Consider the following 64,677-nt stretch of genomic DNA (forward strand, 5'->3'; position numbering starts at 1 on the left):
GGTGCAGTCAGTGGTGAACACAATAAGCTTTCGCAGTACTCAGCACTGTTTCCATGGTCCATTTTTTCTCTCGTCTAACACCTCACGGCTCGGTTAAAGTGCTGGCTACATACCAAAACATGTTTTTCATGTTTAACGTTGTATGCTGTGCGAAAGCTTTGCCCGAGTGTGTGTGTGTGTGTGTGTGTGTGTGTGTGTGGGGGGGGGGGGGGGGGGGGGGGGGGAGAACTCTTTCTGATTGGCCAAACAAATACACATGGCGAAATGCTTTTGACTGCAATGTGGTGGCATTATGGGATGTATGGAACCTCTGCTTACCTCTGTGATACGCACCCTTTTACCGTGACAACTTTGTTAAATAGACCAAGACAGTACAGTCAAGTCTGCGGGAGGGCGACGCATGCCAATCACACATCAGCTTTGCAGGAAATTAAACAGAGTGCTGTTTGATTCTTGACCTGTCGCTTTCCTCAAAGACAAGCACGTCAGATGGTGCCTTGTTTGCCGTCAGTGCTTACATTTTCAGCATGGAAAGACCTCAAAAGGATTAAAAATGAGCCCAGGCAATCGATGTCAAGCCTTATGTAGTGCAATTGATCATAGGAGTGAACAGCAGCAATCTGTCAGTTTCTAGATCAGTGGTTCTTAAGCTGGGTTCGATCGAACCCTAGGCCTCGGGGTTCGGTGAGTCAGTCTCAAGGGTTCGGCAGAGCCTTCACTGCAGAGGTCCGAACACACCTGATTCATCGTGTAAATTCGTGATGACGCATATCTGAACTGGTCTCGCAAAGGCAACAGCAGAAGTCACACTGATTTGCAGGTATGTAATTCATTGTGAGTTCATGCATTGTGTTAGTTTTGTTGTCTGAACAAGGTGACATTCATGCACAGCTCATTTTGTGCACCAGTAAAAACATCTTTGTCTTGAATTTGATAAAATATAATTTGACAAGCGATATAGAAAATGGATGGATGGACGGACGGACGGATGGTTGGATGGATGGATGGCAATCTTATCTTTCACTAAAGAGGGGTTTGATGAATGCGCATATGAAACTGGTGGGGTTCGGTACCTCCAACAAGGTTAAGAACCACTGCTCTAGATACTATCCCGATTTTCCTCTTATTGGTAATGGTGAACTACTGAAGACTACTTAGATGCATAAGTGGGTCAAAAAAGACCTGGTGAGGTTTGTGTTTTAAAAAAATATCTTCATAATAAAAATATTTTCATATTCCAGGTATTCCTAAAAAAACATGTTTGTGACATAATGACATTTAAATTTTTACCTTGTCTTTTATACATTTTAAGAAATTGCACTTTTTGTATTACGACCCGCATGCATTTTTTATGGAATCCAATGGAAATCTTCTTTTTTTTTAAATCATTGTTTTACCAAGCAAGCCAATTGAGAACACTTTCTCATTTACAATGGCAACCTGGAAGCAAGGTGTGTGAAGTATCTTGCCTCAGGACACAACAACATGTGACCAAGACAGAGCTGGGATCGAACCGCCAACCCTCCGGTTACTAACCGACCCGCACTACAGCCTGAGCCACAGCCGCCACAATCAGAATCTTTGATTCTTATCAACTGTAGCTGTCAGGAATAAATGAACAAATCAGAAATGTCGGCCTTCAAGAAGATTACTTTAGACAGTAAGAGCTGGTACATGTAAGTATAATCTTTCTAATAATACGATATGAATAATAATAATATTGTGTGTGTCTTATATGACTGTTTTATTTATCTACAAATTTTACTAAAACCAGCTATGATAGAACTTTATTCATCCCACAGCGGGGAAATTCACTTGTCACAGCAGCGCATGTGAGTGCAAGAATAATACGAGTGCAACAATAAAACAAGTGCCAGAATTACAAAGACGGGTAAATAACAGACAAGGACAAACACAATCGCTGTTAGCAGAGATGGAACGCATTCATTTTATCAGGTGGCATGCATGTTGTAAAGTTTGACAGCAGAGGGAATGAAGGACCTGCGGAACGGTTCCTTCCTACACCGAGGGTGCAAAAGTCTGCCGCTAAAGAAGCTGCTTTGGGAGCGCACAATCTCATGGAGGGGGTGAGAGGTGTTGTCCATGATGGATTTAAGCTTAATCAACGTCCTCCTCTCACCCACAACCTCAATGGAGTCCAGGGGACAGCCCAGGACAGAGCTCGCTCTTCTGACCATCTTATTCAGTCTCCCCCTATCCCGGTCAGTACTGCCCCCACCCCAGCAGACCACAGCGTAGAGGATGGCTGAGGCCACCACAGAGTCATAGAAGGTCCGGAGGAGAGCCCTGCAAACACCGAAGGACCTCAGTCTCCTCAGCAGGTGGAGGTGACTCTGGCCCTTTTTGTACAAGGCGTGGGTGTGATCAGTCCAGTCCAGTTGGTTGTGAAGGCGAACACCCAGGAATTTGTAGTTCTCCACTACCTCAATGTCCGATCCCTGGATGTTCACCGGAGTGAAGATGGGTGCTGTCCTCCCGAAGCTCACAATCAACTCCTTCGTCTTGCTGGTGTTCAGCTGAAGCTGGTTGAGCTCACACCAGCTGACAAAGTCCTTGATGACCGTCCTATATTCCAGATTGTTCCCCTCCGAGACATATCCAACAATGGCCGTGTCGTCGGAGAACTTCTGGATGTGGCTTCTCTTCTGTGTCCTCTGAAGAAGAAAGTGGCCAAATCATGTCCAGTAGAATAATTCGAAAGGGCTGTTATTGGAGCGAGTTACTTCCCACCCAGGACAGCGCTCAGAGCCACAATATCTTTAGAAATCGATCAAGGCCTGCACAAGTCTTAGTACTATTCTCTCAGCAAAAGATATATGGGAGCTCTTCATCACTGAAAATATAATGCCAGAGGTGATGAAGTGCACAAACATGGAAGGATGGAGGGAAAGCTAGAGAACTAGAGGAAAAGAATGGGAAAATGTCAAATAATTGATGGCCTTGTACATCTTAGGGTCAAAATGCTAACTCTAGTTTGAAACCCGAGTTTGAAACCCTAACCCTAGTTTGATACCCTAACCCAAGCTTTAAACCCTACTTTGAAACCTGAACCCTAGTTTAAAACCCTAACCCTGGTTTTAAAACCTACTTTGAACTACAGTGAAGAAAGGCTTACCTTTGCCAAGGTGCGCACGAAGCAAATGAGGCTCAGCCAGCTGTAACAAAGTCCAAGAACGCGTGCTTCAAGGTTGTCTACAGCGCCACTCCAGTCCTGTAGGGGCGATTATGCTCATTAGAAACAGTTTTCCAGCTGCCAAAATCATTTGAGAAGACATGAGCTCCATTGCACATAAAATCATTATCACAATCCTCAACAAAATTTATAAATGAAAACTGGACAGAAAAACACTTTTATGTCGATGTAGAACATACAAGCCACTACACACACACAGGTTCTAACTTAATATCATGCAATGTTTTTCATACAATAACAGAATCTCAAGTATCACACACACATGCACACGCACATACGCACGCACGCAAACACACACACGCACACACCCACGCGCGCGCACGCACGCACACCCGCACATGCACGCACCCACGCACACACACGCCGTCATATACCGGAATCGAACTCAGGTGTCGGCACACAAGACAGGTCAAGTGTACCCCGACACCATCAGCGACTCCCTCCGAAGTTGCAGATGCCAAAGAATTGAAATGTTGCGTCGCCTGCTTGCTTGGGAGCAGCAGGACTCTCCGGCCGGCTGCTTGCATGGCCCAGCGCGCTCTCTAGTGGCTCTTTGTAATCACGCAGGACGCACTTTTCCTTATGGGATCCATGTCACACAAAATGGCTACTTATCAAGGAAAGGCATTGGTTTATTGAAACAAGGTAAAATATGGCACTTAATGAAATGTACATATGAAAAATATCAAGAAAGACAATTTGTGCATGGCAAAAGAATGGGGATGTTTGAGGGACAACTCGGTATGTAATGTGGTTATGAAATGTAAGTATAACGAGCTTCAAATGAATCATGGTTTGAGGCTTCAACGTGCGAGAGTCGTTCCTTGATGCCTGATTGTTCTCACGGGAGCCAGCTACTGAAGTAACCGGTTTTTGTTTTTCCTCCCTCATGGCGTCTTGGAGGTGAACGCCCGTGCAGTGGTGGTGGTCGGCGTGTGGCTGTCCATCACTCTGCGCATCCAGTCGTTGTATTTGCACAGCTTGGTGTAGACGCTGGGGTGCTCGGCGTTCCGACAGCCCAAATCCACCCACTGCACGCCCTGCAGCTGTCCGTCGCACACCAGCACGGCGCCATTGTCCTTCTGCGCAGGCATCACCCAAAATCAATCGCACGAGTTCCACTCAAAGTCGAACAGCAGTAAAAGCGACGTTTGGGCTCACCAAGCAGCCAGCGGCGTCAGCCCCACCAGCGCACACCATGCCCAAGCTCCAGAACAGGTAGTCGGGGAACGCATTCACGCAAGTTTGATCTTCCACAACCGGTACAGTTAAACACTTGAGCTGGTTAGGAGACTCATCTGTTTCAACAACAACAAAAGCGTGAGCGTATCATTTTTTTTCTTCAATCTGAAGCATTTGTTCAGGGGGAAGCATTTCTTTGTGCCTGGGGCAAATGTTGTAGCACCTGAAGTCGATATCGTATAGTTGTTAGTACAAGTTGTTTTGCTTAAAGTATCATCGTCTGGTATCAGCAGCCTCCTACCTTAAAATTAGCATTAGCACGTGTAAAACCTGCGTGTGTCGCACCGCTGAAGAAAGACGAGAATTTTAAGCAACATGGGCTTACATTGATTGGGCATGGTGGAGCCCCAGCCGCTGACAGTGCAGCTGTCTCCGGGCTGAGGGCAGCGACCGGGCAGGCCGATGGGCTGCACATATTGGGTGAAACGGGCCGGCTGGGCCAGGCGCATCATGACCAGGCTGTGCAGGGGTGAGCGGTACGGGCTGTGGCGGACAACCTCCACCACGGCAATGTGCTGCTCGGTGCCCTCGTCCGCCGTCACATTATGCTCGCCCAGCGACGCTGTGACGTCGGTTGATCTGGAGAGATTTTCATTCAGTTGGCCAGAAGAAAAAGACAGTTAACGCATTCGGTACGGTCTGGCTTACGCGCAGGCGGCGGACGTCACCAGCCACCAGCGGTTTACGAGGGCGCCGCTGCATCTCTTCCAGCGGCTCTGAAGCCACACCTGCCAGGGTCTGGAGTGAGGCTGGCACAGGTTGTCGTCCACCAGCGGCGACGCACCTGTTGACGCTCATCATTAAGCCACTATCCCAATCGAGCGTGCGCGACAACAATCGGTTACCTGCGAGGCCCAAAACGAGAAGCAGAAGAAGACGTGCCATGTTGTCTATGGCGACGGACGGCGGCAGCCCTCTCCTTATATAAGGAGCAAAGGAGGGTCTTGATTTGCCATCCGCATGTGACCTTTGTAACAACGTTCACACACGGAGGGTCACACCTTGTTTCCAGTAATCATCTCGTCGTTCCTCAAGAACAAGAAAATGTTCTTGCAACAGCAGTCGGGTGACGTTAGCGTCCCTTTCTACCTCATCCATATAACCCGGAGGGGTGTGCACACTTTTGTGTTCATGTGCAGCATGTGATCGACCAGCTCATCCATCAATGAGGCTAAAAAAAGTTTCAGCGTGTTTGTAAAATAGTTTTATTTTAATAATGACATGGACAGGTTAAAACTAAAACTACAAAATGTTCATTGCTGTAATTTATTTACTGTTTGATTCCAATACTATAAATCAATAAATGAAGAAACAATAAAAGATATCAAAGTCCTGTGACAGACAATGGAAATGTTTGGTGGGCCGGATTGAAGAATACTTTGCCCCCAATTAATCCAAAGAACACAAGCAAAGCATTTTGTTGCATAAGAACAAATTGAGGAAATAAGTCTGCCCGATTGTGTTAATCAAGTTAATATTTTACCATTGCACCTTTTCCCCACAAGTGCCAGATTGCGCAATTGGAGTCAAGCTTTGGAGGCAAATATATTTGCTCACATTAACATCCTGTCCTTGAGGTCTTTTTGTTTTTTATTTTCAGAATTTATCGATTGCACAACAAATGAGGACATTCAGGGAACAACATGTAAACATTTACGCAAGAGAATGTTGACCAAAGGGAATGAAGCTCAGGCGTGCATGTGCTCCTCAGGCAGTCCTATCTACATTCTACCGTGAGACCATTGAGAGCGTCCTCACCAGTTGCATCGCTGTGTGGGGTGGTAACTGCACTGAACAGAACTTGAAGGCCCTGCAGCGCATAGTGAATACGGCTGGTAAGATTATTGGTGCTTCGCTCCCCTCCCTGAAAGACATTTACACCTCCCATCTCACCGGCAAGGCAACCTCGATTGCCAGAGATGTGAGTCACCCGGCTCACTCTTTGTTTGACCTTCTGCCCTCTGGGAAGAGGTACAGGAGCCTGCGCTCCCGCACCACCAGACTCGCCAACAGCTTCTTTCTCCAGGCTGTTAGGGCCCTGAACTCGCTACCCCCTTCTGCGTAGCGTGCGGCACTGTTGCGCTATTTTCGGGAATGTCTGCTGTACGCGCACTTGCTCCTTTTTTTTTCTGCTCCTCTTATTTATTTATTTATTGTTGTGTTATTTATTCATTATTTATTCAGCACACTTTTGTTATACTTGTTTACTTGTTTGTCTGTTGTGAGCCATGTCTTGTCACCGTGGGATAGGGGGGAACGAAATTTCGGTTTCTTTGTGTGTCTTTGGCATGTGGAGAAATTGACAATAAAGCTGACTTTGACTTTGACTTTGAATGCAGGAAGTCAATTCATCCTAACAAAAGTCCCAATGACTCTTCAACCCCACATTTGAAACTGGACGTGGAAAACTTTGACAAATTATTTCTGAGAGTTGCTGAAAAGCCAATGAAAGAAGTGAAGTGAGAAATTAAAATGGAGGTTAACTCGGTCGCATAGACGTCACGGCCCATGATAGCAATTACCTTGTAGCACCCCCTAATGACAGTTAGCACGAGAGCTGTTCCAGTCAGAGATTTTTATGCAACCATGCCGATACCGATCAATGATCGTATTTTATGATAGGCAATAATCAACGATCATCGGCAGCCGATTGATCCAAGCGCCGCTAATTAGCATTATCAAGAATCATTGAGTGATACTGTGCCATCGTTGCTATGTTTTTGTTGTTGTCTATGATCTTGCGTAAAAAGTAGAACACTGACCGATACAGTCGAATGAGTTCATCTGCAGATTTGAGTACTTTTCTAAATAATCCTCATCATCAGAGATATAGTTTTAATTAGTCAAAAATAAACAACTCTATACTTCTTGACATTTTTGTTTGATGTGCCGTGATGGGTTTTTTTCCTAATGTAAATTGCGAAGTGATCAAACGTGACAGTTTTGTATAAATACTTTTAATATTTCAAGAGGTGTCAAATAGCTGAGGTGGGTGATGTGTGGCGCCCGCCTTGGGGCGAAGGTCGACTTTCTGGAATAGCGATGCTATCATTGCTGCTGTTGCGCTTGCTGGCTGCCCACTATGGTCAAATTCGTTAGTCTGTTTTCATTCTGGCAGTTACCGTTGTGCTTTGGAGTTGTTTACTGCTGCCCAGTAAACAGGTGATAGAGCTGGTCCTGAACGATGCTGTTGTAGGTGCTCAAAATGGTGGTGGTCTCCGCGTAAAGGTTCCTGCAGACACAACGGGAGGTTGGCCTTCTTCCCTCTGGCGTGGTTTGACACCCCCAAGGACATCTCACCTGACTTTCTCCTCCACCTTCAGGCCCTTGATGGTCTCCACGTAGTCGGAGATGGTGTTGACCGCATCGCTGTAGTAAGACTTGATTGTGTTGCTGAACATGGTGAGGGTGCCCTGCTCTTCATCCTCGGCCTGCCTCGGCATGCGGAAACCTTCTGCACCTGCGTGGCACCAGCGCGTGGGCTTTTGAGTTCATGCATTTCCATTTGTCAAGATAGCGAATGTGCAGTGGGAAGGAAGGTATAAAAATGGGCATCTATCTTTCCTTGAGCATTTAGGCTCCCATCCTCGTTGGTTTTATTAACAGTATTAGTTATGTTAACGAAACATTAGTTTTATAGGTTGGAAAAAACGTTTATGGGGTGATTTGAACCATTGACCACAGTGTTCCTGTTTTTCCATTTATTTTAGAGAAAGATCAGTCAAATGTCAAGTTTAAGACTTGGAGGCTTGTCCTTCCATTTTGTGGCTAAAATGTGAGTGTGTGTCCACTTACTGAGAGCGAGGACTGCGAGCAGCACAAAAACAACCAACAGTTTGTTCATGATGGTGGTGGATCTGCAAACAGCACAGTCAACATTTAGCCATCGTGTCCACTAGGGAGCGACATCGGCTTTCTTGAGTTGCCTTTCGGGTCATGACTTGAATGCTGTTATTGGCCGCACACGTCATACCTCGGGCAAAGAATTGTAAGGCAAAAAATGGTCAGAGTACTCACTGTCGTCCTCTCCGGAAGCGCGATGAGAAAAACGGGTCGGCTCCTCGGCCGGCCTCCTCCTCCGTTTATATATCGGCTGCCAAGTGTTGACTTGTCGCTCCTGGAGCCAAAGTGCACTCCGGAGGAGATAATCCTGCGTTGTCGTCGTCCCCTCCCTCTGGGTTTGCGAGTCCGCGCTGCGTGGCATGGCGTGACGTGGGGTTTAAAAAACATGCTATCGGAACGAGGAGGAGGAGCGCCGAGGGTCATCAGAATGCACTTTGATGTGGTGTGGCCACAATGTTGCGTGTGAAGCCATCGCACTTTGGCTTCATAGCAACCTTCCATGACGTCTTGGGCTGGGAGGCCTACTCCTGGACGGTTGGACTGGTTTTAGGACAATTTGGAGATCAGTGACAAAGATGCAATAGTTTTGCTGCTGTGCCTTGACATGCGAGTTAAATTAGGGTGACCAGGTTTGGGTTTCTTAAAGGACACCTTTTTTGGGGGGGAGGTGGGGGGGTTCATCGGTGTATCGGTGTATGCTATGACACAAATGATATGGTGTCTGTATAGCAGTTGCATTTATTGGTCCGAATAACACAAAACAACATATGTACAACAACAAAAACATATTTACACTAACAAAAACATATGTACAGACATTTTTTGAGTTTTATAGTGGTACGCGAAGTAAAAAAAAAAAAAGTTTACAATGGCTTCTGTCTTCGTTCGGGCGCGTGAGAATTTTTTGTGAAAATCTTCCTTACCAAGCCAGATGTGCAGTCCTGTTGCTTTCATGGTGTTTAACTGTATGAAAAGTATGCTACCTTCTGCTGCAGTGACGGCTACACTCTCAGACTTCGTCACAAAGAAATCCATGACTTTGGATGATGACCTCTCGCCCCTTGTTGCTTTTGTGTGCTTGGCTGAATTTATGTGTGCCTGCAGGTTGTTGGCACCTTCATTTGCCACAGACACATCAGTGCCTGCCTTACATTTCAAGCACTCAGCTTCACAAAGATCACAACCCTGGCCAAAGCACAGGAATTTTTTCATTGCAGCATTGCTTGTAAACACTCGGTGTAGACTGGCCAGCCCACTCTACTTCGTAGCAAAGTGTCAAGATTTGAGGAGAAGGGCGTGACTTATTTGCGACCGATACAGAGAAACCTATAATTGAGTGAAATAGAACAGAGTGGGGCGGCTTGGTGGCGCACTAGTTAGCACGTCCACGTGTGGAGTTTGCATGTTCCCCCCGTGCCCACGTGGGTTTTGTCCGGGCACTCGGGTTTCCGCCCACATCCCAAAAACATGCTTGATAGGCCAATTGAGCTCTCCGAATTTCCCCTAGGTGTGAGTGCGAGTGCGGATGGTTGTTCATCTCTGTGTGCCCTGCGATTGGCTGGCAACCGGTTCAGGGTGTCCCCCGCCTACTGCCCGATGACTGTTGGGATAGGCTCCAGCACGCCCGCGACCCCCGTGGGGACAAGCGGTACAGAAAATGGATGGATAGACTGTCAGTTGTTATGATATGATATCATTTTATGCACCATGATTTATGCTGCAATGCAATTTGTGGGCCAATGGGAGGCAGTATAAGACTTTACAGCAGGGGTCAGTAAATATTTTGAAGCTGAGAATTACGTCTGTTGATTAGTGCAGAGATATGAGTTTGATACACGCTTTTTAAAGTACAAATGTGCTAAAATTACATTTAATCTATTATTATTATTATCATCATCATTATTATTTTCATTATTATTATTATCATTACTGTTGTTGTTATTATTATTATCAATATTATTATTGTTGTTGTTGTTAGTATCGGGGCAAGGGAAAATTGACTAAGTCACTGGTTGACAAACATTTCTGCCTAGAAACGTAAAAGAAAAGAAGAAAAGAAAAGTAATCATTGGAATAATTGATAGATTAATCAATTCTAAAAAAAATAGTTGGTCTTTGCTCTAGTTAGTTATTGTTAATAATTAGAGACCCTCGTTAATGTGAAGACACTGATCGTTTGAATGATTTGTCACAATTATTACCAATATCCAAAGCTTAACTTCTATCATTCTTTCCCATTATTCAAAAATGGATTCAGATGTCAGACTTGACTTGACTTGACTTGACTTGACTTGACTTGACTTGACTTGACTTGACTTGACTTGACTTGATTTGATTTGATTTGATTTGATTTGAAATGGTTTCAGATGTTCATCAGCATTACTTGAAAATCACAACGCCCCATCACTGGTGAACTATTTTTTGTATTCGATAACGTTTGTGTCACTAAATCTAAATCGATGCTTTGATTCAGCGATTGTGCTTGAGAGGTTTTTGCAAATGTCCTGGACAACGGCAACGTGGATTATAGAAGTGAGAGTGAGGAGCAGAATTTTTAACTGTCGGTGTTTGTCGGTGCAGCATCTGGCTGCCATCGAACCGTCAAATGAGATCCAGTTTAAGCTTAAACAGGCACCTTGCAGACATTTTTTATTATTATTATTCCTGTTCATTTTATTGCACACACTCACAGATACAAACATGCACATATTCGCACGAGGACTACTGTTGGTGTACCAAACACAAACATGTTGCACACGCTGAGTACGTTTGGCGTGGACGGCGTTGGCGATTCGATGGTGTTAATAGAAAAAAAACAAAAAAAACAATGCTTGGTGCTCCTTGGGGCTCGAAGCGCTGTGCGGTCTCCGTCAGGCTTCCGGGAAAAGCCGGCCAAGCTTTTTACTCGGCGGGCAGGAACTTGTCCAGGTAAACCTTGATATTGTTGATGGCGTTGTTCAGGGACTCGCCGATCTGGGGGCGCAGGTAGTATCCGTACAGGCCCAGGACGGATGTGCGGGCTTTGTCCACCAGGGGGCCGACCTCTTCAACTATCCCGCTAAGCAGCAGACGTGCGCGCGTGCGTAAATTCCACGTGCCACCAAAAGCTCAAGTGCGCAACTGTGTGTGGCTTTTGCAAACGCTCACCTGCCAACCTTGATGATGGCCTGGAGCTCGGGCTTGGTCTGCAGATCCTCCAAGTACTCTTTGGCCTTGGCGCCCTGGTCGCTCTCTCCCATTTTCTCAATTAATGGGGCCACGGCTGTCTGGATTTTGCCGTAAGCGTTGATCAGACGCTTGTAGAAGACGCCCTTCAAGGCGTCGTATTTATCCACGAGCTCCTTGTCCGGTGCGGGAATTTCGCACAGGCTCATGGAGACTGCCGTGAGAAAACACAGCAGGCAACATTAAAGCTGATGCTCAAAGCAAGTTGCATTGAAACGCCCAATCGGCACATTTGACCATGAGCGTCTTTTTACACGGGAATCTGCTGGAATGTTTTTGTTCTCTCCTGAAGGGCGCGATTCTGCCAATCACATTGAGACATCTTGCGCATGTTTGGACTCAGTAGAGCTACTACTTTAACTTCAAACTTATACATCATGCTTTTTCTTTTCTTACCCTGCAGTGCCAGGATCAGGGCGATGGCGTACTTTGTGTTCATGTCTGAAAGGAGAAGAAACATATTGAACATCTTTAATCATAATTGGCTCGTGCTTTTGAGAAAAAAGCTTGAAATGGAAGGCTTACCTGCTATTGATTGCGTCTGGTTTCCAGAAGTGACAGTCTGCTCTGAAAGTGAGTTGTCTGCAACTGGGAGCTCACATCTGGACCAGATGATATAGGGGGGGACTGCGTGCACACGTCATCTGATCAGGACACACACACACGCACACACACAAGGCAAGGCAAGGGCACCCACGCACACATCAGCTAAACAAAGTCCAGTGTACATGACATTTGCTTGAAAACCCAATTGGGTGTTGCGCAACATCTGCCGTGGTGCATATTCATAATGCACCCGGAGACCCACCTGATAGCGCACAAGTTGCTTTGTACATATGTCTCAATCTACAGCTTGCTTGTAAAACCGCCCGTCCGTCGATTAGATTATCTTGCTGTTCTGCTGCGAGCGAGCGAGGTCAGGAGCATTGGTCTGGACGCCACCTCGCTGAACTTTAGCAAAGTGACCCTTTGTCCCTTTTGAGATGCATCATGTGCCTCTTCATGAAATGAGCCAGCAATCATTTTCGTTTGTGTCATCGCCAAAATTCGTACAAAATGATGACCATGGAGCTCGGTGCGTCGGGCACAGAAAAATATGAATGTCTTGCAATATCATCAGTAAAATTTAATGTGGTCTTCCTTAGCTGACACTTGCTAAGCCTCTGCAGAGGTTCATGCGAGGAAACAAACACAAAAGAACTGCAAGTACACTTTCTTATGCAGTGGCGTGTGTAATCAAACTCTCCGGCCAACCGGCGCAGTCTAACCGTGTCCTTGAGTAGAGCCTTCTTTCTTTATTTTTCTGTTTTCATAGAAAGTGGTGATTGCGCCGTTGTGGTAGCGAACACAGATAACTTACTTCCTGGCTAGCGAAAGCAGTTCCTCTCATCGCATTTCAATCTTTGGCATTGCAGAAACAGAAACTGACTCGCAAGAGTCTCTTTGAAAAAGATGAATGTCAAAGTAAAGAAGAATTGCAACATACTGAACATCATCTTTTGACCTTTGGGGCCACCATAGTTCTTGCTCTTGTTTTGACAGTGTGGTAGTGTTTTCGAAACGTTCCATCTTGCCCTAATAAATTTGAGTGCCTACCCGCATCTGGCCTTGACTGATCTACTTGGCCAAACTGTTCGAATGTGTCAAATTTGTTGATTGTTGTGGTGTAGCACAAGCACAGACTTTGTTGTTCAATCACACGCTTTGTGTTGTTGCTTTAATGATGCAGCGTTTGCTGTTACATGGCTCCTTGGCTGCTGGTGTTGGTGGCAAAGAAGGGCAAGTAGTCCAGGATCTTTTCCCTGGCCGCGTTGCTGACGCCTGCCGCCCATCGGCTGTAGCTGTCCACCGTCGGCCGGATGTGTTCGTCGTAGTACTCGCTCGCAAAGTCCGTCACCGTGTCCCTCACCATCTCTGCCTTCTCTTTGGCCGTGCTGTGTGCACAAGTAGGCTGCTTGAGCCACGGTTCATCTGGATTGGGGTATGTGTGCGTGTGTTGAAGCGCATTCAAGTGCGGGCGATACCGAGCCTTGTCAAGCAGTCTTTGCAGGACTCCCGGCGACTCGCTGGCATCCGGCGCTGGCGTCTGCGCCCGAAGCGGCCCGCATGCTGGAAGTATAGCTTGTCAGTTGTCAGAAAAGAAGTGGAGCAAAATAAGCAGGATCAATCAAACTTACCTTGAACCAGCAAAATGAGCGCAAAGACGAGAAATCTCATCTGCCGTCAGACAAACAGAAACGTGATTGATAGATTATGTTAGTAGCCCATCGAGTTGAGGGAGTTGTCACTTTTAAAAGAGAAAAACAATGAAAATGAGGAACAATGTACCTTTTGTTTGTTTGTTTGTTTGTCTTAAATTCATCCGCTCCGGCGTAGGCGAGTTGAATGAAACGAGTGTTATTGAGCCATTTTATTTATATAAGGCCACAGGTCGTACATTGGTCCCCATGGCCTGACTTTTTGTTTGAGCTCCGCGTGGCAGTTAAATAATTAGCTCGTTGGTGTTTGCCTGACAAACTCTCATGATAGTTTGAGAACTGTGGCTGGCCTTGTGTCTTCTTTTCCAGCATCGACTCAAATGAATATTGCACACACAGAAGCTTGAAGCACTTTTCGAGGCCGTCGTCCGTCACCTGCATCGGCGCTCTTCGACGAGCGGGCGCTCACTTGCGGGCGAGTGCCCTTTGGATGGAGTATCGCGGCCCATTTGGCACTCGCTGATGTGTTTGCCGACCAGTCAAAGTCTCTGATCTGATCGAGCGGGACCGATTAGGGCGTGTAGAGAAGAGCATCCATGTGATAAACGTGTTCGGCCCCGGCCCGAGGTTTCTGTGGGCAGAGTCCATGGCAAAAAAAAAAAATCAATCCGATCGCTGAAGCAACAACAGCCCTCATCCCGCAGCTGTTGAAACACAGCAGACTTTGTTTGTTCCGTTGGGAATGGGGGTGGGGGTTAAGCAAAGCTGCATGTGGGTCATCTTCATGCGAAGAAGCAAAACGAGAGAATCAGTACATTTCCATCCAGTCAGTAAAGATCTGATTGTTAGTTAAATATTAGCCTGAGTGATTATTCTGATTATTGGAGAATGATTTTTATTTTTTTCACAAAATGGTCAAACTGACAGTCTATAAAACAAGAGCCCTTCCGGTCAGTCAGCAAAGGCCTGAATTGCAGGCCTACTAGCATTGAACCTGTGCTGCGGGGGCGGGCCCGGCTGACAATCGTCTAAAAGTTTGCTGAGGGCATACTAAGGTTGTTAGAGTTCGCCAAAACTAATTAAAAAACAATCAACTAATAAAACCTTAACAAACTCCCCCGAAAATGAAAATTAAGCCCACTCTAATAATATTTGATTAAATTAGTGCAAACAAAATAAAAAACAATCATAATGAACAAAAGTCTTCTAGCATGCTTAAATTGATTCCAACCGTCCAGTTTGATACAATTTGCAAGCGAGCCAAGTCGGTCCAGTCGCAAATAAGTGACTGTGCAAGTGATTTTGAAGCTGTTACAAAAGAGATAAAAAATAAAATGGAATATATCAAATAACAATCTTTTTTTTTTTTTTTTTTAATACTGGAAAGGTCTTGACACAGGCCGACGTGTCTGATGACCTCTCCGTCGCCAGGCGGTCTTCCAGGCATCAGCCTTCAGTGAAGCAACGGTGGATCATTAACCGACGTAAACTTTAGTCCGGCTCTTGTGAAAGCGCTCGCGAAGAAAGCCGCCATGTTGGCAGTCACCTTTGCTCCCGTTGACACAATTGATGCGCACACGCCGCTTCATCGTCGCCACTTGATGATTTTGATGAGTGGATTCAAACAGCCACGTTAAAGGAGGGAATCAGTCAAAGAAAGTTATTTTTCATGTGGTCTTTTTTTTTTTTTTAATGAAAAATGCATTTACTTGGTTTTAGTCCTTTTAAAAGTTAGAACAGTTGTTTTAAGAGTTGGTCAAAACAGAATCGCCGATCAGCCCTCCTCAGATTTGCTAGCGGTTATGCTTGAAAGCCTCGCTAAGAAAGCTAACATGGAAATAATGACAATACAACAGTTATGATTCATCATTTCAAGTTATTTGGGACCAAAAAATTTTGGGGGAAAAATCATCTGTTATCACTGCAAAAGTGGCCATATCATGGAAATCGACTTTGTCCGTTTTGGGCCTCATAGACAAATCAGCCCTGCGAGTGTGGATGGCCTCGCAATGCATTGTGGGACTTGTAGTCCATTTGTGAGCTTTTGATTCCCCCTACATTTTGCTTCTATTCATTGAAGTCCTTCACATTGATTTGGTGTTTATTTTCTTTTGGGTTATTAGTCTGGATTTCAACCAACTCGTCTTTTTTGCTTCACCGCTGTGGCGATGGCGTGGAAACACAATCGAAAGCACCTTGTTGTTTTCTCCACAGTTGTTCATTTATTCACATATTCAACACACTTTGGACATATTTCCAAAAGTACCACTGAAATGGATTCAATGTAACGCATCCGCACTGAGAGTAATGCGAGCATTTAGCCAGCGGAGCGAAGTCTGAAGACGACCAGCTTTGGGCGAAGGCTGCACACTCCAAGGTCTTAATTAGAGCCAAACTGTTTCTTAAACCAGTTCCTGTTGGAGCACAAATGCACAATTTCTCATTTTCAAGGTGTGTGTGTGAGCGTGCGTGTGTTGTTGATTCCGAACGTACTTGATGCTGTTGGCAAATTCGCTGTTGCCGAGGTTGTCAAAGGTCTCCTTGGTGTTGGCCGCCATGTCTTTGAACGTTTCCGCCACCCGATCGCCGTAGCGGCTCAACTTCTCCTCTATGGTCTCATCCTGAGCATCTGTGAGCGGGCGTAAAAGAATTAAGTGAATGATCATTTTGAAAATGAGCCGTTGATGACCCTGTGAACTCGCTGCTCACCCGTGTAGGCGATCAGAGCCAGCAGGAGCACGGCGACTGCCAGGTAAACTTTCATCATCTGAGAGGAAGGAGGAGAAAGTATGCATTCAAGTTTTTACAAAATTGCTAAAAGTCAAGTTCTGAAAAAGAACCACTTAATGTTGTGGTCAAAACAACTTTAAATTTTATTTGAAAACATTCAAGTCGTTTCCTACCTGTTGTTGGAAATTTCTGTGTTTGTGTGTTTGTAAGCACGCGTGTGTCTTTATATGCTTGCACAGATGTGACGCACTCCAACTAGCACACCCCCCCTGATTTTTTTTTTGTGGTTTTTTTTTAACTGATCATGTCACCGTCGCCATATCAGGGGTTGAGATGCCAGAACAACGGTCAGTCATTTCATTTGGCATAAAAGCTCATCGCAACCGCTGTAAAAATAAAAAAATCAGATTGGCACAATCATAAAAATGTTTTATATATTGTGTGAATTGTTTTACTGGTTCAAGCAACAGTCAGGAGTGGCGTTCTTTGATCAGTGAGACGTGAGATGCCAATTGACTTGAGTGCTGATTGCATCAGGAGCCCTTTCAATTCTTGGATGCTCCTTCCGACCCCTTCCGACCCCAAATCTAATCAAGCTTTTGAGTGAGCACACACACTCACTAACTCACTCATTTTGCACTGTTAATGTGTGTTCTGCATTTTGTTTTATTTTTGCTCCTTTTTAAATGATTATTTTCATCGCTGATAGCAAAGGTCCATTACTCCTGTGACCTACATTGCAGTGTTCCGTCACAGTCAGCTTGTTTGCATATAAAGCAGCAGCAAAGGGATTGGATTGCTTCACTTTTTCTTGCCCAGACGTTCCTCTTTTCTTGTAAGAGGGAAATAAAGCAGACTGATTGTGCTGTCTGAACTTAATTCCCCACCTCCCTGCCTCTTTGTAAATGCAAGGAAGTTTGCCATCTTTGCTCTGCTTTGCTTTCACACCTTCAATTTCGTTTGAAGTTCATCTCCATCTCCTTCCTGCCTGTAAAGTCCCTCTTGAAGAACTGGAGGAGGGAAGAGTGTCAAAGTGCCTCGGCAATAAACATCGCTGGGAGAGAAGGAGGGAAAGGGCGGAATTTTTCATAGGAGCTCAAATCTCTGCAGTTTTTTTTTTTTTGAGGGGTTACTCGCAGTCAAGCACCTGTTTATTTCCGGAGATTTTTTTTTGGAAGGAATGTTATTGTGACACAGATGGAGCAGACATGCCGAGCGACTGCTCTGTAGTGCACTTTGTTTGAGATGGATAACACTCTGGACATGAGCGTGAATATCATTGGCAAAAAGCCACACACACACACACGCACACACACACACACACACACAATGCACACAGCTGGCCAGGACTTTGTCTTGGGTCTGCCGTTGCGTGCTTGGTATCATATGATGAAATACAGTCATTGAAAATCAGATATGAAGGAGCATCACCGTCTGTGACATATATACATAAATATAGTATATACAGTAATCCCTCGTTTATCACGGATAATTGGTTCTAAAAACCACCCGCGAGAAGTGAAATCCGCGAAGTACGGTCACCCTCTCATCTGTACATTTTATTTTATTTTTTGGTGTCAATAAATGTATATGAAATATAAAATAGTTTTAGATAAAATATAAAATGTGTATTATATATATATATATATATATATATATATATATATATATATGTGTGTGTGTGTATATATATATACGTTTTTTTTTTTTTTTTTTCCTCAGGTGTGTGGAAGAAAAAAGGAGAAAACAAGAGTTTGGTATTTTGGGACTTGTTTCTTTACTGGCAACAGAGAGCAGCAGGCAGGCAGCAAGATGCAAAATATGAACGACACTGGGTTACAAGCAACAACAAGCGAGGCAGCGCTACCTAGTGGCTGATTGTGGTTATCGCATCTTCAGTCTGTTTATTGTGTTACTTGAAATGAAAGACTTGAAAGGCAATTTGGCCTAAGGCCTCCTCGGTGACGGATTATCTACAAGCGCGACAAACTGAACTGAACACCGGAGAGCAACAAAGTGATGATGGAATCAGTAACTCTCAACTTCCCCCTTCTCCTTCCCAGGTCTGACGGACCCTCTCAAAGCATCACCCGTCAAGCCGAGGCGGTCACCTTGACCGACTCCACGATGGTGTCCAACTTCTCGCGGATCTGGGCAGTGAGCGGAGCAAAGAGCTCGGTCAGCTCGTCGAGCTTGCCCTCCAGGGAGGTGCGCAGCTCCTCGGCGGTTGCCTCCAGCTGGGTCCTCAGGCCCTCGGCCTGACTCTCCAGCTGCTGGCCTAGACCTTGGGCCTGGGTCTTCAGCACAGTCGAGAGGTCGGACATCTTTTGGGAGGCGGTGTCGCCAGCCTGCTCGACGAAGGGCTCCACCTGCTGCCTCACGGCATCCAGGTTCTGGGAGGTGCGCGACTGGAGCTCGCCCAGGTAGGTGGCCACAATGCTGGTGTGAGGGAAGACCACACCAGCGTTAGAATTTGAGCACTTTGTTCCCCGATAATTCCCTGAAAAAATGCATTTAGCTTAAAAGCCGGGCTTGAACTCACTTGCGGATGTCCTCGGTGTCCTTGCTGAGGCGCTTCCTCAGCTTGTTGGTGTAGGCGTTGATGCGGCCTCGCACGTCGCCCGAGTTGGTTTCCACCATGGTCTTGAGCTCGGCCAGGTAGTCGCCGCTGCGCTCTTTGGCGTCCAGCATGTCCTTCTGAAGCCGGTTGGCCAGCAGCTGCAAGTCGGTGGCCAGCTGGCCCGTGGGGGCTGAGGCACTCAGCTTGGCCTGCATGTCGTTCTTGTACGTCGTCAGTTCGGCCATGGTGTCCATGATCAGAGTGCTACCAACCGAGAGGAAAAGGAGGGCCGTCACGCGCTAATGAAAGACCATTTCATACCTATTTCCATACGTGGCTAAAGGTAAAAAACATTGCTCAGTGCAGCTCATTGCAGCTCAACCTCCTTGAAGACACTGCCAGGACAATCGAGGGCACCTCCGACATCCATTTTTTCATTAATTTTCATAATATGTATTACTTGTGCCCTCTCTGCATCCATTACAACCTGGTGATCCTGAAAGGGGGATCCTTCCATCTGTGGTCCAGTTCTCAAGGTTTCTCATTTTCCCCTGGCAGGGGTTTTGAGTTTTTTCTTGCCCTTTTGGGAGCTTAAGATCAGGGGATGCTTTGAGAATAATTGTCAATTTTTGGCTATGTGAAGCCCTTTGAGACTGTTTGTGATTTAGGGCTATACAAATGAACTTGACTTGACTTGACTTGACTTGACTTGACTTGACATTTTGCTACTCCTTGTGGTGTACACATCGTGGCCATCAGGGGTCAGTATAGTAGTCCACATTTGATGGTGGAACACAGATACAAATGTATGCTTATTTTATTTAAATCTAATCTGGCTCCACTGTTCTGTTGAGCAGTACTGCAACATCATTGCTAGTTTTGCTAGCCTGGCGTTTAGCATTGTGTGTCAGTATTGAGCTAACAGACTTTTTGTAAGGCAAAATGATGCATGCGTAATTGTAATTGCTAAATGTTTGTAAATATAAACATCAAATGGCTTGAAGCAGGCATAATTGGAATCTTTGTTGAATAATTGTTTTCCAGTGTCATTTAAGATCATGCTGTTAATAGGTTTCGGGTTGAGGTGGTAGGTTTGTAGTGAATAATTGTGGTTTGGGTTGTGGTGGTATGATTGTGGTGAATAATTACTAAACCGCTATTACAGGTTTGTGATTGTGTCCATGTTTGATGCATGGTGTTGAGTGGCATCTTGTGGCATTGATAAGTAATTGCAACCCCAGGGGGGGCTTTAATTATTCAACAAACGACTTACTCAAGCTCCCGGTTGAGCTGCGAGCTCTTGATGGTCTGGACGACTCCATCAGCCTTCTGATTCAGATCGGAGACGTACTCCCAGAAGCGGTCCACGGTCTGCACCCAGTGGTCTGGGGTGGCGTCGGCCTGGCGCACCACGCGGGCATTGCAGCCTGCGATGGAGATGAGACACCACCGTGTGAAATGATGCACATTTTCATTTGCTTTGTATTTGTTCATCTTAATCTATGCCAGCAACGTCAGGCAGAACAATAATATGCGAGTTCATTTTTGTTTGGAGGTTTGTAGCAAGTCAAATCGACTTAAAAAATCGCACATGCTGCCTCACTATAGTTGTATTTTGAAGTGGGGGGACTCACCAGTGAGGACTGCCAGGACAAGGACGAGAGCTACAGCCTTCATGGTCAGTTGCAGAAAGATACTCCTGGAAAAAGGGCAACAAACAAATAACATTATGAACCAAAAATGAAAATGTTTTATCGAAAATTTCGAATAGCTTTTCATTGATTGTTTTTGGCTTTTTATTCCGTCGCCGTTCTGGTCTCACCTGAAACGGTTGAGGCTGATCCTGTCGAGTCCGCAGTGACTCGCAAGTTTTATAGGCCGCTGGCGAGCGTGCGTAGAAGTGGGCGGGGCTTGTTTACGCGCATTCACAAGCCCCCATCGACGGCCAGTACACCTCCCCCGCCCCCTTCCACGAAGTTGTATCTCGTCCGAAGTTCTCGAGCGTGTACGCGACGTGCACACACGCGCGCGCGCGCGCGTCCTTGCCTCGCATCCCTCTTGCGCGCTCTTTTGCGCAACGTGAAGCAACACAACAAACTTGAAGCTCTAGAGATTAATCCTGTGACTCTATTTATATTCGTTGCCACCCTAGTTTAGAGTAAATGTTGAATTTTTGCTTTATTAAGAAAAACACCATGAACAGTGCCTGTTAAATTTCTCATTTACATATTGTGTGCTTTTTAATGTCCTTCCTTTTGTAGTAGGAAGCAAGACAGTTTTTATGTCAAGTTAAGTTTTCATAATCATGAAAATAGAAAATGTGTCCTTTTCAAAACACAACCAGAGATTTTGTATTTTATTTGGATGATGTTGATGCCACACTTCTCTTCAGATAAGTTGACAATTAATCACCAAAAAAAACTGTCAGTCAAAATTTCTCCTCTGACTATTATCATGAGGTTTACATGACACCGGATCACATACATGCCCCTTGACACAGTTTAATTTCCTGACATCAATGTCATGATATCACTTTAAGTCATGATTTTAAATTACAAAATGTGTTTTGGACAAAAAAGTTTCATCATGTTCGGTAACTTTGTAAAGTTTAGCAGCTTTTGCTGATGTGAACCAAATCCTACTAATCTTTCTCACTCTTGTTGATAAATGTACTTTACAGATTTTAAAACACCAGACCGCTTTATGCAGACATTCCAGGTTAATTTGTCCCTTGACCCCACTGCCCACTCCCTCGCTCATTGGCAAAAGGGCCTATTTTGTCAACTCAGCAGGTGTTGAATGTTCACGACATCACCAAGTGGCCTCGTGAATAAAAACAGCAAATAGCAGCAGGATGTCAAGTCAGAAGGCAGAGTTTGATTGGGCTTTCTCATGCAAATGCCACCGGCGACACCTGGACGGACGGTCTGGCCCCAACACACGAACACATGCTACCCCTTTCTTTGGGGTTCTAAACACCTAATTGCATGTGTGCAGCAGTAGGAAGAACTTTTTTAATGCAGCTGTAGTTAGGCGTGTGATAAATGTGTTGTGTTCCTTGCCCTTTGGGACTTTGAGATAATTTGGTACAGGAACAAAGTTTAGTGGAGTTGGCTTGCTCGGGTAATTAGCACCATGTCGTGATAACGCATGATAACCATGCATGATGGGGGTGGGGGGGGACCTCCTCACAAGTGAGCGAAACAAATGTTGGTGTTTTCTTGGTTGGCACTTTTAGAGTTGCCGCCGCTGTTGTTGTGCTGTGTGTCGTTGCCGAAACACTCATCATCCCCATGTGACACTGCTAAACATGGATTAGTTCTTTTTTGTTGCTGTCGCAGAGGAATTGAAACAAAAGGTCTTTTGTAAGCGTGAACGGGGGAAGGAGGAGGAAGCAAGAGGGATACAGTAGAAGCCCTGACGGAGTGAAAAAGAACAAAGTCGGGGGGGACCGTGTCAACGGTCGTCTGAGCCAATGTCGGATGACGCGGATTATTAGCGGTCAGATGATATTTCTCAGATGTCGACACTTTCTGCATATGTTTTTGAAAATCACCGTCAGAGTTGAGCAAAGGCCTGTCAAAACAATACTGCTGTCATGCGCATGCCGGTACAAAACAAAACAAAACAAAACAAAACAAAACAAAACAAAACAAAACAAAACAAAACAAAACAAAACAAAACAAAACAAAACAAAACAAAACAAAACAATCACTCAAATCTCTGCCAGGTTTTGTGCATCCTTTTTTTTTTTTTTTACGGGATGAAATTTTCAAAACAATCGGTTGATAACATTTTGGCCAAAGGCGAGGAAGTAAGTGCAGTCGGTTGCGGTCTGTGCGCTAACACTGCTGTTAACCTCAGCCTAGCAGCCGTCCGTGCTTGGGTCTTAACCCTCACGTGAGGCTAGATCGTCATTTATATTTTTCTGATTAGTCAAATATGTGCCTTTGCTCACTAAAATTGGCTTGGAGATGTTTAGCATTTTAAATGAAGTAATTCGAAGTTCTTCCTGATGTTTCACCCCAATTCTGAATATCCACAACTTTTTTTGAGTGGCGCGTCTGGATGGAAAATTCCTACAAGTATGATAAGTCGTTTGATTAAAATGTGCTATCTCAGCCAAAACAGCTCGCATGCTGGGTGAACCTTGCTCCGAAACAGTCGGAGGCACAAGAGTGGAATGTTGTTTGCAACTGTGTAGCCGCACAGCGTAGGCGCAATCAGCCAGCAGGCACGGTGGCACGAATAAAAACGCAAACAGGATGTCTTCTCCAACTTCCAGTAAGCCAGCATGTCCCATCCAGCCCCGTTGCGGTGTTGCAACTCTGACACGCACAAAGCCTCAACATGTCGGCCTTCCACCGCTTGCCAGGAACAAAGTTTCCTGCTTCTGATGAATAGGACAAACTTTTTTTTGTTTATTTTGTTTTGCCTTGATTAGATTGTGTCGGTCAGTGTGCCCGGCGCGAGTGATCGAGCGCCACCGCCATTTTTTTACCCGAAGGCGGGTTCCTGTACTTTTGTTGACGTCATTGAGAAGTTTACATGCTTCAGCTCAAGCGCAGCTGTGAACAAAAGTGGGAACGAAAGATCAACCAGCACTCGTTGTGCATTTGTCTCTCTGCGTGCTAGCAAACTTTAGCAAGCTCTCGTTTTGTGCAGTCGCGGTACGGTGTTAGTGATGGGCAGCCATGTTTATTCTGCAGTGGTCGTTAGTGTTCAGATCAGATCCCAAATTAAGAGATCCCTCGGTTTGCTTGTGTTGTTGAGCATGTTGCGTAAACCCACTTGCATACCAACAACGAGCAGGGAAATGGAAGCTCTCGCAAAGACAAGGCGAGTTAGTAAGTCACAAGTTTTTTGTTTGTTTGTTTGTTTTAAGGGCTTTATTTTGATTGAGATGGAAGCCTGCTTGGAACAGACCAACACTGTGTACTTCTGTAAACCATGAACTTTTGGAGATACTGATGAGCTTGCGTTGCACCTCTGTTGACAAACTTGACGGCCTCTTGAGAGAACTTTGACTTCAGTTTGTTGTTGTTAACAAAGCAGTAGACTTAGTTGGCGTTGACAAAGGAGTCGTAGAGGGCAGTCAGACGAGCCTGGAGGTCCTGGGCGTAGGGGTCCAGGGTCTCCCTCATCTCTCCGATGTAAGGGGAGGCCAGGTCTCTCATCTGCTGGGCTCTCTGGGTCACCTCGGCCTGGAGCTTCTCAGCCATTGGGGACACGCTGTCCTTGAAGGTCTTCAGGTGCTGGTCCACCTTCTGCATCAACTCGTCGGTGTGGGGCCCCAGCTGAGCCTGCAGATCAGACACGGTCTGATCCAGATTGGCCTTGATCTCCTCGCTCCTCCTCACGATTTCGCTCCTCAGGGTCTCGGAATCCATGGCGAGAAGTTGGTTCAGCTCCGACTGGATCTGGTCCATTCTTTCTTGGATCTGGACCTTCATGGTGTTGGTGTAGGGCTCTATCTTTTCACGGACGGTGTTCAGCTCCAGGGTCACGCGCTCCTTCAGCGTATCGGCCTCGGCGCTCACCTTGGCAATCAGCTCCTTGGCCGCAGGGGGGAGCTGCTCGTGCAGGGTGACGGCATACTGGTTGGCCATGTCGGTGCCATCAGTAAGCCGGGCGCTGATGGAAAGCAACCGTCAAACGGCAGAACTTGCAACACAAGTTAACGCGACGAGTGCCTGGTGGCATACCTAAATTCCTGTCCCAACTGAGACTTCTTGATCATCTGGATGGTGTCGTCGGCCGTCTGGGTGGCCTTGGCGACGTACTCCCAGAAGGCGTCAGTCAGCACCTCCAGCTGGGGCTTGGGTGCATCAGCGTGGAAAAAGTTGGCGTTGCAGCCTGGAGAATGAACGCACAACAAATCAGAGTCACTCACTCTGCACAATTGCTGACCCACATCGGAGGGTCCACTTCATGGATCATCTGGCGTCATACAATTAGGACGCTGTTGTTGAGCACACCTCATCAAAGCTGAGTTCAAGGTATCAAATTCCTTTTCTTTGGCTTTTTGAGGTTTACTCTGAGAGTAGGACCGGCCTTAGCGAGAGTACAAGCCAGACTACATTTTGAATTTAAGGTCAATAGAAAGAAACATTCTCCCTTGGATAGACTTTAGATGATCCTTCCCGGAAAATTCTTTCCTTCAGAAGACCACTCGCATGAATGTGTGGCTTTCAACTCACCGGTGAAAACGGCCAGAACCAGGACAGCGAGGACCTTCATGGTTGTTGGATCTAGAGCGACAAGATGCGCCACATTTTAGCCCGGCGAGAAGGAGGAATGAGAAGACACTCTGAGGATCTGCTGTGGTCTTACCTGTGAGAGTATCTGCCAGTAAAACTCTGCAGTGCTTCTGCTCAACCGATGCGCCGCCGCAGCTTTTATAGCAAAACCGACGCTAATAATCCCAAAGTCCAGGCCGCATGTGCCTTGCTGTCACTCGCTATCTGATGCCCTAAGCAAAGCAGGCATCCCGCTAGATTTTGTGTTCTTTCTCATGATTTTCAACTCCCAAGGAATGTTATCTAGATGTTCTGATGTAAAGCTGATTAGATAGCGGCAAAAATAAATAAATAAAGGAAATATACCTCTTGCTCTCCCAATGGTTTTCACTTGCTCTCCCATTACCAGCTCACTAAGCATGGCTTCAGTTTCTGGGTCAAAGTTCACATGACAGCCACCATGCGTCAATCCGACCAAGGGTCGCTCGACTGTGCCTTCGTCAGCCTCGAAAGGTGTCGGCCTTAAATGTCAAATGACGTCAAAAGACAAAAGCGCACGCTTCCTTGCTCCCAGATGTCACGATTGACCGAGCGCAAGGTCAAAGCCAGACGACAAATATTTTAGATTAGCTTCATTCTTCCGTTGACTTTGCAAATCGTTGAACAGTCTCTCTTGTACGTTTCTTTTACTGTGGGTAAAATGTTTGAAATGTCAACAAACTCTGATCTTGTCAAAAATGACAGCATTTCATTTCACATTTATTGATTATGTATCAAAAAACTGTATTTTAGGAGCTTGTTTGTTTTTGACACTGTTGTTTGTGTTCATTGACACTTAAGCGTGATTAGGAAGCCACATCACAAGATTCCAAGCAAAGCAAAATGATACTGTACACCGTCCTAGCTATCTAGTAAATAGCAGCCTAGTCTGATTTCGCCTTTGATTTGGTCCAAAGGTTTTCCGTCCAGTTCAAAGTATGATGGCCCGCACCCTGACGCACTCAGGAGCTGATTGGCGTGCTAGGCTTGAACTAAACATTAATGTCGGTAAGGGTCACCTTTGGCGGTGTTAGAAAATGTTATCGCTTGGAGGTGAAGGCACCTCAATTGCTCTCCGCCTCGTGTCAACTATTACCAATTACTTGTGTCCAACTTCTTCAACGCCTGTTCGTTTTTTTTCTAAGGACAAACATTTTCACACAAATCAAACTTACACCAGGTTAGTAAAATTTCAGCCCATTATATGAAGTCTGTTTAGGTCAAATGTATGGTTGTGCACTTTAATCAATGAAATATGAGCATATTGATTTTCTCGCTAACAGAGACTCTGGAACTTATTTTCCACAGTGGTGTGAACGTGAAAGCACCACAAAAGACTCAAGTCCTCCTTTATAGTTGTATTTGGCGTGGCATCTTCAGCCCGCCTCAGCCAAGTCCTGTGACCCGTTTGTGACAACATGGCAGGGACTCCTGGACTTTGCCTCCTGGACAACAACTGTCAGACCTCTTCAATATAAATAGGCAACGCAAGCGGACACGATCCACAAAGAGACGCACACACGGCAGCAGGTGAGGATTTGGCGGGCTTTCTCATTCAACAAAAATTCTCACTCGCATGCCGTTGAACTTTAGCCGACTTGTCTTTTTGTGTTTCCAGCAGTCATGAGGGTCTTTGTTTTGCTCGCTTTGGCTCTGGTTTCTGGTAAGTCATAAGCTCCAAACTGATGGGCACCATATCGCAATACTGTTGATATCGTGAACCAAAACGTTGTTCGTTATGGAAAACTCTCTGTTATCTGCTTTCCCGCAACAGGCTGCAATGGCAACTTGTTCTACGCTGATGCGCCCAAGCCTCCTATGGAGGCTCTGACCGACGCATTCTGGGACTACATCGCCAAGGCCAGCAAGACGGCCGACGACACCCTGGAGATGGTGATGAAGTCGGAGTTTGGAGCTGAAGTCAAGTAAGTTGCTCTGCCTTTTGCAATTTGATCAAATGTTGATGGAATTGGACATACAAAATTGCTGTATCTTGACCCTAGTGATATCAGGGCTCATTTGTCATATCACCTAATAAACTCTTTGATTGACAACCCTCTGGAAGAAACCAACATTGAGCTAATCTTTGTCTGTTTGCTTTTGCAGTGCTCAGCTAGCCGAGACCGCTGACATGGCCAGCAAGTACGCCAGCGCCCTTAAGGAGAAGCTCCCCCTGGCCGCTCAGGGCCTGGTGGCCAAGATCAGCCGCGAGGCAGACGTCTTGAAAAAGGTGCTGAGCCAGGACCTGGGCTCAGTCACCAAGAAGGTTGAGATGTACTCGAATGACGTAAAGGCGCAGATTCAGGAGAGGCTGGATCAGCTGAGGCAGGGGCTGACGGCTTACGCCGACAACGTGGATTCGGACATCCTCAAGTGGCACAGCGAGGAGCTGATGGCCGGCCTGATGAGCAGCATCTCCGACGCGGAGCGCAAACTCCAGCCCTTCACACAGGAATTGATGAATCAGGTTGACGCACACCTGGTGGCCTTCCAGCACAACATCAGCCCCATGGCCGACAGGTTGCAGACAGAGCTTTACCACGGAAGCAGACAGGTGCAACGTGTGGTGGCCCCCTATGCCGAAGACCTGAAGGAGAAACTGGACCATTTCACGATAGATCTTCAGAAACACCTCAAGGCCTTGGTCATCAGCAACTAAGTCCAACCCGGGATTCGCTTTGAAATGTCATCCCAATTGCACTCTCACTGAAATCTAATTTCTATATATCCCTCAACTCAATTTCTGGACAATTATTTATTTTTTTGAACTCTGTTGCTGTGTGATTATTTTTTTAAGCAAAATAAATACAATTCTCATCAAACAAACAGGTTGAATTATTTTCAACAGATGTCCTTTTGGATATGCACATTGTCTCCAGAAAGGAATAGTACTTCAGCAATACAAATATCAACATATCAATACAATGCACCGTTGCTGTATCGTGATTTGGTTGATATCACAGGTAAACTATAACGGTTGAGTTTTACTATTATGTGTATTCTAACAAGGTTTCCTTTTGTTTTCTCTTCTCAGCGAGTTGTATGGGTGTGTTGATTTTTTCCAAGTAGGCATTAAGGTCTTATTTTGACCGGGCGGCCGTGGTCCCGTCCTTGTCTTGACATGTCCCGATGACGCAACGTTGCGGCCGCATTGTTGCTTTTATTCAGCATGTTGTGGCACGCCGTGAAGCTGGATCTCACAAACACACCAAAATGTTCTGTCAGCAACTTTTGACCAATCACTCTTTGAAACACTGAATCGTTACAAGAATAAACATTTTATTGAACGTGAACATTATCTACAAGATTTCTTTGGGGGGGAGGTTCCTTCCTTACCTGTAAGGAGTTGCGACAACGCCATTCGACATTTGTCCTCGGGTGACTCGCTCGGCCTCCAACGTGGAGGCTCAGAGTTCACTGAGTGAAAATGTCTCTAGTCCTTCAAGTTGCTTTTATGATTCTTGAGCGCATGATTTGATCTTGTCCTATCTTGCGTGAAACACAGCTGCTCCAAATCTTGACTGACAACAAATCAGAGAAAGTCATTGTTGATTTGACCTGAATATATAATCCAAATGTCGAAAGAGGGAGATTTGAAGTTTGAATTTTAGGATTTAGATTATGCTTTGAGACAGGGTTAAGGTTTCAACTTTATTTGGGTATTAAGTTAGCCAATTTGAAACTAGTTTAGCGGTTTGATTTAGTTTTATAATTTGTGTTTTTCTTGTGTCATTTCAATTGTTTTGTCTCTAAGACGGTAAGAAGTGTCACAAACTGAACGCTATGTGTTGTAGAATGGCAAGCAGGTGTCCCTAATATTGTGGCCAGGCAGACGAGACAAGACTTGACTTGCTGTTGTTTTGCCAAAAAAAGGCCCCAGGTGGTTACTTAACAGCCCCGCAGACAGGCCCGACGATTGAATGTGGCCTGGCCGCCTTTGAGCAAGATGAGTCTTGTCGCTGGCCTTTTGACTCAAGTTGGAGATAAGCGCTGGGAGCTACTCTTCTGATTGGTCTTATCCATCCATCCATCCATCCATCCATCCATCCATCCATCCATCCATCCATCCATCCATCCATCCATCCATCCATCCATCCATCCATCCATCCATCCATCCATCCATCCATTTTCTTCCGCTTATCCAGGGTCGGGTCGCGGGGGCAGCAGCTTTAGGAGGGACTCCCAGACTTCTCTCTCCCCAGCCACTTCATCCAGCTCATCCCGGGGGATCCCAAGGCGTTCCCAGGCCAGCCGAGAGACAGACTATCCAGCGTGTCCTGGGTTGTCCACGGGGTCTCCTACCGGTGGGACATGCCCGGAACACCTCCCCAGGGAGGCGTCCAGGAGGCATCCTGATGAGATACCCGAGCCACCTCATCTCTCTCCTCTCAACGTGGAGGAGCAGTGGCTCTACTCCGAGTCTCTCCCGGATGACCGAGCTTCTCACCTTATCTCTAAGGGAGAGCCCGGACATCCTCCGGAGGAAACTCATTTCGGCCTCTTGTATCCGGGATCGCGTTCTTTCGGTCACGACCCATAGCTCGTGACCATAGGTGAGGGTAGGAGCGTAGATCGACCGGTAAATTGAGAGCTTTGTCTTTTGGCTCAGCCCTCTCTTTACCACGACGGACCGGTCCGCATTACTGCTGAAGCTGCACCGATCCGCCTGTCGATCTTGCGCTCTATCCTCCCCTCACTCGTGAACAAGACCCCAAGATACTTGAACTCCTCCACTTGGGGCGGCAGGATCTCATCGCCGATCCGGAGAGGGCATTCCACCCTTTTCCGACTGAGAACCATGAACTCGGATTTGGAGGTGCTGACCCTTATCCCGACCGCTTCACACTCGGCTGCGAACCGCTCCAGTGAGAGTTGGAGATCATGGCTTGAAGAAGCCAACAGCACCACTTTGTCTGCAAAAAGCAGAGACATGATGCTGAGGTCCCAAAACCGGACACCCTCAACGCCTAGGCTGCGCCTAGAAATTCTGTCCATAAAAATTATGAACAGAATCGGTGACAAAGGGCAGCCTTGGAGTCCAACCCTCACAGTGGACAAATCCGACTTACTGCCGGAAATGCGGACCAAATTCTGGCATTGGTGATACAGGGACCGAACCGCCCTTATCAGTTGGCTCGGCACCCCGTACTCCCGAAGCACCCTCCACAGAACTTCCCGAGGGACACAGTCAAACGCCTTCTCCAAGTCCACAAAACACATGTGGACTGGTTAGGCGAACTCCCATGCACCTTCGAGGATCCTGCCGAGGGTGTAGACCTGGTCCACTGTTCCACGGCCAGGATGAAAGCCACACTGCTCCTCCTGAATCCGAGGTTCAACATCCCCACGGACCCTCCTCTTCAGCACCCCTGAATAGACCTTACCAGGGAGGCTGAGGAGTGTGATTCCCCTGTAATTGGAACACACCCTCCGGTCCCCCTTCTTAAAGAGGGGAACCACCACCCCAGTCTGCCATTCCAGAGGTACCGTCCCCGATGTCCATGCAATGTTGTAGAGGCGTGTCAGCTATGACACCCCCACAACATCCAGAGCCTTTAAGAACTCCGGGCGGATCTCATCCACCCCTGGGGGATTGGAGAGTCCGCCTCAGAGTCTTCAGCCCTGCTTCCACAATAGAAGGCGTGTAGGTGGAATTGAGGAGGTCTTCGAAGTATTCTCCCCACCGACTCACGACGTCCCGAGTCGAGGTCAGCAGCACGCCATCTCCACTCTAAACAGTGTTGACGGTGCACTGCGTCCGCCTCCTGAGACGCCGGATGGTGGACCAGAATTTCCTTGAAGCCGTCCGGAAGTCATTCTCCATGGCCTCGCCAAACGGGTTTTTGCCTCAGCAACCGCCGAAGCCGTGTTCCGCTTGGCCATCCAGTACTTGTCAGCTGCCTCTGGAGTCCCGCAGGCCAAAACGGCCCAATAGGACTCCTTCTTCAGCTTGACAGCATCCCTTATCACCGGTGTCCAACAACGGGTTCAGGGATTGCCGCCACGACAGGCACCAACGACCTTATGGCCACAGCTCCGGTCGGCTGCCTCAACAATGGAGGTGCGGAACATGGTCCACTCGGACTCAATGTCCCCCGCCTCCTCCGGGATGTGGGAAAAGCTCTGCCAGAGGTGGTTTTTGAAGCTCTTTCTGACAGGGAATTCTGCCAGATGTTCCCAGCAGACCCTCACAGTATGTTTGGGCCTGCCAGGTTGGACCGGCATCTTCCCCACCATCTGAGCCAACCCACCACCAGGTGGTGATCAGTTGACAGCTCCACCCCTCTCTTCACCCGAGCGTCCAAAACAAGTGGCCCCAAATCCGATGACACGACTACAAAGTCGATCATCAAACTGCGGCCTAGGGTGTCCTGGTGCTAAGTGCACACATGGACATCCTTATGCTTGAACATGGTGTTCATTACTGACAATCCGTGTCGAGCATAGAATTCCAATAATAGAACACCACTCGGGTTCAGATCAAGGAGGCTGTTCCTCCCAATCACGCCCTTCCAGGTCTCACTGTCATTGCCTACGTGAACATTGAAGTCACCCAGTAGAACAATGGAGTCCCCAGAAGGAGTGCTCTCCAGCACTTCTTCCAGTAAGGGTGGGTACTCTGAGCTGCTGTTTGGTGCATAGACACAAACAACAGTCAGGACCCGTCCTCCACACCCGAAGGCGGAGGGAGGCTACCCTCTCGTTCGCCAGGGTGAACCCCAATGTGCAGGCGCCCAGCTGGGGGGCAATAAGTATACCCACACCTGGTCGACGCCTTTCACCGTGGGCAACTCCAGAGTGGAAGAGAGTCCAGCCCCTCTTGAGAGGGCTTGCACCGGAACCCAAACTGTGTGTGGAGGCAAGTCCGACTACCGTATTTATTCTAATTATCGCCCATATTCTAATAATCGTAATAATTGAATAATAGCCCATATTCTATCCCAGGGCAATAATTAGAATAAATACGGTATGTCTAGTCGGAACTTTTCTGCCTTGCACACCAGCTCGGGCTCCTTTCCAGCCAGAGAGGTGACATTGATTGTCCCATAAGCCAGCTTCTGCAGCCGGGGATTGGACCGCCAAGGTTCCTGCCCTTGGCCGCCGCCCAGCTCACGATGCACCCGACCTCTTTGGCCCCTCCCACAGGTGGTGAGCCCATGGAAAGGGGGACCCACGTTTCCTTTTCGGGCTGTGCCCCATGGGCGAGGGCCCAGCCACCAGATGCTCGCCTTTGAGCCCCACCTCCAGGCCTGGCTCCAGAGGGGGGCCCCAGTGACCCGCGTCCGGGTGAGGGAAATCTGAGTCCATATGTCTTTTTCGTTATAAGGGGCTTTTTGAGCTGTGCTTTGTCTGGCCTCTCACCTGGGGCCCTTTTGCCATGGATGACCCTACCAGGGGCATGAAGCCCCAGACAACATGGCTCCTAGGATCATTGGGACACGCAAACCCTTCCACCACAGTAAGGTGACGACTCAGAGGTCTTCTTCCTTTTCTACCAGAGCCACAATGAACATCTCAAACAAATCAAGCATAAGGACGAGAGTTGTTGCTTGAAAGTTTTTGAATTAGGGTTTCAAACTAAGGTAAGGTGTGATTTGGCCGGAGTTTGTTCTGTTCTCTCTGCCCACCTCCTCCCCGGCTGGGGAGGGGGTTAGGTGGCTCGAAAGCGGTTAGCGGCTGGCTGGATTCTCGGGGACCAGTTCGGGATGGGGGAGCTGCGGCTCGGCCCCCTTGAGGACACTGCCAGGACAATCGAGGACACCTCCGACATCCATTTTTTTTTTCATTGATTTTCATATCATGTATTACTTGTGTACTCTCTGCATCCATTATAACCTGGTGATCCTGAAAGGGGGATCCTTCCATCTGTGGTCCCTTCTCAAGGTTTCTCATTTTCCCCTGGTAGGGGTTTTTTGAGTTTTTCCTTGCCCTTTTGGGAGCTTATGATCAGGGGATGCGTTGAGAATAATTGTCAATTTTGGCTATGTGAAGCCCTTTGAGACTGTTTGTGATTTAGGGCTATACAAATAAACTTGACTTGACTTGACTTGTAAGGGTTCCAGTGTAGGGTTTCAAACTAGGGTTAGGGTTTCAAATTGGAGTTTCAAACTAGGGTTAGGGATTCAAATTAGGTTGTTTGAAACACTACACTGAAACCCTAACCGTAGTTTGAAATCCCACACTGAAACCCTAACCCGAATTTAAAACCCTAATTTGAATCCCTCGTTTTGGATTGAAACCCAAATCTAAGTAAGAACAAGCCTCGGGCATTGTTAGAAAAAGTAATGACATTTATTTGTGTTCATCACACACGATCACCATATATTACGTTTACGCACAGACTTGGTTGGATTCTTCCCCCGCCCTGACGCGGGCGTTCTTCCAAAAGTAAAGAAAAGCGCACTACACCACGCAGCCAGTCCCGGGTTCTAGGTGGTCTCGTCGGTCAGTCATGTCTCTGACGTCTTCCCCGGGAATCACAGTAGTAAAAGAGCGTCTCTGAATGTAAGGTTTGGAAAAACTTGTTCCGGGTTCCTGTGTGCGTTTGCGTGTGAATGTGTCTCTGACCGAGCCAAGGACCACGAGCCGGGTCCTGGGCGGCAGGGGTGACGTTTCCATTTCTGACCCCCTCTAGCCGATGACGACGCTGAAGCCGCACTGGAACTTGTTCTTGCGGTGATTGAGGAAGGCTCCCAGCGCTACCGTGAGCGGCAGAGGCGGCAGCTTCTTCTCCAGCGTGGCGCCTACCACCCAGTTGCTGTCCACCGAGCCTGGAGGAGGACGCCGGGGCCCCGCCCGCGACAGCTCCGTCAATACCGTAAACGCAACGCGGCGGCGCAGTGGGCCTACCTTTGAAGAGCAGGTTGGCCTTGGGCACATCTAGCTGGTAGCCCAACGATGTCGTGGTCTCTCGCATCCGCGTGCTGGCTTCAAACTCTACGCCCACTTGTAACTGTGACCGCACAACTAGATTTCCTGTTATCATGTAAGGTACTGTCTGTTTTTTCACTGTTTAAAGCACTATTAAATACCATATCATAGCTGCGCATTTAATTTATACACATAAAATGATAATGCCACATATTTAGTGATAGCGCTTCTCGATTATTTTCTGTTATGCCAACCTCCAAGAACAACACTTTCTGCAAGCCCCCCCAACTCTGCAACTATAAATGAATGGTTTCTACTTCCTAGACACGTCCCCCCGGCCCCCAAAATAAACATTATCTCCTTGGCGGGTACCTGCTCGTTGGCTTTATGGTAGTAGGTGGCGTGACATCCTCCTCCGCCCAACGTCAGCGTGGCCACTGAGTTGTCACCTGACAAAGACAACAAGTAGCGACACAATTAATGGCTAACATCTCACAAACTGATCAAGACTACAGTCAAACCTCTACATAAGATTGCTTAAACATACAAATTATTTAACATACGATGTGAAATTTGATCAAATATTTGACTCAACATCCAAAGTAATTCCTAACATACGTCGTCATGGTTAGCCCGCAAGATGGCGTCATGTCGGGATGATGTCAGCATCACGTTATCATATCTCAAGAAGGCTAACGCAATGGCATAGTAGTAGTGGTGAAAAGAGGAAGAGGGTGATGATTTCCTTACAAGTAAAACAAGAAATCATCAGAAAACATGAGTGTGGAGTGCATGAGTGATCTTGCAAAAGAATATGGCCGGAACATGTCAACAGTTTCAACAATCAAGCGACGACGATTAAGCAGAAGGAAGCCATCAAAGCAGTCAAGCCATCCAAGGGGATCACCACCATCTCTAAACATTGCAGCCCTACCTCAGAAGAGATGGAACGCCTTTCTTTAAAAAAAATCTGCATAGCGGTCGAGTAAAGGTGAGGAGGAAAGTGAAGCAAAGAAAAGAAAGCCTGAATTCAGTGAAGATGAGTTAAAGAAAAACATTAAAAACAATATACAAAATAAACAAGCTATTATTTTTAAGTTAACCTTTTTATGTAAGTTGGATAAAAAAATGAAAAATTTATATAAAATATAAGAAAATAAGTTAGTTTGAAGTTCACAGACTAAGTTACAGTAAGTTACGAAACGTAATGTGCCTCTATGTGTCTCAAAGGTACAGTGACAATTTAAAAAAAAAAACTTCTTATTTCTTTGTAATTTATTTCTTTTAACATGTCTGACAATGCATTTGTTTTATTGGTAAGTGTAATTATCTGCAGTGTCTCTTAAGGAGTTATCGTTGTTCTTTTTGGCTATGGAACGAATTAAACAAATCACAATGTATTCCTATGGAAATATTTGATCCAAGATACGACTATTTCAACATACAAAGTAGGTCCCGGAAAAAATTAAATTCATATGTAGAGGTTTGACTGTATTTTCTCAAAGATATTTAATCGGCTATTTTCTCGTAAAAATATTTTTGGTGTAATTTTGACTATATGGATTATAAATCTCGGACCGGAATTGTTTTCTTTCATCAAAAACGTTCCCATGAAATGATGACAGTTTTCTTGTAATACGAAGATCTTTATTAAAAATGAGGTAAATCTTTTACTCTTTTTACCTGTGTACCTGCCCAGAAGGGAGGTGACTGTTCCTTCTTCGCCAGGTCTGCGGTGGTAAACCAGCTCGCCACCCAGGGCGAGCGCTGGTGTGACGGACTGCAGATAGTGGGCCACGACGATGCCTGAAGACAAATAAAAAAATGAAGGGGGAAAATGGAGCCAAATGAGCAGCTTAGGACCAGCGCCTTAGCGTCATACCGGAGGCTCCGAGGACATCAGGGTTTCCTAGCGTCAGGGCAGAAGTGAAGTCGCCGCCGTGGTACTCCAGGTTGCACTGCCAGTTGACAAACTTGTGCTGCTGGGTCTGCAACGGCAACAGGGGCAAAATGAAGCATGCCGGTTGAACGAGGCTGCTGGTTGAATGAGGCGTGCAAGCCAGTTACCTGGAGGACAACTTTGGAGCGGACGGCTGAGGTGAGCTGGTGGATGATTTGGGCATTGAGGCTCCCCGTATTGTCCATGTCGCCCACCATGACTGGGAAGGACTGATGGTAACAAAAATAAAAAATAAAATACATAAATTAAAAAACAAAAAATACCTCTTGGCAATCTTTTGGGCACTTTGCACACTTTTTCTTCTCAATTTGTGAGTCATGAAATTATAATTGGATCAACTAAAAAGATTGCTTTGTCTTATCCAAAAAATGGTGGCTTATTGTAAAAGACTTGTTTTCTTGAAATGACGCTTGTCAAACGAAGACATTTGCAAAAATAAAGACGCCAGTCGCCGGCCTACCTCGGCCGGTCCGGTCTGTTTGCTGCCGACGTATGTGGAGCCAAATCGATAGCCGGAGTCGCCCAGGGTGCTGAGGGTGATGGTGTGGCTGACCTGGAAGTGGTTACTCAAACCTTTGTTCACCACTAAGCGCACGCCTTCCATCTGGAGAGGGAAGACCTCTGGAAAAAAAACAACACACAAAGTTTTGCAAGTGACATAACGGGTACTAATGAGAATATTAAATACTTTATAAAAACAAACCTTTGATCTCCCATTTTGAATTGATTCTTGCAAAATTATGTAAAAAATGTTGACCTATTCATAATGTAAAGTGTTGATTGCAAAATTACTTTTACCTGAATTCCAACTTTATTCTAGTAGAACGTCAACTTCTTTCAGGAAATGTTTCCCGTTATCCGACTTATTTGTTTTTCCCGCCAGTTTAACCCAACACACAAAAATGCTGAGACCGTTACATTGGAGAGTTATCTTAAAGGGATAAGATTGGCCCGATGTGCCGCATGGTGACGTATTCTAACGGCGAGGCAGCAACTAGTTGACTGTTAGCAACCGGTAAAGCGAGGACCGCTTGGTCCAGTGACTTGCGTGACCGCTTACCTTTACATTTGCGGTGGCACTCTTCGTATGTGCCCGGGTTGGGAAGTGACGACAACTGCGCCACGTCCGTGATCTGCAGCTCGGACGACGACGGGACAGAGGACACGGAGGGCATGGTGAACCCGGGTGGAACTGCAACCAAGCCCGGGACCCCCTGGCCCCCGCCGGCCGGGGTGGGCGCAGGGGAGGTGGCAGCCAGCACACTGCCCATACTCTGAGGACTGTACAGACTGCAAAGATTGGACGGATGATTAATGACTAGCTAACCCTGAATCCTTTCACCATGCAAATAATTCATTTGAAGGATCATCGCTGTGAGCTTAATTGTGCGAGCTGTTTGGCAGACCAAAATGCATGAATTCAACATTTATAAATGGTATTAGTTTCAGACTCAAATAAAGGTTTGTTGTTGCACCAAAAACTAATGTATGTCTGTTTTTTAAACAATCAGTCAAACCACCATTGTGCCACCACAACTTGACAGTTTGGTTCAGTTCTTTCACTTCCATGAGAACGAGACGGTGAATGCTTAAGGAGTTGGTATACACTTCAGAAATGATGGCTAAATGATGGATTCGACAGGTCTACTCCTACGAATAGCAATAGAATTAGCTCTTAAGCCATGTGAGCTTCACACCAAAACCTTAAACACATTGGGATTCTCAACAAGTATTTCACACAAATCTCAATAACAATTGAACAAAGGAAGGGCAGAGTTAGGCACCTACAGAAACATTAGCATCCATTGGAGTATAGTAGACTAGCTTTTAGTTAAGGCCCATTTTGGTCCGCTTCTCCTCATTCCAAACGAACCGCGTTGGTTGTGGTTGCCACGGTGCAACTCATAGCTTGCAGGAGTCACAAAGTATTGCGAAGGACACAATAACTTCTCATTTGAGCCGAAGTGGTTCATGCTAGCTAGCGTGAGTTAGCTCGCAAGCTAGCTACCTAGCTGGAGACGAAGCCATGTGGATGGCCACGAGATCCCAGCGTCCGGTACGTGCAAATACCGACAACAGTCTTATAAAGTATCCGCTCGCACAAGCAGCTATTATTTTTTGTATGTATGTAATAACGGAATTTGAGGGTTAATTTACTCACGTTAAAGGTTTGGTTGCAGGGGAGGGAGGGGACTCAGCACCGGTAAAGTTCACCGCAGAGTCTGTGGCCGTGGTTGACGAGGATCCGTCCACTTCCGGGATCCGAGCCAGCGGATTGGCTAGGGTCTAGCGGATGTTTCTGGCCATTGGTCAAAATCGACTCCGGATAGACCTACTTGTATTGACGTCACAGCACCCGGGTCATTCGCCAATCAGCGGGTTCATTCAATCGTCCGCTGAATGACATTCCAAGGGTACGTCTAATTTACGCTACATTTTATAAATAAAAGTGCCAGTTTAAAACTTTAGAATAATTTAAATAGTTTTCTTTATTGTCTTTGGAAAATAGGTGAAAATTAAATGGATTAAAAACTCACTCGAAGTCCTCGTTTAACAACGAACATTCTCACCAATGACGACTTAAGTCGGAACACGCCGTTAAATTCCATTAGCAAACGTCATCACTTTACGCAGACCCACAAACGCAATTACCGATTTTAAAATACTTGTAACTTAGGTACTTGTAATTTGTTTTCGAGCTTTTGTTGTTGTTTGATCTTCATGAGAAATAATGTTTTTTCCTTTTATTTAATTTGTAACATTTCAGCTGGAATTCAGAGTTTTGCTATTCTCAGTCAGATTCTGTCCCTATTCCCTGTGAATATGAGTAGGAACATTGCACAGCATAAATACGTTTTTGTAAATTCTGCATACCATTATGTTGGGCATGCATAGCCCCCCAATAATGAAACGAGAAAATAAAGCTCAAGTTAGTTTTATTCTTCTCCCAGTAGGCTATAGCAACAGCATATAACAGAAATTCTTGCCCAGCTCTCTTTATGGTAACCAAAAAAAATACATAAATCATTGAACGGAACCCGCCTGTTTGCTGGTACCGACTGTAGCAGTCCATAAAAAAAGGCACGCGCACACGCACACAGTCTGATGTTCCTCAACCCCCTCCAGAACCAGACAGCATGGTTAGTACTGCTCCTTGCCAGCAGAATCTGACCCAACACTTTGGTCACAAAAATACAAACATACGTGCGTGTGTGCGTACAAGATGGGCAGGTTGTAAACCACAGTGAACCAGAACTCTTCACATTGTGTCTTGAGCCATATTTTTACGATATCAGAAGCCATCTTTTGTTTTCTGAAAAAACAATTGAAATGTAAGCATGTAAAAAAGGGTGACCAAATACACACTGCTAAAATCTCAATCCATTTCTAAAATGTGAGACCCCCTGGCGGGCAGCATGCATGATCGGGGAGGGGGGTTGACAAGTATGGTGGACTTGAGATGACTGTCACGCACAGAATGCACATAATAGCTGTTGTTGTTTAAGGACTGACATGAGAAATAGAAAGACGAAAGCACAACATTATCTCTACTGACAATTCTGCATCCTCACAAGTCAGGTCTGTTGTTGTACTACCAAGACTTGCCTGTGGTGGGCAGCACGTGCCCGTGGTGTGTTAAAACTGTAGTGAAGGCATGCTTTTTATCTTTGAGGCCTTTTATGGGGGATATTGTATAGAATGCTACAAAACCAGTTACAATATGTGAAAACTCTAACATATGCTCCAAAGTGTACCAATTTGGAAGTCAAGCAAAATGCGGAGTGGTGAAGAGAAGTAAGAAGTCTCAAAAGTCAACCACTGCAGAAAGCCACCAGAGGATAGGATAATGTACATAAATGTCTAACAGAAATAGTATGTATAAAAATACTGTATATAGGTTCATCTATTTTAGTTTTATGATATGGTGGTGAAACTCCTTTGACACTTGTCAACTTTCCTCCCCAAACTTACCCCATTCTTTCACGGTGCTGCCATTTTTCCATTGCTTGGTGCAGCGTGGGGGTCGTCAGAATCCACAGAGTGAAACTCTGCCACGTAGAGGCTCTTGTCGATATTGCCCGGGATGGGCTTGATGTCGGTGACCAGCTGGTCCTCGATGCTCTTCAGAATGTGGCGGTCCTCCGACGTGATCAGATTGATGGCCAAACCCAGGTGGCCGAAGCGCCCTGAACGAAAGCGTGGAATTGCGATTAAATTCATCATGAGATGTGGCCGGCCCATCACAAATAAAAGATTACATCGGGCCTCTCCAACATGACGACACCCCCCCCAAGGAGCACAAAAGTAGCCCGACAGCTTGTTAAAAAAAAAACCTGAAGTGCTGGCGGTCACCTGATCTTCCGATTCGATGCAAGTAGGTCTCTGCGCTTTTGGGGAAGTCAAAGTTGATGACCACATTGACCGCCTGGATATCGATCCCCCGCGTGAACAGGTCTGCCAAAAGAGCACGCGTTGGTTGAGCACGCCATCTATTTGAAATTGTTGGCAATGTGCATCGAGTTCCTGTAGCCACCTGTGCACACCAGGTTTCTGCACAGTCCGTTGCGGAAGTCGTGGAACACGCGGTTCCTGTACTCTTGCATCATTTTGGCATGAATGTAGAAGCAAGAGTAGCCCAGCTGGGTGATCTTCTTGGCCAGGAGCTCCACCCGCTGGCTGGAGTTGCAAAAGATGATGGACTGGTTGATTTGAAGCTGGAACACAAAAGGTCAAATCATGATTTATATTTTTTACACTTCGGATGTCAAGAGGTGTGCGGCTCAAACAAAAGAGGAGGTTTTGACGGAAAATAATTGAGGAACTTAAGCCTCACCCGGGAGAAGAGCGTATTGAGACAGTGGACCTTCTGCCTCTCGGTCACATATGCGTAATACTGGGTGATGCCCTTCAACGTCAGCTCCTCCATGAGGTTGATCTCATAAGGCTTCTGCAGGTGTTTGTTCTGGATGGGGTTTGGAGGGGAATCTCTAAAAACACTTTTGCTTTGAAATGAGAAGCGTGCAAGTGAAGGTCACCATACCATGAATGTCTGCACACTGATGGGGAACGTTGCTGAGTAGAGCAGAATCTGCCGATTCTCTGGTAAGAAGCTGATGATGTCTTCGATGATGGCCACAAAGTCTTGCGAGAGGAGCTTGTCTGCCTGAACATGTCAGATGTTGAAAAAGTTTGAGAAACACAAAAGGACGATGCGTGTTATGAGAGTCCTACCTCATCCATCACCATCATTTGTAACCTGTCCACTTTGGCCAGACTCTTCTTGATCAAGTCCAGTAATCTTCCAGGTGTGGCAACCACCACGTGCACTGTTGGGACAAAAACGGCCAAAGTGTCACAAACGTATCTAAAACTAAAAAAATATATTACAATTAAAATAATAAACCTTTTCCAACTTTAAATACTGTTTTATACTACAAAGTCAACATATTTTTCAATTAAAAATTGAAAATGTACACTAGATGTTCCACTCGAGAGCTTGGTCTTTGGTCTTAGACTAGGGCGCCCCTTCCATTTTCCCGTTTGTGGAAAAGCTTGGCCATCTCTGCACTAGCGAACAACCGTGCGAGCTGCACCTGTCTCGTCGAGGCGCAAGATGTCATCCCTCAAGTTGGTGCCGCCGGTGGTGGCCATGATCTTGACTCCGCCTAAGTGCTTGCTGAGCTGGATGGCGATTTGGCTCATTTGCAGCGCCAACTCTCGCGTGGGCACGACGACTAAGGCTGCGTGGAGACACACAAGTGATGAGTCAAGGGGTGACGAGAGCGTGGACAAAGTGAGTCTGACTTCATTATGGAAAGGCAAGGAGGAGGGGGAGTGGTACCGGGAATGAGAAAGCAGACACTGACCTTGAATGTAACTCCTCTTTAGGTCGATTCTCTCCAGGAGCGGAATGAGGTAGGCTCCGCTTTTGCCCGTTCCGTTTTTGGCACGGGCCAAAATATCTCGGCCAGACAAGGCGATGGGGATGCTTTCCTCCTATGAGGGGGCACATGCATGAGAAGTGTTTTTTTTTTTTCTTTCATGCATAAGTAATGCATCGATAGGTGCAGCGTCCAGTATATGCAGAATCAATGTTTCCTACCTACCCAGTGGTCTGCTACCTGTGTCAAGCAGCAGAAAAATTGTGACAAAAACGGAAAACAGACCTGTACGGGCGAGGGCTTTTCCCATCCCATCTCAAATATTCCCATGAGCAGTTCCCTCTTGAGGCAGTAGTCTTCAAATTCATTTCCCTTGGTGGAGGTCACATCCTGCGATTGGCAAAGTGTAGATTTGTAAATTGAGCAAAATTTGTATGCATTATTATATTTCAAAGCTTAAAATGTTTGGGTACTTAGACTTAATCATTAGGGTTACATTACCGATGTTCTAATTCTGTTGTCTTTTGGAGGAAGTTCTAGGCACTTTTTCCAGTCATCTCCAAACCTAAAGACAAAACACACAATTTTTAGAATGCGAGATGAGAAGAGGCTTTGTACTATGAATTAAATTTCAAAACAAATCTTACTTGATAACGCCACTGCTCTGAGGATTATTGCTCCTCTTCGGGGGCTGCTGGCCACTGAATCCTGCGGTCTGGCTGCCTCTGAGCGGCCCATTCACTGCTTTCATCAAACTGATCATCTGTGCTGGGTTTGCTGTTCTTGCTGCAGCCATTTTTCTTGTCTTTCTCTTTTCTTTATTTGAAATTTACCAGCGCAACTGATTTGTGTTTCTTACTAATACTGAAGTACAGACTAAAAAAAAGGTAAAAATTGCACTGCACTTTGAGCATCTGTCAACAGGGCCCTTGAAAATAAAGAGGCCTGTGTGTGAATAATGCTAATTTACAACGTAACTCTCCCAAAAAAATGGAGAAATTAACATTCATATGAATAAATATATCACAAGAATTGTTATCTAATACTCCTCTTTATCTTTGCCAGAATTGCAATTCTGTTCATTGATGTGACTAAGGCTGTTGTGTCTGATGAGCTACATTTACTAAATATTTTCAATTCCTTTGATCTTTGTAGTTATTTGACAAACTGGATTCTCCTTTTTTAGTATTGTTGGGGTGGTTTGGGATTGGCCAAATCCAGGTCACCTGCCATCACATATAATAAGAAACATTTCTTAAAAGTTAAAGAAATTCATCAACAAGCCAAATACATAATGTCACCTGTTGTCAGTCAGTCAAAAGTCACCAACAAATGTGAACTATAATGGGCGTCTCAGACAAAAGTCATTTCATATTTTGATACTCGAGCAGGATAGACAAGCAAAGCATCTCGGGAGAGTTTTCGAATCAACGTTCAACAAAGTTGGAAACTTTTCCACCGGCAAGCTCAAGTTAGCATGCTATTATCCTAGCCGCCTTCGATGTTCAAACTACGGTGCTTGAGAACAGTAACGCGTCAAACCTACCTTGAGTTTTCTCACTCCAGCCAAAATATATTTTCGCTTGTAAGCTTTCAACGTGATATGTGTGTCGAGTCCGACAGCAGTTTTGACATTATATCGCGAAATCTGCTTCAATCGTAACTTTATATCACTTCTTTGTTGTCTCACATTCAAATTATTGACAATTCAACATGGCCGCGCGCACGACTTACAATTGGTTGGTCGCCTCCGTGGGGGCGGATGGCAACTGACCAATCACATTGCTGCTTCTTTCAAACGGAACCGCTTGATTGGAGTGGACAAGCTTTTCTTTCTATTTTTAGGGGGTGGAACCATAACAGGAAGATCTTAGCTCGATTTCATTTATGATGAATCTCATTTCTGATTTCCTTTCCCTCACACTTTGAGAAAAAGTAAATGTCAATTGCAGTTATATTAAGAAATGTTGGGTATATTATGAAATGTATGGTCAAAAAAATAAATAAACACAAGATAAGTTTTTTTTAATATACTTTTAATTTTTTTTTTGAACAAAAGCAGAACAACACACATGATAGACACTACTCACAAACCGTTCCAGGGATACTGTATTGGGCTACAGAGATACAGTGAGATTGGAAGGGTCACAGAAAGGTTTGCCATTCAGCACCATGTTGTCAAACATCAAGTTGTACAAAACGTACTGAAACAGTGAAGAAATGGACATCTAAAAGTTCAAAATAAATCCACCTGTAAAGGTTATTTGTAATTTAAGTCTATCTTGAAATTTGACTGGAAAGCCCAATCCAAATTCCTATCTTTTTCTGCGTAGCATATGTAAACAAAACACACAAGGCAATTTAATGCAAATTCCATCACTTTACAAGTACAGGGGTTCCTGGACACTCACTGTACACTGTATACCCGTGGTTCTTAACCTGGGTTCGATCGAACCCTAGGGGTTCCGTGAGTTGGTCTCAGGGGTTCATCAAAGCCTCCACTGTGGAGGTCCAAACATGCCTGATTTATTGTGTAAATTTGTGAAGATGCATATCTGAAATGGTCTCGCAACAGCAGCAGTCACTCTGATCTACAGGTATGTAATTTTTCTGACTTAATGCATTGTGTTTTTTTTTTTTTCTTTGAACGAGGTGATGTTCATGCACGGCTCATTTTGTGCACCAGTAATAAACATTGATGTCATGAATTTGAAAAAAAAACACATTTTTCACTAAAGAGGCGTTCGGTGAATGCGCATATGATACTGGTGGGGTTCGGTAACTCCAATAAGGTTAAGAATCATTGCTGTATACAGTGTCTAGATTAAACTAGCAATGGGTGCCTAAACCCCCTCGGCCCCCAGCCTTGGCACACCCCTGAGTACAAACAAAGCCGAGGTACATCACAGTTCAGTCACTGAACAAATTCCATTGCGGATGATCACATGGCACTGGAAACGTGACTTAACCTGTATGTTAGCATAGGTTAGCGTAGCAACCCAACTATGAACACTGTATTAGTTTCTCCCCCATTAATTCTTTGAGTAAACCGGCTACCCTTTTTAATGTGCAACATCACTGAATGCTAGATTTGTCATTTGCCTCATTGCTTGATGTTCCGAGGGATGCAGTAGTTGCCAGTTTTGATACATGAGGACTCCTGCTCGTAAAATGGAAAAGCGAACATTGGTGGGGTCCTTGGTGAATGGGAGGTGGCGCAGTGAGGCATTGTTGGAGAACAACCACGACTGCGGCTTGGAGATGGTGAACCTAAAATTTGAGAGGGAAAAAAAAGCACAGTTTTGATTTTGGGGGGAATCAGCAGGTGTACCTAATGAAGTGACCTCTACTGTTGATCATTAAGCTGCTGCTGTGTGGCGAGGCTGACGTGTCCAAATGTTGGTCAGGAACTTGTAGTTTTGTACCCCTCCCTCGTAAGATGTCTGCTATCTGCAAAAAATAATTAAAAATACAAATGTCTCCATCGTTAGATTTCTTTCTCCCAGTGCATTTACAAACTGGATTCGGTTGAAGTTGGGAAATTGTGTAAAATGTAAATATAAACAAAATACAATGACTTGAAAATCCTTCTCAACCCATATTCAATTGAATATACTACAAAGACAACATAGTTAATGTTCAAACTGATAAACATCATTGTTTTTTGCCAAATAATAATTAACTTAGAATTTCATGGCTGCAACACATCCAGTAGGAGTTGGGAAAGGTGGCAAAAAATACTGAGAAAGCTAAGAAAAGCTCATCAAACACCTATTTGGAACATTCCACATGTGATCAGGAAAGGTGGCAAAAAATACTGAGAAAGCTAAGAAAAGCTCATCAAACACCTATTTGGAACATCCCACATGTGATCAGGCTAATTGGGAACAGGTGCGTACCATGATTAGGTATAAAAGGAGCCTCCCCAAACATGCTCAGTCATTCACAACCAAGGATGGGGCGAGGTTTACCACTTAGTCCGTAACTGTGTGAGAAAATAGTTGAACAGTTTACGAACAACATTTCTCAAAGCAAAATTGCAAGGAATTTAGGGATTTCAACATCTACGGTCCATGATATTATCAAAAGGTTCAGAGAATCTGGTGAAATCACAGCATGTAAGCGCCACGGCCGGAAACCAAGACTGAATGACTGTGACCTTTGATCCCTCAGACGGCACTGCCTTAAAAACCGACATGAGTGTGTAAAGGATATTACCAAATGGGCTCAGGAAAACTTCAGAAAACCACTGTCAGTAAATACAGTTCGTCACTACATCAGTAAGTACGGGTTAAAACTCTACCATGCAAAGCAAAAGCCGTTTATGAACAACATCCAGAAACGCCGCCTGGTTCTCTGGGCCCGAGCTCATGTAAAATGGACTGATGCACAACGGAAAAGTGTTTTGTGGTCTGATGAGTCCACTTTTCAATTTTTTGGGGGAAACACTGAACGATGTGTCCTCCAGACCAAGAGGAAGCGGACCATCCGGACTGTTATCAGTGCAAAGTTCAAAAGCCAGCATCTGTGATAGTATGGGGGTACATTAGTTCCCATGGCATTTCTGTGAAGCCAAATAAAAAATGCTGAAAAGTACATACAGATTTTGGAGCAACATATGCTACCATCCAAGCGACGTCTTTTTCATGGATGCCGCTGCTTATTTCAGCAAGATAATGCCAAGCCACATTCTGCACGTGTTACAACAGCGTGGCTTCGAAGTAAAAGAGTCCAGGTTCTCCCCTGGCCCGCTTGCAGTCTAGACCTGTCTCCCATTGAAAATGTGTGGCGCATTATGAAGCGTAAAATATGACAGGGAAGACCCCAGACTGTTAAATGGAACTGAAGCGGTTCATCAAGCAAGAATAGGAAAGAATTCCACGAGAAGTTAAGAGAATTAGTCTCCTCTATTCCGAAACGTTTATTGAGTGTTATTAAAAGGCAAGGTGATGTAATGAAGTGGTAAACATACCCTTTCCCAACTTCTACTGCACGTGTTGCAGCCATGAAATTCTAAGTTAATTATTATTTGAAAAATTAAATAAAGTTTGAGTTTGAGCATTAAATATGTTGTCTTTGTAGTGTATTCAATTGAATATAGGTTGAAAAGGGTTTTCAAATTATTGTATTTTGTTTTTATTTACATTTTACACAATTTCCCAACTTCAACCAAACCCGGTTTGTATCATAGGGACCAATTATACATGGATTTTTCCTACTCACGGGCCAATACACTAGTATTTATGCGTTGCATGTGAGGCTATACGCGGCATGTCCAAATAGTGACGTTCTGAGCTCAGTCAGGTGTTTGCAAGGTGGGGCACTTGGAAGTCAAGTTAATCCCATCTATCCATTCATTTTGTTTCATCCACCTGAGGGTGGCGGGTGAGATGGGGTACACCCAGGACTCACACACTTAGTATTAACAATTATGCCTCAGTGCTTTTATTCTACTAAATAAATCTAGCTGACCAGATGTAGGAAAAGTAACGATCATGCTGCACTATTCATATTTATCCGCTAGGTGGCAGGACAGAACTAATTGGATTCTACTTCACTAATTCTCTGACGGATTTCGCAGATTCCTTTGCCCCCACTTCTGAAGTGCTTTTTTCCCCTCATGTTTGTTGCCAGTTTTTGGCATTCCCATTCATCTCAATGGAGAAATATTATTCAAAATACTAATGTTCTGACTTTAGGGGTGTGGTCATGTTACGGAATTGAAACTTGAAACTCAAAGCATCAATGTTTTCACCTGAGTGCCTCACTTGACTGTTAGTGCTGACCTGTTTGTTCTTGGCCAGCATGACGGGCGTGTCGTTGTGGTAGTTTTTGAGACTGCTGTCGGCGCCGCTCTTGAGGAGCGCCCGCACCACGTCCGCCTGGCCCCGCGCGCAGGCGCTGTGCAGGGCCGTGTTGCTGCTGTACGACGGCCTGTTCACATCGCAGCCGCTCTGCGCCAAGACAAGGAGAAAACGTGGAGGACTCAGGTACACATTTGCAGTGGGCCGGCCTCCCAAAATAGAAATGAAAGTTTTTGTTGTTTCCTCCGCTGTTGTGATTGTGCCACAATAGTCATTTGGAAAAATATTTTTGGGGGAACTTACCTGAATTCAATATTTACATATTTCAAAAAATCCTACTTATCGTGTTAAAATGAAAAAAAGATGTAGTGACGACCTTAATCCCATTTAACCCCTCAATGTGGTCATTTTGGAACAAGTGTTTCATGCAAGTCACAAGCCTTCCCACACAATCTCTTTACCTCAATGAGGAAGCCGACCATTTCTGCATTGTTGCTCTCCACGGCAAGAATAAGGGGACTCTGGCCACTCTTGATGTCCTGATGAAGTGGGCGTGGCAAAGTCATCTATCTGATGGCAGGCAGGCAGGCTGAATGGAAATCGCGCTAGCAATGACGGAATGCACTAACCACGGTGTTGACATCAGCTCCCGCCACCAGCAACATGGCGGCCAAATCTCTGTGTCCGTGGAGTACGGCCACGTGGAGGGGGCTCAAACCTGGTGTGCGAGTTTAAAGGGCCACAGTGGAAAGAAACGGCCCACGAGAGAAGGACAGTGAAGTGCCGCTATTTGTGGACAGCCATGCGCGGCGCGACTTCTGCGTATTTCTGCGTACTTCTCCACTTACCTTGAAAGTTTTTCATCTCCAGGCAGGCGACAGACGAGGAGAGCGAAAGCACCATGGACAGACACAGCGGATGGTGGTATTCGCAGCAGAGGTGAAGCACCGTCTGGCCATTGCGGTCCAACGAGGAGGGGTCCGACCCGGCCCTCAGCAGCGCGTCCACCACATCTGACTGCCGGGTGATCACGGCCAGGTGGAGCGGAGTCTGCATGGCGCAAAGGAAATGATTCATTCATAAATGAATGAAATGTCGCCTGGCATTTGAACATGTCCATTCTTGAAACCGTGGAGCCAACGCCCGATAGCTACGCCTGACAAACAAACAAACAAACAAACAAACAAACAAACAAACAAACAAACAAACAAACAAACAAACAAACAAACAAACAAACAATCCTAAACCTTGAGTCTTCATCTTTACTCATTTATACAATTGCTTGTTGGCCTGTAAAAAATGAATGGATCTGATCAGCAAGATTAAAACCAGTCAGCATAGAGCAATGTTTCCAAACCTGTATTGAGCTGAAGCATATATTTTATGACAGAAAACACTTTTGCCCATTTCATGAATGAACATTGAATTGTTATGGCATGATCTGATGAAATCTCTGTTTCTCTGGTTACGAATCACAGACATTGACAAATTGAATGAATCTACTGGGAAGCCGTTGAGCAATGCAGGACATTCCCGAGCGAGCGTGAGGTCAGCGTATGTCATTGTACATGTCGACACTGGCCAACAAGGACACTGGTGTTTAAATAAACCCAGCGTAACGTCACATCAGCGTATGGGGAAGTGGACTTTCCACTCATATTTGGACAGGCTGCACAATAAACAGCAGCTAGAAAAAAAAACACATCAAGTTTCACTTGCTCTTTGACTGGCTTGGAGGTGTGTGCATGCAGACTTTTAAACCACAGTAGTGAGGTCATATTGCTCTTTGGTGATATACTGAAATCTTGACACACTACATTTGATTTCCTTCACTTAAATGGCTACTTGTTTTTATTTTGAAAAATAGTGTTAGTTGACCCCACTTAAAAATTTGACTGCTTTAACCTAATATTGTTATGGCAAAATTCGATATTACGCACTGACAGTGTTTCTGAAGCTAAACAACACTTATCAACAGCGTGCAATCTATCTGAATTTCTATTAGCTTTTTTTTTTTTTTTTAGCTAGTTTCAGATGTGTGTATGATATGTAATTCTCAATTATAGCCTCAGCAAATGCCCAGATTCAAACCCCAAACCACAGATCTCCACTAGGTAAATGTGCTGGCATGTTTAGTTTGGGTTAAGCATGACTGACTTGTATTTTCACTGCTGGGTAAAACCATTAAGCATGGACTTCATCCAGTTATGCCATTGTCCATCCGTTTGCCTCAATCTTGTGATTCACACGCACACTCATATATTTACAGTATTCTTATTGAAGAGGAACCAACATATTCCAACTCCATATTTAGCCCTTTAAACCCGAGCTTCCTGTAAAACACCTCGAGGGGGATTAAAACAAAAAGAGAGCATCGATAAGAGGAAGTGTGTGTGCGTTGTGTGCGACAAGGAAGAGCAGGAAGGCAGGATAGCGAGGGAAAACCCCTTCTCTCTCCCGACGTGCTCTGGCATTGCTTAGAGATGAGTGGACCATGAAATGCTTTCATGCCACGCCAGACAGACAACTGCAAGGATCTCATGCTTTCCTGCTTGCACACAAATAAACCACTGATGGTATCGCAGTGACTTAAGTGCGAGAGAGGTACACTGAGAGCGCGTGACAGCACGAGAGAGAGAGAGACAGACAGAAAGCGAGAAACGGATAGATAGGAAATGATAGATAGTGATAGGTAGAGATAAATAGATAGAGAGGGAGACGGGGAGAGAGAGAGAGGATGAGAGAAAGAGAGGGTGAGAGAAAGAGAGAGAGGGTGACGTACAAGAAGGGAAAGTCCCCGCCATCCACCCAGCGAACCTCAGGTATGTTACAACAGCCTCCAGCAAGACGAAGAGGGGTTGGGCGAGGGGGGTGGTCACGTGACTTCTCGGAAGGAGGATATCAAAGTACACAAACACACAGATGCGCGGCGCGTACGTGCACCAAAATAAAGAAGCAACTTTCAATGTGCTGCTAGTATTTATTTGCTTCGCAACTATCACACCACATTGCTGATTTTCCCCCCCATGATATTAATCTGTGTATCCGTTTTTTTTTTTTTTTTGGCGGGGGTGGGGTCGGGGGGTACAACTAATACACTTGCCATGCCTTCATTTGTGGTAAAGTAGCGCCTCAGTCACCATGCACATTTTTTTGCCATAAGAGTAAAATGCTGCAAGCCCACACAAGCAGATTCGCCGATGTCAACCACACTCAACTAAGTGCCACCTCTTTTAGGGCACGTGTCTAACACACAGCTAGTTGATCGCCGAAAGTTCTGATGATCAGCGCAAAGTTGGCGTGGCCCCCTGAGAGATTTAGTCACACATTCTGTGCGCAAGTATGACACACCCTTCATATTCTCATGATTCCACGTACTTGTACTATAAAGGGCACCGAGAGTCACATACTTGTCAAAATGCTCTGGCACTCAAACACAGAAACTCAGGATTGGTCAGCAGTATTGGAATGTCTCCCTCTTTGTGTTGTATAATAAGTATAAATCAACACGGGCAAAAATGGAAGGAACCTGGCAAGAATGTAAGCGAGGACGTTGTGTGCAGACAGAGGCACCCTCAAGCGAGGGCGTGAGAAAAAAAAAGTGTTTGTGTCGCCCTTATGTATGTTGTTGAAACCACATTCATGTTGTCAACGCGTGCGATATGACGAAGGTGATGCGTTGCTTTTACCTGTCGCAAGTTGTTGTAGATGTCCAGGCTCCTGCCGGCACACTGCAGCAGCCGGACGAGTTGCCGCACGAGGTCCAGCTTGCCTTGCACCACTGCGATATGCAGGGCTCTGCAATCAAAAGCACGATTCGATGTGTCTTTACGGCTGTGCCTCCAAAAACATGTTTCAACGCTTGTTTGGTGTCAGGACATCAGAAATCGAAAAACATTTTATTTTAGGGCTTTCTGATGCAAAGAGTCATTTGCCGAGCTCGTTTCTGCTTTGATTTTCGGGGGAAAGGCCACGAATCGCCGAGGGAGCACATCTGTTGAGAACCGCACTGCCGTTATTGTGTTTCTTTTTCTTCCGCACAGCCGTTAGCTTCCAGTAAAGGTCGCACGAGTGCTTTTGACATCACTTCCTGCCGCCCCTGACAATGGCCGCATTCTGCGTGCAATCCATCCATGCTAGCACGAGATGGGGCTTTTCTCGCCAGACTGCAGCGATTGTGCAACAGGAAACCGTCGCCGTTTCTCAAGAAGACGTTCCAAGCGCGCTTTGCACAGGACGTGCCGGGGCATCGGCGACGCGAGCGCTTTTGATACAAGCTAATGCGGTAAAGGATAGGAAGCGTGGCCGAGGCATGTGAAGTGAAAAACACATATGTATGCCAAAGTGTGCAGCCGCTACTCATTCCTGTAAGTGACATCATCTCGCACAGCTGACTGACTGGTGTGTCAGCAAATGGCTCCATCGCTTGCCTTAAAAGGAGACAAGTGCATTGTTCTTTTGGAACCTGATGGTTCCGTCCCTCACACAACAGTGGTACCTAATGCTGTGTCTATTTTTATCTCCAGTTTCTCTGGAGAGTATGTCGCCCCCAAATCGCATTGACTGTATTCTCTTCATTGCCTTTTTCTCATGAGGTGAAACTGCGCCAAGTTCTTGGAAGTGGGCAGACTACACGGCCCATATGCACATAACCCTAAAAGTTGCAACAGACAAGAAACTCTAAAGACATCCATGAAAAAATCATCTGTTCTGAAGCCAGGCATCCTCTGACTTGGATGCAAGAAGAGCACGCACGCGCACACGTCAGAGAGCGCACACACAAAGAAGATGAAGCCGATAAGACAGAGAGAGAGCGTGTGAGGAGCGGATGTTTGGTTTTTCAGTCCCATTCATTCAGAAAGGCCCTATCGTCGAGGCCAACATAGCTGAGAAAAACCACACCGAGTGCTCGATACCTCACACTCTTGCTTTTCCCGACCTCCGGGGACCCGCATTGACGTAAGTGGCGACGCGCGGTGGCCGTCGCGTCACACACAAACATCTTGCAAATTGGTCCTCCTCTTTAGAAAAGTGGCCTGGCAACTTGGTCAAAAGTCGCAAAGCATTTGTTCAACAAGATTTTTGCCAGTCCAAAGTGCTTTGAAGTCTTGTGTATTTGCGCGCTTGTGTGAGTTGCCCTGTGCATGCTACACATGTCAAGCTGCCTTGCCTTGCCTTCGAGTGATTGACAACATGAGAGTAAAGGCTCATACGTGTCTCCATCTTCATCTTGCCGAGTGGCCAGCGCCACGCTCCTCAGCGGGTCCCGCGAGTGCTGCAAGCTGAGATGCTCCGCCTCCGGGTAGGGGTATGCCAGACAGTGACCTGAAAAATAAAGCAGCGCAGTCAGTGCAGTATTTGACCCAGTGAGCTACTTGAGTCAAAAGGGGAATCACGTTCTGGACGTTTTCTCAATGACTTGTCACCTGCCTGAGGCCACCTGTCACTCAACATATAAACTGCAGGAAGAAGCGCAGGAGGAAGTGCGTTTCAATGACACAGTGGGAAATTGGACCACACCAGCGTTGTTTTTGAGCGAATACACATGATATTTGAGTGACACATTTACTTCAAAGAATCATCTTCCATTTTGGCTTCATCATCTGGTATCAATCGCTCACATTTTTATACAATTTTTAATCTAAAAAATAGATTTCAGAATTTAAATATTAAATCATCCTTCCAATCATCCACAAATGTTGAGCTGAGCTCTCTTGTTTGGGAGAGAGGTGGAGTACACACTGGACTGTTGGCCAGTTCACTGCATAAATTGCACAAAATTAGTGAGTAAAAAAAGAAAATGATAAATATAGTATATTTTGTATTTCTATTTATTATAATTTCTGAATAATTGTATTAAAACAAACAAAAGAATATATTATTTTAAATATATATTTTATATTTCTATTTATTATAATTTCTGAATAATTGCATTAAGACAAACAAATTAAAATGAAAATATATATATTTTTCAATGTTGATTTGAATTTTATTTTTTTGTTAATAATTCTCCAATGCATTTCATTCGTCGTTAATTGTGATTTTGTATTTCACGGGTCGGCCCGGTCCCTAATACCGGGGGGTGGACTATTTCGATTGGTGCCACAACTGATCACATTTAACAGCAATGTAATGAGTGCTCATCGGTACTCACCATAAGTGGAGGAGGGCACGACGTGGACGGGAAAAGCTCCCAAACTCCGCTCAAGCTCCTTCGCGTGCATGTGGGTTGCCCCAGCAACAGGCAGCCGACCTTCAGCGGCGCTCATCTCGCGTCGCTGCGGCGCGACAGCCTCCCCCGTCGCCGGGGAAAAGCGCTCCACTCGTCCCACGTCTCCAGACGATCGTTCCTCCGGCTCCACGGCGATAGGTCGCTTCCGAAAAGGAAGCCGGAGGGAAGCCCCGTCAGCCGGTCTCTTGCTAGGGAAGCCCGGCGTAGGCGGAGGCGCAGGTGAACCGACGGTCTCCTTGCGGCAACATGGGCGGTCTGGCGCCGCTGCGGACGAGGTGCTCCCCCGCTGACTGGTACTCAAGTCCAGTGGCGCGGCGGCGGCAAGCGAACGGCCGTCATCGTTCATGGTCATGACGTTTGGCATCAACCGGGGGTGAAGTTGAATGTCTTTTGAGAGTCTCAGGTGCGTCTCGGTTCTTCGCTGAATGTCTGTTGGCAGTAAAAACCGGACAGATAGCCCCCAAAAGCGATCATTCCGTTGGCGTCATTGGTAGGTTTTGTTTGTTTAATGATTACAACTACAAATATTTTTCAAATCAAGCAACCTTCAGCTTAGTGCTGAATGCGAGTTATGCATGGAAGCTCATGTGCAGCTGCGTAAGTGCTCCACCATTACTTTCATTTTAAAATGAAAGTGAGCGATTACAACGTCGATGTGTGTGCGCGCGCGCGCTCGTGTTTGCCTGCATGTGCATTTGGAGGAGTGCACAAAATGTGCCGCGCCAACTTTCGTGGTGGCATTTTTGCATCAAAGTTTAAAATTTTATGTATCTATATTATCCAGGGGATGGATGGATCAAAATCACACGGGGATGGGTTAAATGCAGAGGACAAATTTCACCACACCCAGATGTGTGTGTGACGATCATTGGGACTTTAACTTTAACTTTTAATTATATCTCTCGGAGTGAATCTGTGCCATCACTTACAATACATAGGTTCCCTCTGGTGCTAAGAATCGCTGCATCGCTAGTTAAGTTCACGTTTTTATTTCATCATGTTTGCAGATCATCTTTGAGTTTGTTGAGGTGCAATCATTAGTTTATGATAATGATTGATGAATGATAATCATACTCTATAAAAACAGTGGCGGGCCGTGCATTTCACACCTAGGCTTTCAGGAGTGCTCCGTCTGAATCAATCCAACCCGCAATAACTATTTTCCATCCATCCATCCATTTTCTGAACCGCTTAGTCCCCACAGGGGTCACGGGCGTGCTGGAGCCTATCCCAGCCGTCAACGGGCAGTGGGCGGGGGACACCCTGAACCGGTTGCCAGCCAATGGCTATAAAACTTCTACTGCAGGTACAGCTGCGACACACATAAAAAAAGCATACAAAAATAATCTGATGAAATTGCAATATTATTTAGGAATATAGCAACATTTTACTCACCAAAAATCCTGATTATTTGTACACAAAATCCATCCTCCTTTCTTTCCTCAAGAAGATTTCAAATACTTTGTTTTTCAGATTATCCATGTGTTTCAGTTCCATCAAGAAGTCCTTTTCTATCTATTAGCTAATGCTAATGCAATTTGCAGCGTTCCTCGGAGCCTGTGAGCCAGGAGTACCACTCGTAGTTAGTGGACTCAAAGAGCCGGACAAATCGTTTTCCCGGTTGTGACAGGTTTGCTAGCTGCGGAGTTGCCCGACCTTGCTTAACAATGTCCAGCTTTTCTTGAAAAGTCCATCTTGAAAATGGCTTTGACAGTAAATCTGCAACCAAATCAATTTCTTCTCCTCCTTCAGCCACTGTGGGTTGACAAAACAGCCATTAAATCAACACAATAATATCTTTGTTTGTGCAGCTTGCTACAGATGTAGCTAGCTCTGGCTAGTACACTCTCTGACTATCCAATCAAAGCGTGTGAATACGCTGACAATTCCGTACGCCAGCTAGAGGGCCTTGGTGTCGGCAAGTCAAACTCTGATTGGTTGAAGCAACAGTTTGATCAACATTTATTCTATGCTAAAGGGCCTGCAGAACTGATTGTGAAGGCCTCCAGGCAGATTTCTTTGCAAAGATTCCTGGCAAAAAATAGTGACTGAAATGTGATTGGTTAAATCCTTAAATATGAAAATACATGTCTGGCGGCAGCGCAACCAGGGGGCTAGCAATGAAAGGAAGCAGACAGACCATTTGGAATTATTTAATACGTATTCATGGACAAAATATAATTAACATCAGTCTGTGATTCAGATATTTTTAGGCCAGCAGAAAAGGCCTTGCAGGACCTGACGGCCCCCCACTGCTACAAATAGCAAACACTCAAACGCCAAACAAAATGCGAAGGTATACTTTTGGAACAAAGCCATCATTTTTCAATGATAAACACGTATGCCCACTGCACCACTGTATTATAATTTTCAACTCTATAATAGTCTATAATTATGTTTATGTAAATGCACTATGCAGTGGAACCTGAAGGAGCGCTGAGAAGCAAAACCGTTGAATTCCGAAACAATTTTCCCCATTAGAAATAATTGAAAAGGCAATAATCTGTTCTCAGGCAGCAAGTTTTTGCCCTAACGTTACTTTTTTTTATCTCACAATTGCGGAGCAAAACTACACAGAGTTGAATATGCAGTACATTTAAGATCCACATAATTTGACATTGATTTGGCGCTGAATCTGTAAACGAAGAGGTGCAGAGGTGGGGTGGGGGAGGGAGGGTCATTGTTTGGAATTGGAATCACCTTCCATATGAAAAATCCAGTGGCTGCATTTTGTCAGTGTTTTACTTTCTTTGTTTTATCCACTGGGACCTGGATATCCCCTCGTAAATCCCTTAGCAACACTAGCACTTTTTATGGCCTCTCTATTCCTCAAAAATGAACTTATGGTCAATCGCTGCACTTTGAATTGCGATGCCAAGTAACCCGAATGCATCTTTCTTGCTTGTTTTTCAGCTCTTCTTTTTTCTTTTTACAAAGGTTTCCCGAATATGTTGAATTCTGAGGCGGTTGACTTCCGGGGTTCCACTGTATTTATGAAATGGTTAACCATTTTTGAATTTTTAATATGCAGAAACATTTCCGGGTCAAACCCCCAAGGCAGAGCTCATGTGCGCGCAGGCCTCCAAGCATAACGAGGAAATGGGAGAATAAAAACAGATTCTGCAACCAGTCACATGCACGCAAAGCTCCACACCCACGAGCACATCCAGTCCACACCTCAACATGTCACATACACCAACATCTCCTGATGCTTGGACTTACCCGTGCAGGGCCAATTTGGTACTTTCCCGATCCACTCAAGTGTGGAGTTGGCCAAATATTTGTTGTTTAAAGTCCCTAAAAAATCCAGACGGGCTGCACACACGTGCGCATTGCCACCATTTTCTGCAGAGTAAGACACAAATGGATGATTAGTGCACTCGTTTATAGCTTTAGAAATGCTTCAATGGCTACGATCTCTGTGGTACTTTGACTAACCCCTTTTTTCTCTCCCTTTTGTTAAATGGGTTTGTGTGGCTCCGTCAAACAAATGAAAACATCATGTGGGTCGAATGGGGCTTGAAAGTGCAGCAAATCTAGATAGGTAGAGCCGGTAAGGTGAAGTTCGATTGGGGATGTTCCGACCATGATCTCCTGACCGTGATGGCATCAGGGACAAAATTACGCTACCTTCTTTTAATCTAACAACGCCCCCTTGGGGTAGGAAAGATCATGCGCAGGATGGATTGCTGGTAGAGCTCCTAAACTTGAAAATCTACCAGGTCGACCCCAATTGTCAACTTTGGTTAGCCGAGTGCCAAGATTTTGAGGATTTCTCAACGACGGCAGTGTTACTCAAGAGAGTGTCCAAGATGTTTTCCGAGCTCAAGAGAGTGGCCAAGATGTTCGCTGAGCTCTGAGACGGGACGGACATGTGAAGCCAAGTCATCAATTGGTACAGTCTGTTTATTATTTGTCTTTTCCAGACTGTTGTTTCTGAACAAGAAGAGAACCTCGGCCATCATACTCCAGGATGGGGTCTGAAACCTAATGGAAGACCAAACACTTTGTGGGTTTTGGCATTCTGCTTGCTAGGAAGCAGATGTCGGCTCCTGTACGACAACACGTAGCGACTGCTTTCATTTTGTGTGAAGCGACGCGTTTTGAGGCCAAGGTCGCTCTCTCACTCTCTCGCCGTCTTTCTGTTGGGCGGAAAACAAAGCAAACCAGTTGGTCTGGCTTTAAACAGGAAGTCAGCAGTTGCAGTGCACAAAAACAGAAAAACAGCGGCTGCATTTGGGCCAGCAGCCCCGACTGCGTTTCTGACGTTTGATGTCTTGGCCCTGCCTCGCTGAAATGCTACCAAGGGGACAACCAAGGCTTGTTTTTGTGAGTAAGATGACAATTTTTGACTCCAACCTGAGGATAAGCGCTCGATGAAATACATTTGAAGGAACATCCTCCAATGAACTCTAAATGCAACTCTTGCTTTTTTTTGTTTTCTTTTAACGACCGTCTAAAAGCAACTAGCAGATTCGGGGTTTGCTAAAAAGGGCTCTGACAGGGATCTCCAAGATTTTGTGGGATAATGTTTTTTTTTGTTAAAATGTTTTTAAATTTTCAAAAAATAATATATATGCTCTTTTTTGTTTTCTAAATTATCATGCTATTACTATTTATTATGGTGCACACCAACATTTCAGAGGTTGAGAAATACATATCTTTTAATTTTTATTAAATGTAGATTCTTACAAATAATTTGAAATGAAAATCTAGTGATTCTCAATTTTCAGGAGTCATACAGCATAAAAAAGCATCAGAATTGCTGTAAGATTTGAATTCATTGGTAAATGCTTTGCGCTAATCAAATATTTCTCGATAGTTACCAGTTGAGAGGCGTTCTGGGTTCCATTTTAAACAGCTTCAGTCACTTGTCCCATAAATGTTTAATTCTGGAAAGAAAGGAAAAAAGGTGACTTGAGAGAGCTTATCAAAGACAAGATTCAAGCATGCAACGTGTCCTGATGGCGGCGGGCATCTCAGAAGACGTGGCGTCTCAGCGTCCCAGCAACCGACAGCACCGGTTGGTCAACAAAACTCTCCGGCGGTTGGAAAAGCTGCACGAGGCATGCGCAAACCCCCGGCTGGGCCTCAAGAGCAGCTCACCTTACCTGCTGGAGCTGCTCCCCGAGACAGCCTCTGCGCTGAGACGGGTCTGGGAGCCCTACCGAGGTCTCGGGGCGTTCACGGGCCCAGCCCCCGGGGAGGACGAGGCGGCGTTCCTCGGCCTCCATGCCAGGACCCTGCTGGCTCAGACGGACAGGGCCTTGCTGCTGTTTAAAGAAGCCAAGGAGAAGATGTTTGACGAGACGTCCAGCTACAGGTACAATACTTTGAAATCAACTTTGCGAGCAATATGCCAGCATATGTGTTGTGTTTCGTGCCAGGAAAGACCTGACCAAGCTGTCCCTGCTCTTCAGTCACATGTTGTGGGAGCTCAAGGCCATCTTTCCGGGGGACCGTTACCATGGCAACACCTACACCCTGACCAAAACGGAAGCGCGGGACTTTTGGAAGATGACTTTTGGCAATAAGTGAGACTTTTGCTTTGCAGTTTTTGGATTTGCTTTTTGGGGGAGCCTCTCGTCTGTCATTCAATGAAAATGATTTTGCATTGTTTTCACCAAATATTGATTTGCCACCATTAGGGGGCATCTTCATGCTTAGCAACTATGTTGGAATGAGGAGGAGGTGCTTCAGTTAGTCAGGATAGAGAAAAAAAAAGTGCTTTTTTGCAGGTAAGGGTCAATTTCTGAGGTTTTGCTTCGTCAACGGTCATTGAATGTAAGATAGGAGTTTGCCTCCCATTATTTACTATCGATTGGTTGGTAATGAGAATAGGTTCCATCGTGAGGCAGAAGCCTCCCTCGTTTACCTCTGCTGACCTCTGATGTATAGATGCCTGGTAAGATGGAGCATCTTTGCGGAGAAGCTGCGGTGCGTGCACCCGTTCCAGGAGGGGCTGGAGTCCGTGGCTCTCAAGGCCACCCTTGATCTCACCTGCAACGATCACGTCTCAGTCTTCGAATTCGACATCTTCACCAGGCTCTTTCAGGTGATTTTGCAATGCACTACAGAAATAAAGCTAGCTTTTTGTTTCACACACATCCAATCGTCTGGCCTTTGCTGACTTTGATCACAACGATCACCGATCGTTCATATGCATAAATCTCATTGGAGGCAGATCGGGATTTTCCGTTCCCAACTGAACCTCCCCTCCTTCCTTTAGCCATGGGGGTCCCTCTTGAGGAACTGGAACCAGCTGGCTGTCACCCACCCAGGCTACATGGCTTTCCTCACGTACGACCAGGCCTTGTCACGACTGGGACGCCACCCCTGCAAGCCGGGAAGGTGCAACAGCGCGACTCCCACGAGAACTCGTGCGGTCATATTGCTTCTTAAATTTGCCCTCCCTCTCAGCTACATCTTCCGTCTGAGCTGCACCAGGATGGGCCAGTGGGCCATTGGTCACGTGACTAGTGAAGGCGACATCGTGCAGACCATCCTTGAGAATACGCCGCTTTACCTGGCGCTCCTTCAGGGCCACAGCCAGGGCCGGTGAGCGCACAAACACACGTCTTGTGTGTTCCGTATGTTCTTCTAAGTTTCTTCATTAATTGGCAGCTATTTGTACCCCGACGGGCAAGACGCCAACCCAGACCTCAGCGCCTTGCACCGACCGGATCACAAAGCAAAAGTCAAGGTCACACAGGTATGTTGCACTTCAGATACAAATTGGAACAACATTTCCAGTAGGGGTGAAAATGCTTTGATCCTTGGATACTTTTTTTTTTTTACTTTGAAAATCGGATAGATTGAAGAACAACTGCAAAAACTGGAGACTGTTCATTACTTCTGACAGGAGCAAACTTGCAAAGTCAGCAAGAAGACAATAAAATGACTGAATATGGTTTGACGTCATAGATGAGGCACTAATATGCGACTGACTGTCCTCCGTGGTGTGGCAGGAGCAGTACAAGCTTTACGGCAAAGTGGGCAGCTCCTTCCAGCTGTGTAAGATCTGCACACAGGAGGAGAAGGACACTCGTATCGAGCCGTGCGGACACCTGGTGTGCAGAAGCTGCCTCGACAGCTGGCTGGTAGGACAGCGCAAGACACGTTGGGTCCCCTGCTTAATTTCCCTTCATCCTTCATGTCCGCAACATTTAAAGCAATCATTTTTTAAAAATGCAGTTTTACAATTCACAGTCAGTCATACAAGAGGTTCATTGGACACCAACAAGACACTTCATTAGGTACACCCAAGCGACTTACTTTCAATTTCAACATCCAGCAGAAATCGGCGGGCCACACGTGTCCGTACTGCCGCTGTGACATCGAAGACACAGAGCCCGTCGAGGTCGAGCCCTACCAGCCCAAACACAAGCAGGACAAGGAGAGTGACAAAGACGACGACCACGAGGACATTGAGCTGGTGGTGAAGCAAATGGCCTCGCTGAGGAAGAAGGCATGAGCTTATGTTATTCTGACACCATTTTCTCCACACTTTTTGGACATATTTCTACTCCCACATAATACACCGTTCCAATTTTAACATGCTCCAAAAATTCACATCACCCAGGTTACTCTTTTTCTCATTCCAGAAATGTATTTTTGTCACAGTTACATATAGTTCATTAAAAGTTCATTAAAAATTCAATTCCAGCAGGACATTTTATTTTTTAAATGCTTAATTGTATTTTTTTCCAAACATAATCGTAGCATTAGTTTTATTTCATATATACTATATACACCAAACTACAACTAGCCAACCCCACTCCAGCTCCTGAAGTCACTCACGAGGCCACACCCCTTCGAGGCACACATCTAACACACAAATACTACAGAAGGTACAGTAAATTTGTTCAACTGATGATATCTCCTGTGCTTCATGTGCATCAGGCTCCAGAGAGAAAGACCGCTCAGCAATGAATGACAGACGCTGGTGGAATTGGACACCATTTCCCATTTGGCCACACGATGGGAAATGAGGATTTACAAACACAAGTCCTTTGAAATTCCCTGTGTGTGATGTCAGAACAGTAGGCAACAAGAATATATTTTATAAGAAATAAATCATTTAAACTCAATTCGGTAATGAGGGTTTTTTTTCCGTTTGTTCAAGAAAGGTTGGCATTTTGCCGTGATGACATGTAATACATCCCTCACTACATCACACTTTGATTATCGCGGCTTCAATATATCGGATTTTTTCCCCCCAAAAAATCACAAATTCAAAATAAACCTTCTAAATTGAGGAATTATGGCACAAAAGTTGCCCACACGCCAGCAAAAGGCAGGGAGTGTCCACACAATTGCAGTCCGTACACTTGTACCTTTTTATAACAAAAGTTGTTATAACAAGAGTTCTAAAAACATATTTACAGTATTGTACCTTGTTATAAAAGTTTTTTATGATATTAATGTCACGTTCCGGCAGCAAAAGGCAGGGAGTGTCCACACAATTGCAGTCCGTACACTTGTACATTTTTATAAAAAAAGTTGTTATAACAAGAGTTCTAAAAACATATTTACAGTATTGTACCTTGTTATAAAAGTTTTTTATGATATTAATGTCACGTTCCGGCGTCACCTGCCGCTCGGCCACGCCCCAATCGGCTGAATCACCCACACCTGTCAGGCTCTCTATTTAAACCCTGTCATCCAGTCACTCCCTTGTCTACGGAAGAGGATTAGGGCCAGTGAAGAAAAAAAAAAACGAGGGGTGACAGGATTCTGATTTTATTCGCAAAATTCTGACTTTAAAGTCAGAATTCTGAGAAAAAAGTCAGAATTCTGACTTTAAAGTCAGAAAGTGGGAATTCTGACTTTAAAGTCAGAATTCTGACTTTATTCTCAGAATTTCTCTTAGAACATGTGACTTTAAAGTCAGAATCCTGTCACCCCTCGTTTTTTTTTTCTTCACTGGATCGAGTGGGCGCGCGTGCTGTGTATGCCGCACGGAGAGGGCGCGCGCGCGCTACGCCGAGAGGGTGCTGTCCTGAAAGGGCGCGCGCTGCGCAGTGAGGGCGCTATGCCGACAGGGCACGCGCACTGCGCTGAGAGTGAGCTGCATCCAGAGGGCACCGCGCCGAGAGGGCACCGCGCTGCACCGAGAAGACGCCAAGCAGCGCTAAGATGGTCCCACGTCGCTCTCGGTGCAGCGCTTGCAGTGCGCGCGCCCTCTCGGTCTAGCGTCCTCTTGGCCCAGCGCACTGTTGGCTCAGGGCCCTCTCGGTGCAACGTCCTCTCGGGGCGGTGCCATCACGGCGTGCACCCTCTAGGTGAGGCACCCTCTCATCGTGAGGCCCTCTCGCCGCACCGAGAGGAAGTCGTGCCAAAAGGAAGTGTCGCGCCAAAAGGAAGGAGGGCGTCGCGCCGAGAGACCACTGAGAGGGCGCCGCGCCGAGAGGGCGCCGCGCTGCTGCAAGAGGGCCTTGCTGCTAGAGGGCGCCAAACTGAGAGGGCGCGACACCCTCTCGGTGCAGCGCGGCCCCCTCTCGGCACGACACGGCGCCCTCTCGGCGCGGCGCCCTCTGGCGCGGTGCCCTCTCGGCGGGGCGCCCTCTCAGCACAGCGCGCGTGTGCGCCCCCTCGGCGCGGCGCCCTTTCAACGCGGAGCCCTGTCGCCGCCGAGTGTGCACCGCGCCGAGAAGACGCCGCGCCGAGAGGGCATGGCGCCGAGAGGGCGCCGCGGCGAGACGGCGACGAGCTGAGAGGGCGCCGCGCCGAGAGGGCCCGTGCCGAGAGGGCGCCGCGTAGGGAGGGCATGCGCGTGCGCTGCGCCGAGAGGGCAATGCGCCGAGAGGGTGCGTGCGCTGCACCGAGAGGGCAATGAGCCGACAAGGCGCCGTTCCGTGGTCCCCTCGTGGCGCCCTTGCGGCGCTCACACCAAGCAGTGTCCTGTTGGCGCAGCACGTTCTTGGCGCGGCGCCGTCCCCGCTCGGCGCACGCGTCCTCTCAGCCCAGCGCAGTTCTCGTTCAGCAGCGAAGAAGTACTGTGGCACTACCACAAATGTGTACGAGCACGTGAAAACTTTCTTCTTTATTTGAATAAATAAGAAAGTAAATAACAGTACATATATTGTTACAATATCAGCACAAGACTTTTATGAACCTTTATTGTACAAACCGGATTCGGTTGAAGTTGGGAAATTGTGTCAAATAATAATTAACGTAGAACTTCATGGCTGCAACACATCCAGTAGAAGTTGGGAAAGGTGGCAAAAAATACTGAGAAAGCTGAGAAAAGCTCATCAAACACCTATTTGGAACAACCCACGTGTGATCAGGCTAATTGGGAACAGGTGGGTACCATGATTGGGTATAAAAGGAGCCTCCCCAAACATGCTCAGTCATTCACAAGGATGGGGTGAGGTTCACCACTTTTCGTTAGAAAATAGTTGAACAGTTTAAGAACAACATTTCTCAAAGCAGAGTTGCAAGGAATTTAGGGGTTTCAACATCTACGGTCCACAATATCATGAAAAGGTTCAGAGAATCTGGTGAAATCACTGCACGTAAGTGCCACGGCCGGAAACCAAGACTGAATAACCGTGGCCTTCGATCCCTCAGACGGCACTGCCTTAAAAACTGACATGAGTGTCTAAAGGATATCACCAAATGCGCTCAGGAAAA

General features: G+C 45.8%; 12 protein-coding genes across 16 annotated transcripts; 2 read left to right on the forward strand and 10 right to left on the reverse strand.

The window, feature by feature from the left end:
* Positions 1-3,825: 3,825 nt before the first annotated feature.
* Positions 3,826-5,457, reverse strand: LOC125975784 (trypsinogen-like protein 3). Its single transcript, XM_049731788.2, has 5 exons — positions 5,302-5,457; positions 5,105-5,240; positions 4,782-5,035; positions 4,376-4,512; positions 3,826-4,296 (listed from the first exon to the last, which is right to left on the reverse strand). Exons 1-5 carry the CDS (start codon positions 5,339-5,341, stop codon positions 4,102-4,104), a joined length of 762 nt encoding a protein of 253 aa, XP_049587745.1. The 5' UTR covers positions 5,342-5,457; the 3' UTR covers positions 3,826-4,101.
* A 1,940-nt stretch (positions 5,458-7,397) lies between these two features.
* Positions 7,398-8,653, reverse strand: apoc2 (apolipoprotein C-II). The gene is made up of 4 exons (XM_049731851.1): positions 8,474-8,653; positions 8,252-8,313; positions 7,757-7,916; positions 7,398-7,688 (listed from the first exon to the last, which is right to left on the reverse strand). Exons 2-4 carry the CDS (start codon positions 8,298-8,300, stop codon positions 7,598-7,600), a joined length of 300 nt encoding a protein of 99 aa, XP_049587808.1. The 5' UTR covers positions 8,301-8,313; positions 8,474-8,653; the 3' UTR covers positions 7,398-7,597.
* Positions 8,654-10,915: 2,262 nt separating this feature from the next.
* On the reverse strand, positions 10,916-12,173 carry apoa2 (apolipoprotein A-II). The gene is made up of 4 exons (XM_049731836.1): positions 12,050-12,173; positions 11,921-11,965; positions 11,447-11,678; positions 10,916-11,357 (listed from the first exon to the last, which is right to left on the reverse strand). The coding sequence occupies exons 2-4, from the start codon at positions 11,961-11,963 to the stop codon at positions 11,201-11,203; spliced, it is 432 nt and encodes a 143-aa protein (XP_049587793.1). The 5' UTR covers positions 11,964-11,965; positions 12,050-12,173; the 3' UTR covers positions 10,916-11,200.
* Positions 12,174-13,222: 1,049 nt separating this feature from the next.
* On the reverse strand, positions 13,223-13,987 carry apoc4 (apolipoprotein C-IV). The gene is made up of 4 exons (XM_049731850.2): positions 13,853-13,987; positions 13,702-13,741; positions 13,549-13,633; positions 13,223-13,458 (listed from the first exon to the last, which is right to left on the reverse strand). Exons 2-4 carry the CDS (start codon positions 13,739-13,741, stop codon positions 13,263-13,265), a joined length of 321 nt encoding a protein of 106 aa, XP_049587807.1. The 5' UTR covers positions 13,853-13,987; the 3' UTR covers positions 13,223-13,262.
* A 1,931-nt stretch (positions 13,988-15,918) lies between these two features.
* On the reverse strand, positions 15,919-16,709 carry apoc1 (apolipoprotein C-I). Its single transcript, XM_068651776.1, has 4 exons — positions 16,626-16,709; positions 16,432-16,489; positions 16,216-16,351; positions 15,919-16,136 (listed from the first exon to the last, which is right to left on the reverse strand). Exons 2-4 carry the CDS (start codon positions 16,487-16,489, stop codon positions 16,103-16,105), a joined length of 228 nt encoding a protein of 75 aa, XP_068507877.1. The 5' UTR covers positions 16,626-16,709; the 3' UTR covers positions 15,919-16,102.
* Positions 16,710-18,205: 1,496 nt separating this feature from the next.
* On the reverse strand, positions 18,206-20,926 carry apoeb (apolipoprotein Eb). Its single transcript, XM_049731780.2, has 5 exons — positions 20,835-20,926; positions 20,647-20,711; positions 20,286-20,439; positions 18,995-19,276; positions 18,206-18,891 (listed from the first exon to the last, which is right to left on the reverse strand). The coding sequence occupies exons 2-5, from the start codon at positions 20,687-20,689 to the stop codon at positions 18,546-18,548; spliced, it is 825 nt and encodes a 274-aa protein (XP_049587737.1). The 5' UTR covers positions 20,690-20,711; positions 20,835-20,926; the 3' UTR covers positions 18,206-18,545.
* A 2,945-nt stretch (positions 20,927-23,871) lies between these two features.
* LOC125975783 (apolipoprotein A-I) lies at positions 23,872-25,452 on the reverse strand. Its single transcript, XM_049731787.2, has 4 exons — positions 25,346-25,452; positions 25,213-25,263; positions 24,718-24,868; positions 23,872-24,646 (listed from the first exon to the last, which is right to left on the reverse strand). Exons 2-4 carry the CDS (start codon positions 25,250-25,252, stop codon positions 24,073-24,075), a joined length of 765 nt encoding a protein of 254 aa, XP_049587744.1. The 5' UTR covers positions 25,253-25,263; positions 25,346-25,452; the 3' UTR covers positions 23,872-24,072.
* Positions 25,453-25,537: 85 nt separating this feature from the next.
* On the forward strand, positions 25,538-28,116 carry LOC125975790 (apolipoprotein A-IV-like). The gene is made up of 4 exons (XM_068651775.1): positions 25,538-26,820; positions 26,909-26,953; positions 27,065-27,215; positions 27,397-28,116. The coding sequence occupies exons 2-4, from the start codon at positions 26,914-26,916 to the stop codon at positions 27,947-27,949; spliced, it is 744 nt and encodes a 247-aa protein (XP_068507876.1). The 5' UTR covers positions 25,538-26,820; positions 26,909-26,913; the 3' UTR covers positions 27,950-28,116.
* A 5,444-nt stretch (positions 28,117-33,560) lies between these two features.
* tomm40 (translocase of outer mitochondrial membrane 40 homolog (yeast)) lies at positions 33,561-38,441 on the reverse strand. The gene is made up of 9 exons (XM_049731759.1): positions 38,283-38,441; positions 37,182-37,411; positions 36,582-36,742; positions 36,229-36,330; positions 36,044-36,149; positions 35,845-35,967; positions 34,534-34,610; positions 34,141-34,243; positions 33,561-34,061 (listed from the first exon to the last, which is right to left on the reverse strand). Exons 2-9 carry the CDS (start codon positions 37,390-37,392, stop codon positions 33,922-33,924), a joined length of 1,023 nt encoding a protein of 340 aa, XP_049587716.1. The 5' UTR covers positions 37,393-37,411; positions 38,283-38,441; the 3' UTR covers positions 33,561-33,921.
* Positions 38,442-39,040: 599 nt separating this feature from the next.
* Positions 39,041-43,733, reverse strand: LOC125975722 (probable ATP-dependent RNA helicase DDX6). 2 transcript variants are annotated; one of them, XM_049731659.2, is made up of 13 exons: positions 43,550-43,733; positions 42,651-43,229; positions 42,505-42,568; positions 42,289-42,393; positions 41,989-42,118; positions 41,716-41,862; positions 41,354-41,448; positions 41,163-41,285; positions 40,956-41,084; positions 40,656-40,836; positions 40,475-40,576; positions 40,094-40,308; positions 39,041-39,434 (listed from the first exon to the last, which is right to left on the reverse strand). In XM_049731659.2, exons 2-12 carry the CDS (start codon positions 42,797-42,799, stop codon positions 40,103-40,105), a joined length of 1,431 nt encoding a protein of 476 aa, XP_049587616.1. In that variant the 5' UTR covers positions 42,800-43,229; positions 43,550-43,733; the 3' UTR covers positions 39,041-39,434; positions 40,094-40,102. The 2 variants fall into 2 exon arrangements, with proteins under 2 accessions (XP_049587616.1, XP_049587617.1); XM_049731660.2 differs by having other exon boundaries at positions 43,546-43,733.
* An 859-nt stretch (positions 43,734-44,592) lies between these two features.
* On the reverse strand, positions 44,593-54,674 carry bcl3 (BCL3 transcription coactivator). The gene is made up of 9 exons (XM_049731649.2): positions 53,962-54,674; positions 53,021-53,132; positions 51,497-51,605; positions 48,656-48,857; positions 48,437-48,525; positions 48,269-48,346; positions 47,790-47,957; positions 45,348-45,453; positions 44,593-45,273 (listed from the first exon to the last, which is right to left on the reverse strand). Exons 1-9 carry the CDS (start codon positions 54,401-54,403, stop codon positions 45,107-45,109), a joined length of 1,473 nt encoding a protein of 490 aa, XP_049587606.1. The 5' UTR covers positions 54,404-54,674; the 3' UTR covers positions 44,593-45,106.
* A 2,846-nt stretch (positions 54,675-57,520) lies between these two features.
* On the forward strand, positions 57,521-62,129 carry cblc (Cbl proto-oncogene C, E3 ubiquitin protein ligase). 4 transcript variants are annotated; one of them, XM_068651774.1, is made up of 10 exons: positions 57,556-58,368; positions 58,940-59,362; positions 59,427-59,573; positions 59,938-60,094; positions 60,269-60,390; positions 60,460-60,597; positions 60,664-60,751; positions 61,008-61,139; positions 61,334-61,507; positions 61,942-62,129. In XM_068651774.1, the coding sequence occupies exons 2-10, from the start codon at positions 58,989-58,991 to the stop codon at positions 61,969-61,971; spliced, it is 1,362 nt and encodes a 453-aa protein (XP_068507875.1). In that variant the 5' UTR covers positions 57,556-58,368; positions 58,940-58,988; the 3' UTR covers positions 61,972-62,129. The 4 variants fall into 4 exon arrangements, with proteins under 4 accessions (XP_049587640.1, XP_049587642.1, XP_068507875.1 ...); XM_049731683.2 differs by having other exon boundaries at positions 57,521-59,362; positions 61,337-61,507; XM_049731685.2 differs by having other exon boundaries at positions 57,522-59,362; positions 59,460-59,573.
* The last annotated feature ends 2,548 nt before the right edge of the window (positions 62,130-64,677 follow it).

This window comes from Syngnathus scovelli, chromosome 9 (genome assembly GCF_024217435.2).
Source record: "Syngnathus scovelli strain Florida chromosome 9, RoL_Ssco_1.2, whole genome shotgun sequence".
Classification (NCBI taxonomy): Eukaryota; Metazoa; Chordata; class Actinopteri; order Syngnathiformes; family Syngnathidae; genus Syngnathus; species Syngnathus scovelli.

What these genes read in the sequence shown, in the direction of transcription:
- LOC125975784 (XM_049731788.2), bottom strand. Translation starts at nt 5,341, where the DNA reads ATGGCACGTCTTCTTCTGCTTCTCGTTTTGGGCCTCGCAG. An exon ending in CTCCACCATGCCCAATCAAT is followed by an intron (nt 4,513 to 4,781) that starts GTAAGCCCATGT and finishes TTGTTGAAACAG; the next exon opens with ATGAGTCTCCTAACCAGCTC. An exon ending in CTGACGCCGCTGGCTGCTTG is followed by an intron (nt 4,297 to 4,375) that starts GTGAGCCCAAAC and finishes ATGCCTGCGCAG; the next exon opens with AAGGACAATGGCGCCGTGCT.
- apoc2 (XM_049731851.1), bottom strand. Translation starts at nt 8,300, where the DNA reads ATGAACAAACTGTTGGTTGTTTTTGTGCTGCTCGCAGTCCTCGCTCTC. An exon ending in GCTCGCAGTCCTCGCTCTCA is followed by an intron (nt 7,917 to 8,251) that starts GTAAGTGGACAC and finishes GGTGCCACGCAG; the next exon opens with GTGCAGAAGGTTTCCGCATG. An exon ending in AAGGTGGAGGAGAAAGTCAG is followed by an intron (nt 7,689 to 7,756) that starts GTGAGATGTCCT and finishes TTGTGTCTGCAG; the next exon opens with GAACCTTTACGCGGAGACCA.
- apoa2 (XM_049731836.1), bottom strand. Translation starts at nt 11,963, where the DNA reads ATGAACACAAAGTACGCCATCGCCCTGATCCTGGCACTGCAGG. An exon ending in CCTGATCCTGGCACTGCAGG is followed by an intron (nt 11,679 to 11,920) that starts GTAAGAAAAGAA and finishes TTCTCACGGCAG; the next exon opens with TCTCCATGAGCCTGTGCGAA. An exon ending in GCCATCATCAAGGTTGGCAG is followed by an intron (nt 11,358 to 11,446) that starts GTGAGCGTTTGC and finishes TCTGCTGCTTAG; the next exon opens with CGGGATAGTTGAAGAGGTCG.
- apoc4 (XM_049731850.2), bottom strand. Translation starts at nt 13,741, where the DNA reads ATGAGATTTCTCGTCTTTGCGCTCATTTTGCTGGTTCAAG. An exon ending in GCTCATTTTGCTGGTTCAAG is followed by an intron (nt 13,634 to 13,701) that starts GTAAGTTTGATT and finishes CTATACTTCCAG; the next exon opens with CATGCGGGCCGCTTCGGGCG. An exon ending in AGACTGCTTGACAAGGCTCG is followed by an intron (nt 13,459 to 13,548) that starts GTATCGCCCGCA and finishes TTGTGCACACAG; the next exon opens with CACGGCCAAAGAGAAGGCAG.
- apoc1 (XM_068651776.1), bottom strand. Translation starts at nt 16,489, where the DNA reads ATGATGAAAGTTTACCTGGCAGTCGCCGTGCTCCTGCTGGCTCTGATC. An exon ending in GGCTCTGATCGCCTACACGG is followed by an intron (nt 16,352 to 16,431) that starts GTGAGCAGCGAG and finishes GCCCGCTCACAG; the next exon opens with ATGCTCAGGATGAGACCATA. An exon ending in GAATTTGCCAACAGCATCAA is followed by an intron (nt 16,137 to 16,215) that starts GTACGTTCGGAA and finishes GTGCTCCAACAG; the next exon opens with GAACTGGTTTAAGAAACAGT.
- apoeb (XM_049731780.2), bottom strand. Translation starts at nt 20,689, where the DNA reads ATGAAGGCTGTAGCTCTCGTCCTTGTCCTGGCAGTCCTCACTG. An exon ending in CAGCTCAACCGGGAGCTTGA is followed by an intron (nt 19,277 to 20,285) that starts GTAAGTCGTTTG and finishes CTCGGTTGGTAG; the next exon opens with CACTCTGATCATGGACACCA. An exon ending in GACACCGAGGACATCCGCAA is followed by an intron (nt 18,892 to 18,994) that starts GTGAGTTCAAGC and finishes CCCTCACACCAG; the next exon opens with CATTGTGGCCACCTACCTGG.
- LOC125975783 (XM_049731787.2), bottom strand. Translation starts at nt 25,252, where the DNA reads ATGAAGGTCCTCGCTGTCCTGGTTCTGGCCGTTTTCACCG. An exon ending in GGTTCTGGCCGTTTTCACCG is followed by an intron (nt 24,869 to 25,212) that starts GTGAGTTGAAAG and finishes TTCATTCTCCAG; the next exon opens with GCTGCAACGCCAACTTTTTC. An exon ending in CAGTTGGGACAGGAATTTAG is followed by an intron (nt 24,647 to 24,717) that starts GTATGCCACCAG and finishes GCTTTCCATCAG; the next exon opens with CGCCCGGCTTACTGATGGCA.
- LOC125975790 (XM_068651775.1), top strand. Translation starts at nt 26,914, where the DNA reads ATGAGGGTCTTTGTTTTGCTCGCTTTGGCTCTGGTTTCTG. An exon ending in CGCTTTGGCTCTGGTTTCTG is followed by an intron (nt 26,954 to 27,064) that starts GTAAGTCATAAG and finishes TTCCCGCAACAG; the next exon opens with GCTGCAATGGCAACTTGTTC. An exon ending in GAGTTTGGAGCTGAAGTCAA is followed by an intron (nt 27,216 to 27,396) that starts GTAAGTTGCTCT and finishes TTGCTTTTGCAG; the next exon opens with TGCTCAGCTAGCCGAGACCG.
- tomm40 (XM_049731759.1), bottom strand. Translation starts at nt 37,392, where the DNA reads ATGGGCAGTGTGCTGGCTGCCACCTCCCCTGCGCCCACCCCGGCCGGC. An exon ending in ACCATAAAGCCAACGAGCAG is followed by an intron (nt 34,244 to 34,533) that starts GTACCCGCCAAG and finishes GTGCGGTCACAG; the next exon opens with TTACAAGTGGGCGTAGAGTT. An exon ending in GGCCAACCTGCTCTTCAAAG is followed by an intron (nt 34,062 to 34,140) that starts GTAGGCCCACTG and finishes GTCCTCCTCCAG; the next exon opens with GCTCGGTGGACAGCAACTGG.
- LOC125975722 (XM_049731659.2), bottom strand. Translation starts at nt 42,799, where the DNA reads ATGGCTGCAGCAAGAACAGCAAACCCAGCACAGATGATCAGTTTGATG. An exon ending in CTTGCGCCTCGACGAGACAG is followed by an intron (nt 41,449 to 41,715) that starts GTGCAGCTCGCA and finishes TTGTCCCAACAG; the next exon opens with TGCACGTGGTGGTTGCCACA. An exon ending in CAGAAACCTGGTGTGCACAG is followed by an intron (nt 40,577 to 40,655) that starts GTGGCTACAGGA and finishes CTCTTTTGGCAG; the next exon opens with ACCTGTTCACGCGGGGGATC.
- bcl3 (XM_049731649.2), bottom strand. Translation starts at nt 54,403, where the DNA reads ATGCCAAACGTCATGACCATGAACGATGACGGCCGTTCGCTTGCCGCC. An exon ending in CGTGCCCTCCTCCACTTATG is followed by an intron (nt 53,133 to 53,961) that starts GTGAGTACCGAT and finishes TTTATTTTTCAG; the next exon opens with GTCACTGTCTGGCATACCCC. An exon ending in GAGCTGATGTCAACACCGTG is followed by an intron (nt 48,347 to 48,436) that starts GTTAGTGCATTC and finishes CCACTTCATCAG; the next exon opens with GACATCAAGAGTGGCCAGAG.
- cblc (XM_068651774.1), top strand. Translation starts at nt 58,989, where the DNA reads ATGCAACGTGTCCTGATGGCGGCGGGCATCTCAGAAGACGTGGCGTCT. An exon ending in CACCCCTGCAAGCCGGGAAG is followed by an intron (nt 60,391 to 60,459) that starts GTGCAACAGCGC and finishes CCTCCCTCTCAG; the next exon opens with CTACATCTTCCGTCTGAGCT. An exon ending in GCTGCCTCGACAGCTGGCTG is followed by an intron (nt 61,140 to 61,333) that starts GTAGGACAGCGC and finishes TTCAACATCCAG; the next exon opens with CAGAAATCGGCGGGCCACAC.